At 43.7% G+C, this 64,056-nt stretch overlaps 2 protein-coding genes across 5 annotated transcripts in view; both read left to right on the forward strand.

The window, feature by feature from the left end:
• Positions 1-262: 262 nt before the first annotated feature.
• NUP58 (nucleoporin 58) lies at positions 263-37,401 on the forward strand. 4 transcript variants are annotated; one of them, XM_053385909.1, is made up of 19 exons: positions 263-383; positions 6,490-6,626; positions 7,748-7,783; positions 9,174-9,323; positions 10,014-10,145; positions 10,793-10,903; positions 12,117-12,141; positions 13,323-13,388; positions 14,157-14,331; positions 14,919-14,998; positions 16,022-16,140; positions 16,846-16,928; positions 18,765-18,966; positions 24,555-24,653; positions 26,689-26,784; positions 34,944-35,033; positions 35,175-35,261; positions 35,388-35,468; positions 37,307-37,401. In XM_053385909.1, the coding sequence occupies exons 1-19, from the start codon at positions 310-312 to the stop codon at positions 37,384-37,386; spliced, it is 1,923 nt and encodes a 640-aa protein (XP_053241884.1). In that variant the 5' UTR covers positions 263-309; the 3' UTR covers positions 37,387-37,401. The 4 variants fall into 4 exon arrangements, with proteins under 4 accessions (XP_053241884.1, XP_053241882.1, XP_053241886.1 ...); XM_053385907.1 differs by lacking the exon at positions 263-383 and adding an exon at positions 3,692-4,034; XM_053385910.1 differs by lacking the exons at positions 263-383; positions 34,944-35,033; positions 35,175-35,261; positions 35,388-35,468; positions 37,307-37,401 and adding exons at positions 3,696-4,034; positions 28,747-30,985.
• A 21,392-nt stretch (positions 37,402-58,793) lies between these two features.
• Positions 58,794-64,056, forward strand: part of SHISA2 (shisa family member 2) — a 9,406-nt gene continuing 4,143 nt past the window's right edge. Inside the window, exon 1 of the mRNA XM_053385912.1 lies at positions 58,794-59,115. Coding sequence (XP_053241887.1) covers positions 58,794-59,115 — 322 coding nt within the window. The remainder of the gene's footprint in view (positions 59,116-64,056) is intronic.

Below are 64,056 nucleotides of genomic sequence, written 5' to 3' on the forward strand. Positions count from 1 at the left end.
TCCTGGGCTTCGTATGCCTGTTTAAAATATATTGATATAGACACCTGCTGAAGATCATACTTCATATATCTAGCAGACTCCAAGGAAGGTGAAGCCAGAATAAATATGTTTCAGGGGACACAAGGGTAGTCATTGGTAAACTGGAATACTTGTGACATCATCCATCCGGCCAATCAACTGGGAATTTCCCAACAACAAAGGGGTCTGGGTTACATTGTCATGCTGATTAGCTGGGAAAGGATTAAGGGCATTTTCTGATTCAGTTTACACAGATGAAACTACTTTTAGAAAAGAGTCACGCTAGCAGCTATGTCAAGGAAGAATGACTTTTGTAATCTGGGGCTTCTCTGGAGGGGTGGCCCCCAAACCAACAATGCAGGCAGGTAAAAAGCTTCATTGCATACTAAGGATCAGAGGTGCTATGTTAGAGGTAAGGTAAAAAGGGGGGGGAGAATAAGGAGCGGGTGGCTCTGTGGTCTAAACCACTGAGCCTCTTGGGCTTGCTGATCGAAAGGTTGGCAGTTTGAATCTGCACGACGGGGTGAGCTCCCGTTACTCTGTCCCAGCTTCTGCCAACCTAGCAGTTCGAAAGCACACCACTGCAAGTAGATAAATAGGTACTGCTGCGGCAGGAAGGTAAACGGTGCTTCCATGCACTTTGGCTTCTGTCACAGTGTTCCTGAAGCGAGATGAGTGTCGCACCCCAAAGTTGCCTTTGACTGGACTTAACTGTCCAGGGGTCCTTTACCTTTTTTAACTATGTCAGATCAGGACATAGGGGTAAGATTTATTATATCCAGAGGCAGCATTTACCGAGGCAGCTTTAAGAGTCTTCAGAGTTTATTTATTTATTGCTGTTAGTAATTATAGTATTGTTCATGAGAAAGTCCAGTCACCTGACCAATTTGCTAAGCTGTGGGATTTGTGCCTTTGATGTGTAGTTCTAGAATACAGTCCCAAGACTGTACAGTCAGTGTGAGATGAGTGAGATGTGGTTCAGCCAGCTGAGATCACTCTGTGAAAAGAATAGGGGGTCTCTTATCAATTATTGTAGCATTGCCATATTTCAAAAAGTGAAAAGGCAGATACAAAAGTTGTTGAATTTTTTGGGCAAAGTTGTTGTGCTGCCATATGCCTGGGTTTTCGCCGATTTTTGAAAATTCCGTCTGGACGCTATTTTCGACGGATGAATCCCGGGTATGTCTGGGAAATTCTGGACGTACGGCAGCCCTAATTATCAGCACCTCTAACAAACTACAGTTCCCAGGATTCTTGGGGAGGGGGGGACACGACGACCCAGGACTGTTAAAGTGGTGTAGTTGTGCTTTAAATGCATGCTATACTTTTAACAATACTGTGCAACATCTGGTGGTGGGGAAGAGATATGAATATAAAATTAGGTTTCAGATTACTTTGAGAGACATTTTATGTCTTTAGTTCAACGATTTTTGATGCAACTTTTAATCAAATGATCTCCAAGGCAGTTTACCCAGCAATACAAAACAACAACAACACAGTGACTTTTGTTCCTCTGGCCACTGGCAGAAGCCAGAGTCTTCCCTCCCCCTTACATCTGTTGCAGAGCAGCTGCCGGTTATCTCCCTGCAGCCACAGCTCTGTCATCTAGCTTAAGCGCTAGAATCTTATCTTGCCATAGAAATACAACTACGCAGGTGGCGCTGTGGGTTAAACCACAGAGCCTAGGACTTGCTGATCAGAAGGTCGGCGGTTCGAATCCCCGCAACAGGGTGAGCTCCCATTGCTCAGTCCCAGCTCCTGCCAACCTAGCAGTTCAAAAGCACGTCAAAGTGCAAGTAGATAAATAGGTACCGCTCCGGCGGGAAGGTAAATGGCATTTCCGTGCACTGCTCTGGTTTGCCATAAGTGGCTTGGTCATGCTGGCCACATGACCCGGAAGCTGTACGCCGGCTCCCTGGGCCAATAAAGCGAGATGAGCGCCGCAACCCCAGAGTCGGCCACGACTGGACCTAATGGTCAGGGGTCCCTTTACCTTTTCCTATGACGAGGAACAAGCAGCTGGATCACCTGCCTGCCTCCATCCTTTCTTTTGAAAGCCATTTTGAAGAAATTTCCTCAACTCACCAGTGGGCAAGAAGTGTGAAAGACAGAATGTTTTCCTCACAGTTTGAGTGTGGTGTAGTGGTTAGAGCTGGTGAACTAGGACCTGGGAGACCAAGGTTCGAATCCCACACAGGACTACAAAGTTCATGGGGTGTTCTTTGCCCAGCCACCCATTGTCTCTCAGCCAAACCTACTCCTCAGGATTCTTACGAGGATAAAATGTGGAGTGGGAGAAAGATGTATGTAAAAAGAAGAATAACTAAATAAATAAACCAGTCTTTCTTCCTCCAACCTGGTGCCCTCCAGAGGTTTAGGATTACAACTCCCATAGTCCCTGACCATTGATTATGCTGGCTGCAACTGATGGAAGTTGCAGTCCAACAATATCTGGAGGGCACTAGGTTGAAGGCTGCCATAGAGGTGAGGAAGTAGGCAACGTGGTAGTCTTATAAAATGGTTGGACTTCAACTTTCTGCCTATGCTGGTCAGGGCTGATGGGAACTGCAGTCCAACATCATCTTGAGGACTCAACTTCCGTTTTTTCTAAACATTTCCCCACTCTGCTAGCCAGAAGAAAGTAAGAGCTGCCTATAGAAATCAAATAGAGAACACCATGATTTTATCTTAGTTTATATCTGAACAGCAGCTGGTCACTCCACACACCAACGAGTACAGTCTAGTAGTAGTATTAGGCAGGCGTTCCTGCTAGGTGTTATTTCGTAAAAATAATAATTATCTCAGCGTTTTTAAACATTTAGGATAGACTAGAGCCTCACTGAACTCTTCTTGTGAGTAGACATCTAACCCGTCCACATGCAAACCAATGAAATATTAGACTTCTTTATGCAGGTGAGTGCTGGATCTGTTCAGGCAGGACAATTTAAGTGGACATTTTCTTCAACTTTCGTGCTTCGCGGGGGGGGGGGGGTTTGAAAGGAAGTCCAAATGAGCCCAGTTCCTAAACTACTGTGCCTCAGCTTCTAGCTCCACTCATCATTTATGTTATTTATTTTCCGTATTAATTTATCGCCCCCCCCCAAAGATCCCAGGGCAGAAATGACATAAGGCCAAAGTTAAACTAGAATATCAAACCAGGCCAGCATAAACTTCATACAAATTAAACAACAGCAACAATGACAATTTTAAGCTAGCATCCCTCACCTTTAAAAGGATGGCGGGCAAAGAGGTGCGAATGCATTTGTTATGAGCATAGTCTACATCTGAAGTCGCACGGTTAGGGTGATTAATTTATTTTTTTATGTTCAAAAATGCCTTAATGCCCACCGAACTCCGAAATAGGTCCTGGCTTCCCAGAACATAAATGCTCTCCTGCTATCTATTGCGGAGGAAGCGCTGCTGCCCAACTACACCTGCCCTAAAACACGGACTTTACCAATTTCTACGGGCAGAGCTTTCTCACTTCCGCTCAAGAGGAGAAAAGAGCCGGTTTATAACGTGAGCCCCGGAAGCTTCCTCTCCTAAGGAAAAAAAGGCAGTCTATACTTTTTCTTTATCTTTGCGGTCCACTAGGATTATCGAAAGTTGTAGGAGGGGGGGAGAAAGAAAGAGTGTCCTCCACGATCCCATGGTGCCGTGCGGCTGCGCGCATGCGCGAAGGAAAAAGAACGTGCGACGGAGTTTCCCTCCGACGTTTATTTGCGGCGCCGCCGGTGGCGTAATTCGAGCTCCGGAATCTTGCCGCCTTTTGAAACTTCCCGCCGGGGAGACCTCCGAAGAGCCGCAGCCTGACAGGGCGGCTGCAGTCCAGAGAGCTCAGGCCATAACGACCCCACATCCCACGCTTGGGAGAGGGGGGGTCTCCTTTTCCCCCTCGCCGCCGCCATGTCGGCGGGCTTCTCCTTCGGAGCCGGGACTCTGCCTTCGGCTACCGCAGCTGCTGCTGGTACTGGAGGCGGCGGCGGAGGGGGCTTCTCGTTTGGAGGCACCCCGAGGTAAGCAGGGCGTGGGGAGGCGGGGAAAGTGTGGAGGCGCCTCGGGCGGAGCGGGGAGTAGACTTGGCCAGTAGGGCTCGGTTGAGGGCATCGCCTCCCTGCCATTATTATCCTCGTCTTGTTACGTAGAACACGCGCGCCCGAGTTGCTCGAGGCTGCGCACGTGGCTCCCTCCTCACCCGCCACCCCAACCCTGTGAGGTGGTTTGTTGCTATGCGGTGAAAATATCTCTCATCCCCAGCTCGTGGGTGAAGCTGGGATTTTAGCCTGGGTCTTCCAGAGTCCACGCTGGGATTTATTTTGAAGTGTGCTGTGAACAGCAGCCGAAGTGAAGTACTTAAAAAAAAGAAAGAAAACTCAACTAGAATTTCTGCGATAAAAGCATTATTATTATTATTATTATTATTATTATTATTTGAATTTGTATACTGCTCTATACCCAGAGGTCTCTAGGCGGTTCACACAACAAAATATAAAACCACAAAAAACATAATCAAAAACAACCAAATAACCCCCATATATAATTGCCACAATATGTCCAGCTTGCAGGGTGAAGTGATTTTGGATGTCTCAGAAAGAGCCACGATGAATAATAGCTAAACTCAAAAGCAAAACCTAAGATGGCAATTGTAGTCATACATTGGGTCAAGTCCCATTGAGCTCAGTGGGATTTGCTTCTGGGCAAGTGTGCATCTGGGATGGTGAATCTAGGGGAGAAACAAGTATGTCCTGTGAAGAATATTAGATATCTGCAGATTGCTGGCTGTTTTCTTTTGGACAAAATAAAAAAAAATCCTTCCAGTAGCACCTTAGAGACCAACTAAGTTTGTTATTGGTATGAGCTTTCATGTGCATGCACACTTCTTCAGACATCTTCTGTACTTAAGCCAGCTGTACTCAGCTTCTCTGAAGGAATAATCCAAACATCATGAGCCTTCTGCTTGTTTCTTTCACACAGAGAAGCTTCCAGAACCCTCTTGAATTAATTAGAATAGGAAAGATCTCTACACATCTGACCAATACTTTCTGTACCAAGAAATGCAAACTGATATGGCCATGCTTGTTGATGCTGGAAATTCACTTGCCATTTAAATAATAATAAGCAGGTACATAATGTTGCAAAGCAGAGTGTTCCTGTTCAGCTCCCCCACCTCCCTTGCTCCCCCTTGCAGCAGCCAGCCACTATTTTATGGTTGCTGAGCATCCTCATACCTCACTGAGCTCTTTAGGAGGTATTTATGTATTGGTTTTTATTCTCTGTATATCTTCTTGAGTTTCTGTTCCTAAATTTTCCTGTACTTCTCCAGCAGTCAGGATTCCCACTAGCCTCTTGTGTTTTCAATGGTGCTGTTTTAAGTGCATAAGATAACTGATTTCACTATTAGCATAGCGGATGATAATGATGGAAGGGGTTTAGGCTAAGCTCACCATCACATTGAACACACTATGTTTTTGTGTTCTTTTCCCCTCAATGTTCTTTACACTGATTGCGTTGTGTCTGACACTCAGGGTGTTAAATCATCAAATAAACTTTACAAGTCCTGATGAGAATAGCTGTCAGATTTTGTGTTGTACTCGCAGTTGCTTTCCATATTGTGGCTATGATAGAGCTCATCTGCACTGTCTTATAATATATTACATTTGTACTGTCGTAACTTTAAGGCATTTAAACCTGCTGGTTACATCATTATTAATTTTGCAACATAGACATTCCATGTCTGAAATGTTATATGAGATCCAAAACAGAGTTGACAGCAATTATAGAAGCTGCTTGTTGTGTTATTACTGGAGAGCCAACAGCGTCACGTAAACTTTTCTGCCTGATAGGTGATGGCGAGTGAACAATAGTAGAAATTGAAAACCATGTATGAAATGTGTTGCATTGCTACAAGGATTTTTTATTCTACTTCAGTCTGAAAAAGAGCTCACTTTTAATCTGCTAATAACTTCTTTTAAAACTTGTTCTGGGATGTGAGAAATAAAGTTAACTGTATATCCCCGGGATAGTCAGGCCCTACCCTTCAGACTGAAAATGTAAAGAATTTTGTGTTTCCTAAAATATTTCCAGTAATGTCAGAAGTTTAGTTTGAGAGCCGCTTCATTCTAGTGGACTGTTTTTGATTCAGCTTGAGTTGAAATCACTAATGTCTTTGGGTCTCTGTCTGTCCCTTTCCATATAGGGCTCTGAAACATGTAATTAGTTACTTGATTATGTTAACCAAATGCAATTGGTTGTTTTAAGCTAAAATAATGACAGTTAGCAACAAAAAATGCAATATAAATCTTGGTTGACTTGAGGGTGAAATATCTGCTGGTAGCATTTACGTTCATATTAAAGGGAGAAATATGGAAGAGGCATTTTGACTTTCAAACTGTTCTGTAGAACTACTGCAATGAAGAAATAAAAAAATGAATGTGTGTTAAATTTAACTAATTTATTTGTCTTGTAATGTAGCTCAACTGGAGGGCTTAATTTTGGGACATTGGGCTCGACGGCTACAGCAACTACAACCGCTTCATCGGTAGGCTTTGGAACTGGACTTTTTAGCTCAAAACCTGCCACTGGTTTTACATTGGGAGGGGCTAATACAGGTAAAATATTATATTTCTACACTTTTAAGATGAGACAAGTATAATGACATTTGAAATGTGTAAAAAAATATAGTAGGTTATAAATAACCGTAGATGCATTTAGTTAAAAATAACACTTTATATACCTGTATACTAGACAAGCATATATGGAACTGTAGTTGTTTGCATATACTGTATAGTGATATAATATACCTTTTTTGCTTTTCTCTTTATGCATTTTTTATTTTTACTTTATTTTGTTCAATTGAAAAATAAAAAAGGTGAGCCTTGAACTGGTAATAGATTTGAGAGTTAGTAATGAGAATTAGTGGCAAAATGCAGGAGTAGCTAAAATTTCAAATTATATTCAGTAATTTTGCTCCTTGTCAAAAATATGTATATCTTCATTATTAAAAGCACTCTCTGGTTATATAGTATTATTAGAGAGCTGATAATGTATTTAAAAAATACTTATGCAATTTACATATCTTAATATATCAGTTATACAGTTGTCATTGTTTCTCTCACACTCTGACTTCCACACACATCCCTCTGGGGGGTCCTATTTAGTCCTTGTTAAGCTGCATCTCCTTAATTACCACCCCTCTTCTGCTTATTTTATCTGCTGCTCATAAACCTAATGCCACTTTGAAGTTTATCTGATTGTTATATTTCTTTTAATATTCACCAAAGTATTTCCACTCTTCTTTTATATCCAACTCATCTTGAATTCTTATCTTTGCAGTCAACATTACTATTCTGCATATTCTGTTAGCTTATTCTGCCAGTCTATTTTTGTCCTTCAACCTTTAGGCATAAATTATTCTGGCCGCTGTTTTTGTGTAGAGGAAAAAAGACTTAAGTACTTTCTTGGGTATGTCCCCCTCTACTATACTCAGTAAGAACATCTCTGGTTTCTTGGGAAATGAGACCCTTAACATCTTTTTTAGTTCTGAGTACTGTATATCATCTCCCAATACTCTCTGGCTTTCTTACAGCCCCACCACTTGTGTGTAAATGTCCCTTCGATCTTCTGATAATGGATTTTAAGTCACTAATTTGGGGTCAATGATAAATCTGTTAGGCAACAGGCAATAGAAGTGTGGTTTATTAAACTCAGGGTTTTTTCTACTATTATACAGGAACAGCAACCACCATGGCTACAGGATTGACACTTGGTAAGTGCTATAAGTTCAAAGCTAGCTTTGCTTTTTCTTTAAATGGGGTGTGACTTTCAGAGCTGCCCAAACAAAAAGTTCCGGATTTGGATGATGAGAGACTAGGAATGCTGGATAAACCCCAAAGATGACTAAAGTGTCAAGAAGAAAAATATGAAAGTAAAAACTGTAGATAATGGTACATTAGGAACATGTACTCAAATATTTACTTGGTTGGTTCAAATCCAGATGTAACATTCAGCTCCCCACCTCCTTTCCACGGCCTTGTTAGCCTTCCTGATCCCCAGTCTCCAAAGCTCTTGGCTATTCATGTGTTATGATATGTGCTATTCAATTTCTGTAACCTGCCTACGTGATATTTTCCCATTATCTTTCTATTTGTTTCCCTGTTTTCTTCATGTTCTTTTTATCAAGTCTGTCTCTTCCTCCCATTTTTCTCAAAGGTGCCTGTATTCAGGCCACAACCACAGTCCATAGCCGTCAACAATTCTGCTTACGCACTCTGTATAATCTGTTAAGGGCATCCCATTGATATGAGTTAGAATTGAGCTAGCATGTCTTGGTTGTGATCCCATGCCTGATGCAGCTTGGGTGCCATCCTGGACTGGACCCTGCTTCCAGGTATCCAGGTTGTAGAAGTGGTCAGAAGTATACTTTTATCAGGTGCATCTGATTCTTCATCCAGTCGCTTCTTAGTTAAAAGGACTAGGCCACTGTCAGTTATGCATGGTGATCTCTGAGTTGGACTACAGTAAAGTACTCTATGTAGGGCCACTATTGAAGTTGGGTAGTGATAGCTGGTGCCAAATTCTTCTGCCTGTGTTTTGACCGGAATGGCCCAAAGAGTATATTATGTCGCTTATTGTCCACTTGATCTGTCTACAGCTTCTGGCTATTATCCTTGGTCCTGATGGTTGTCCTATAAAGCAGTGAATAGCTTGGACCCATTATATTCCAGGTTCTCCAATGCTCTGAGATGAACCAGAAACCTTGTTTCAGGTGATACATATTAAAAACATGAAACTTGTAGGTGCCCAGGGTTGACCTTCCCCAGTGGTGGTGATGATTTTGTCATCGTATCCCCTGGGAACAGGGGACAACAGTGTTGGGAAGCAGTGCATATATTATTGGTTGTTGTTTTTAAAAGAATTTCAGAAGCATTCAAAATATGGGAAGCTTGGCTATCTCTTACTGCTAGTACATATTGTTAAATGTGTTTCACTGCTTTGAGTCTAATGGAAGAGTGAGTGAAAAAATTAATGTGGCTTTGCTCACTTTTCACTGGCTATATACAGATCTAGAGTAATAAATTTAGAATTCTTAATTTTACTGAACATACCCAGTTTAAGTGGCATCAAAAGAAGAATGACATTTTATTGTTCTTTTACAGGCACACCTGCTTCTACTTCTGCAAGTACCCCAGGACTTAGTCTAGGTTTCAGCAAACCTGCAGGATCAGCCACACCATTTGCTTTGCCTATCTCTTCTGCCACCTCTGGCCTCTCACTTTCCTCTGCTCTTGCATCTGCGCCAGCAACAGGTAATATACACTTATAGTTTTGTGTTTAAATCAAATTTCCATTGTTCACAAATGCATAATTGTTCCTAAAAAAAGAAACCAGGTGAATCAGTGCAGTTCTGATAAAGATGATTGAACATTCACATAATGGTGTTAGTTTAGTTTGGTACACTGAATTAACTTGAGAACATGGTACGTGATAGGGAAGCCAGTATGAAGGATGCTAAAAGAAGCATCCTATGTCTGATAAGAGGAGAAAAGTGCCAAGAAACTCTGCTTTGTTTGTCATCAAAATCCCTTTAACTGCACAGTGATGTAAAATTGGAGCATATGCATCATGCCTAAGGAATACTTGCCTCAGAATGTATGCTGTAAGATTGGTGTGGGGGAATCTATAGCCTTCTAGATATTGCTGGACTACAGCATGTATCATTCCTAACCCTTGGCCATGCTGGCTAGAGTTGGAGCTGAGCAACATCTGCATGGCCACAAATACTTTTCAAAATTTGCTTTCCTGATTTAGTGCAAGAGTGCTTAATCCATGCAAGTAAATGATGACAACGGTAACAGCAGGTAGAATTTGTGAAAGTTTCGGCCATATTGTCCACAACTGAATTCCAATAGTTGTTTATTTAGCAGGTAATAATAGCTGTTATTATGAAGGAAAATCAGCATGCATGTCTTCAGCTTACACCTCTGCTTAATATCCAGGGTCCACTGGCTTTACGCTGAACTTGGGAGGCACAGCTCCAACCACAACAGTATCCACAGGACTTTCTCTTGGGGGAGCCTTAGCTGGTTTAGGAGGGACACTCTTCCCAAATGCAAGCTCAGCTGCTACAGGTGACAAGCCTTTTATGTGCATCTACCTCCTCAGATTTGTCCAAAAGATGTGTGTCTTATCAAGACTGTTGAGATACCGTGTGTTTTGCTAATCCGGTTGTGCTAGAACTAAGTAATTGTTCCTGGTCCTTTATTTTGAAGTGCTTGGGTTTGTGGTCATCTACATTAACAACTAATAAATGAACAGCATCACTTGCTGTGTTACTATCTGAAAATTAGAAATAGTTTGGGGCTCAAGGTCAACAGAGAGTTCTCAGTAGTTAAGTTGCTTTCTGAGAGTTTCTGAGATCAGTGAATCAAGGATGAACCTCTGCCCACCTTAGAGCTTGGAATAACACCCACATAGTCGGGTGTTGATGTTTCTCGGAAGATTTCTGAAGCTCATGGCCTTATCCCTACCATTTTTGGCTGGAGAGCAGGGTTGATGATGAAAACAATTTTTCATTGTCTACACATACTACAAGTCTTGTTTTCCCCACATCTACATATGGGTTCTAGCTGGTGAATGTAGGCATAACATGCCTTTGATTTTCACTACTGGCAATTTATTGAGGATATATTGCTTCAAAAATGTTATATTCAGACTATTTTCGATACTGATGCATGACAAAAAGAAGTCTCTGATACAGTTGATGGATTACTTGCAGGGCTCGGACAGAATGCTTTCGGTTTGACTCTAGGGACGGCTGCAGCACCTGCTACTACTGTTAATGAAGGTCTTGGTGGCATAGACTTCAGTAGTTCTTCAGATAAAAAGAGTAAGTTTTTGTGGACACAGCTTGGAAAGGTGTTTCTCCAAGAATACTTATTAGGCACTGGCTTTTTTCTGGAACTGCATGGGGACTCATTAAAACAACAAATTCTAAATCTATCTTTTTAAATAGGAAACTCTTTAATGAAACTAACTGCTTTATGATTCTACTGCTCTGGGATTTTGGTGCCTGGTGCTGAGGCTTGTGTTCCCAGTTGCCTCGCAGCTCACCAGTACTGTCCACATCAGTACTCCATACACCAAGAGTAGGGAATTTTTGTTCTGGCCAGATTTCTACCCCCAGGCCATTTCCCCAAATCTGCAGCCACGTCACCTCTGATCTCAGGTGTGGAGCTGTATCAGCTGCCTGCACACCTGAAACCTGCAAAAAGCAGGATCCAGCTCCCTGTGCACCAGTTGATGCACAGAAAATTCAATTCTGCTTGGTTCAGGTGCTCAAGTGCATTCTCAAGGAAATCCTCTCACATACCCTAACTCTGCTTGGTCACTTCTTCTCCTTCTCCTCCTCCTCCTCCTCCCATATACTTCCCCCCTGTCTTTATCTCCGACTGAAGCTCCTATTACAGCATGGATGGGGAACTTGTAGCCCTCCATATGTTGTTGAATTACAGCTCCTATTATCCCTGAATATGGGCTATGCTGACTGACCAATGGGAGTTGTAATCCAACAGTACATTCTCCACCCTGCCCTGCAGCATCTGAAACTATGCATAGAGCCCCTGTAGGATGGATAATAACAGTGGTTTTAAAATACCAGGTTATTTTTGTTAGAGAATTGCTGTTTTTTAAAAAAGAAAAAGAAAAAATACACTATTTAAAATCTGAATTTAATGCAGACGTGTTAGTCTGTACTCCAAAATAAAATAATTGCTACCTATCAAAATATGCTTTGAAAATGTCTGGCCTGAGATTGGTTAAATGACACTAACTGTGCAATCCTACCCGTATCTGGTGATCCTTAAAAGTAAAACAAGTCAGGGAACTGGCTGCTGTTTGTTCAATAGCGGTGAACCAGAAGCTAGTATTTTTCCAAATAATATTTGAAGCTTTTAGCCGAGGGTAATAGGGGTGGGTATCCTTTTTAGAAAAGAGAGTCATTGATGGTGTTCAGTATAAGAAACCTATTGATACTTTCATAATTCAAATTTAGGAGCATGTTTTTGTTTATACTAAGAGTTTTAACTTCCTTTCCCCCTCAGGTGACAAAACAGGAACGAGACCAGAGTAAGTGTACCAAATATTCATAGCTGGAAAAATACCTGTTGGGACCAGGTGCCTCTTAAATGGAAGGCAACCAATAGCTTCTTATTTTATTTAAGCATACATAAATTTCTGTACCGCTAAATATTCTCAAACCAAGATACATAAGATCAATGTTATAAACTAAACAAAAAAAGGCAAGAGAAGAACATAAAATGGGTTATATGGAAAGGTAAGCTTGTGTGAATAAATGTTTTAAAGTGGTGTCTTAAATGAAGCACAGAAGACGCCTGCCTAATATACAAATGCAATGAGTTCCACAATATCGGCACTGCTATGCGAAGTACCCCATTCTTATGGCTGCATAACATATATCACAAGGGACAGTTAGTAATGCTTCTCCAACAGATCTCAAGTAGGCAGGAACGTATGGAGAACGATGGTCCTTCAAGGAGGCTAGTCCCAAGTTATTTAGGGCTTTATATGATAACAGTTGCACCTTAAATCTGGCCAGATAGTATATTGAGAGGAGATTCTTCATCATTGGTGTTGCATGCTGTCAAGGAGCACCACCAAGCTCCTAACCTGCTACAGAGACAATAACCCTGGTCAGAAGAGGCAAGTTGGCCAACCATGGAGCCTGCATATTGCCAGGATTCCAGCTTAGTTTATTGGCCCTCATCTAGGCTACCACTGCACTTGGACCCTGGTCCAGGGCTTGCATGGCCACACCTGGTTCATGGTGCTTTCCCGAGGTTGGACTCCAGTTTCCATCGTCCCTGAGGCTGTTGGGAGTTTACGTCAGTGACCCCTAAAGGGTACCGAATTGTTTACAGTTAGTGGACTAAATTGATTGGGTTTAATCTTCGTGATAACAAGTTAGGATGATGGAGCTGGTGCAGATTTGACTGTGATGTTGTAATTTCCAGAGAGGAAGGTACTGCTTCAAATAGTATGTTCATTCTCAACACTAGTTTCTCATTTCTGTAGGAGCAAGATATTTGGGGTTGCTGGGGAAAATAAGGAGAAGGTTTTCCAAAACTTTCTTCTTCTGCTGCTTAATGATAATTGGGATAGAACATTCAGAAAATTCAGTGGTTAATGGGCTTAGTGCAGTTCTTTGCATCTGTTGTGTTAAATAAAAGCTGCTGCTACTGCTGTTTAGAGAGTGTCATGCTAATAATGATGTACATGTCTGTTGGCAGGGATAGTAAAGCCCTGAAAGATGAAAATCTACCTCCTGTAATCTGCCAAGATGTAGAAAATCTTCAGTAAGTATTTCCTGGGTCCTTGGAATTCCAGATATCTTTTGTTACTGAAACTTACCTTGGAGATGTCTTGGCATAGTAAGAGTACTCTTTTGTTCACAGTTTCAAAATACTTGGTTTTGACAGCTGTGGGTATACTGTTCCGCAGATGCTCTGAAGGTACCTCAGCTCTTGCTTCCGTTGGGCCCCTGATAATGCCCTAATCCTTGTCCACTCTACCACGGCTTTTCCAGTTGTTCGGTGATGTGAAGAGAGTTCTCTTGGGAGAGAGGGGAAGATGACGGAGGGGGGAGCCTTAAGCTTCTCCCCTCTTTGCAGTGCCTCTCCCCAGCACAGCTCAGATCTGAGATTGCAGCTCAAGAATGGGAAAGGTGGAAATTGCTTTTCCATGCTTTGCGTTAAGAAAGGGAAGTCTGTATTGTCAGTGTGCGATGCAGAACACAAGCACTGAATTGGCCATGGAGAAAGAGGTGTGAGTGTGTGAGAGAGAGGATGGGGGAGAGGGGTCTTTGTTGTGTTTGAGATGTGTGGAGAGAGAGAGAGAGAGAGAGAGCGTACACACACACACACACATACACACACACACACACACACACACACACACACACACACACTTTATCCCCAAACCACCATCAGTACGCAGCCCTGACTCCTTTCCTCTGAGATTTCCCAGCGCTGAGGAGAGAGAGGTTCCTTAGCCTGTAGTTCTGAAGAGCTGGGGTTGGGAGCGTTGCATGGATTAATTCTGTCTTCTGATTTCTCCTCCCCCAGGAAGTTTGTAAAAGAGCAGAAGCAGGTCCAGGAAGAAATTAGTCGCATGTCCTCCAAAGCAATGCTCAAAGTGCAGGAAGACATTAAAGCTTTGAAACAACTTTTGTCAGTCGCCGCCAGTGGATTACAGAGAAACACTCTTAATATTGATAAGCTGAAAGTGGAAACTGCTCAGGTATAAGCAACTCTGATGGGGATCACGTGCTAGCCTAAAGCTAGAAAAAATGATAATATTCCTATCCTCTTGGAAAATGCAGATCTGCTTGCCTAACAGCTGTGCTGGGCAGTCCTTGATTTGAAGCAGCTGAGAACTTTGTTTACCGTACAACTGTAACAGTATAATGTTTGCTGTCCTGAAAGGTTGTTTTCGTTATAAAGAAAACTCATCACTTGGTATCTGGCATTGTATCATATCTTCCCTCTCATGTGCTTTCCCTGTAGAGTTCAATAGGTCTACTCTTTTCCAGCTCCCATCTATTAGGTTTTTGAAGCCTCTGGGCAAAATTTAATTGCAGTGGTCGCCAATTAAGTGCTGTGTCCCCTTGTTTTTCAAAACCCCTGGTCTAAAATTATAGTCTGATTTGTAATCACATCCCATTCCTTTGCGCCCCCCCCCCCAATAATAATGAACATGGTAAAGTTCATCTTTCAGATATTAGCTAATTAAATTATCAGGAATAAATTGTTCAGTGAAACAGGTGTGTCATTTTATTGAACTGCAAGAATTACAAGAGCCATTTTTTCCACCTCATGTTTTTGTAGGAGCTTAAAAATGCTGAAATAGCATTAAGAACACAGAAAACGCCGCCTGGCCTTCAACATGAAAATTCAGCACCAGCAGAGTGAGTACAGCCTTGCATGTCTTGCCCATAATAAGTGTTTTTATATTGCATGTTGTATAGTTAGTCATATATTGTATACAGGTTCAAGACTTATATTGGATATGGGTTTAATATAAAATATGCTTTTGTATCTGCATGGTTGGTTCTCTCAGACTGTCCTGTATCTCATGCTAGAATACTGCACAGGGAAAGTAAACTAAATCCGAATGTATTATTTTGCATCCACAAGCAGAGTATGATAATTGCTATGAACCCTTTGCAGAGATATGCTAGGCACTATTTCTCTTTTGCACATAGTTCTAAGGGATCAGCCTTCTGAGCTTCTTTCAAATAGATACCAAAGGGTGTAATAGTTCGATTCTGGCTGGACTGATTTCTCACTGTAGTGGAAGGTGTTTCCTGAAAAATAATTAGTATTTTTCCTTTTAATTAGGGACATGATTTGAATATGGCTAAAATAATTTAGCTGGGTGGAAAGACAACTTCTTTAAATTGCCTTTTAAAAGAAAAGGTTACTGTAATATGGTAGGCTTTCCCTGGCTTTGTTAACAGGGGGTGTATATAGAATCATGGAATTGTAGAGTTAGAAGGAAGCATGTTCTTCATCTAGTCCAATCCCCTGCAATGCAAGAATCTTTCTCCGAATCTGGGGCTCAAACCCATGAACCTGAAATTAAGAGTCTCACACTCTACTGATTGCAGGAACTCAACTTCTCCTCCCTCACTCGTGATTGAGAGCCGTTAATGTGTACACAGGTTATTTTTTGGGGGGGGGGTTATCTTGCTTTTCAGCAGAAAAAGGCTTCCAGAGCAGCTTATATAATTAAAATTAAGACAGTTCCTGCCCACAGGCTGACCATCTGAAAGACGTGACAAAAAAAGAAAAGGGAATTGGACAGAAGAAAAAGAAAATAAGCGAATTCATGCACCGTTTCTGAAAGTTTAAAATTAGACTTGAATACTTTCTGTAGAGTTCTTTATTCACTTCCGTCATTTAAATGCTCTAAAATATACTTAATTTAGCTACTTCAGGATCTTGGTTGAACAGTTTGAAGTACAACTGCAGCAGTACAGACAACAAATTGAAGAACTGGAAAACCATCTTGCCACCCAAGCAAACAATTCCCATATAACCCCACAAGGTAAAAAGTTAGTGATTTCATCAGTTGCCTTAATTGCCATGTCATACCGTTACTTTTTGCATCTGGCAGACTCGCAGGGATTTGTGTTCAGATGTTGCCAAGGCGGTAGAACCTGTACACCCCGTAGAGTCTGTTTGATTCCAAATTTAGGGCCGAAGATACAGAAGCTAACATAATTGCTGGGATCCATAAGGTGGGTTCACACACCCAGGACAGGGCTGGCACCAAAGCATTATTTTTTTTCTTGCAAACAGCCTTCACATATATGTCCTTTGACTACAGAACCCAAGCATTTTTTTAAAAATCTGAGTGAGATCTCCCAGGATCCCCTTGACCAATGGAGAGAGGCTTAGAGGAGGTTTGAGTCTGTTTACATATTCCACTATTATTTGAGTTCCTGTATCACTACATTGAGGATTTTGTATCATACTTCTCATGTGTGTACATTAGTTGAAATGATGGCCTAAGACTAAACTTCTTCATTCAAAAAGAAATAATCTTGCTGATAAAACATCAAAAGGACTGCTACCTCCATTCTCTGTATGTTTAGAGACGCCTTTTCTTCCCCCATCATATTTTGACAAATCCCCACAGCTTCCTTAATGCGGTGGTGGCTTTATGTGGTAACTTTATGGCAAATTACATGGTTTCACTGTGAATTTATATTGCAATGTGACTTGATTTTCAAATTTCCCTGTTTTACAGATTTATCCATGGCTATGCAGAAAATCTATCAGACATTTGTAGCTTTAGCTGCACAACTTCAATCCGTACATGAAAATGTGAAGGTAAAGATTGCTTTATAATGTAAAATTGTGACATGATTATCTGACTTCTTTATGGTGGGTTAAACCACAGAGCCTAGGACTTGCCGATCAGAAGGTCGGCGGTTCGAATCCCCGCGACGGGGTGAGCTCCCATTGCTCGGTCCCTGCTCCTGCCAACCTAGCAGTTCGAAAGCACATCAAAATGCAAGTAGATAAATAGGTACTGCTCCAGCGGGAACGTAAACGGCGTTTCCGTGTGCTGCTCTGGTTCGCCAGAAGCGGCTTAGTCATGCTGGCCACATGACCCGGAAGCTGTACGCCGGCTCCCTCGGCCAATAAAGCGAGATGAGCGCCGCAACCCCAGAGTCGGCCACGACTGGACCTAATGGTCAGGGGTCACTTTACTTTACCTTACCTTACCTTACCTTACCTTATGTTGATGAATTGTTCTGGCTCCTAGTTCAGACTCCAGTGCCTTTTTACTTCCTGCATTGTTGTATCTTCTTAGATTACTTTCTACTTTTTCTTTTGAAATGGAATATGTTGCTGAAATGTTCCTTGAGGGACTTTAAAGCTAGGAGTTTTTGAAAGTTTTTTTTTCCAAAGGTCAGACAGTCTAGCAGCTGTTTCCTGATGGCTTGCTAAATTCATAATGTGAAGTTTTTAAATTCTGAGAATCATGGGCTTTCAGAGGCACTGTTTCTTTTCATGGTGCTCAAGTTACCAGGTATCATTCAAAATAGTACTTGATAATCTTGAATAGTCTTATTTTTGAAGTGGAGCTGATTCCTGTCTTCATTTATTGTGAGGTAGCCAGATATTTACAGTAGGTGTCACTATACACCTACTAGGCATTTAAATTAGGGAAACCAAGGATTATTTCTGTTGCTAGTACTGTATTCTGTCGCCTGCTGTGTTGATATCTACTGTGAGTTCAGCAAGGGAAATCCTAGCTAGTTTTGTTGTAGAAGCATATTTATAAAAAATTATCTCTTGCCTTTTACAATAAACCAACTCAAGGTGACTTGCAGTAGTAAAACACGATATAACAAATGCAATTAAACCAAAAAGATAAAACAGCAGTCCAGGAGATAAAAGGCCATTAAAACATCTTGCATACTACTTAAATGCCTGAGAAAACAGAATGAACTCTGCCCAGAGTTGACAGCAGGCAAATGGGGGTGGGGGAGTTGCTTATCTGGGTGCCACCACAGAAAAGGCCCTTTCTCTGTTAGTTATTCAGCAGTGCCTGGAGAAGTGCATTTCTCCAGAACCTAAACTGACAAGAAAGTTCATGTAGCAGAAGATAGTGGTGTAGATATTAAGGCTTTAAAGGTCAAAATCACTCCAAACTGAGCCTGGAAACTGGAATATCTAAACCTTAACATTTACTTAATATAATAAGCCACTTTGAGCTTATGAAAATGTAGAATATGTTTTAAAAAACAATACATCCCTAGCATTCTGGTTCCCAGGATCACCTCTTATCTTTAATAACTGCCAATGCCCTTCAGGGCCTGTTTTCCAGTTTGTAGCGTTGCCATTGTAAATGTTAGCTCACTTGGTTAGAGTGTGGTGCTGATAATGCCAAGATTGCAAGTTTGATCCCCGATATTCAATATTCCTGCATTGCAGGGGGGTTGGTCTAGACCGGGCATAGGCAAACTCGGCCCTCCAGGTGTTTTTGAGACTACAACTCCCATCATCCCTGACCACTGGTCCTGTTAGCTAGGGATGATGGGAGTTGTAGTCCCAAAACATCATCAAGTTCCCTTCCAACTCTACAAGTCTGTGATTCTATGGCAAACCTTTGAAAACTGTACGATCAACTAAGATAGCCTTTGCTGTCTTTTTCAGATGCTCAAAGACCAGTATCTTGGTTACAGAAAAACCTTTTTGGGGGATGCTGTGGATGTGTTTGAGGCCAGGCGAACGGAAGCAAAGAAGTGGCAGACGGCCCCGCGTGTTACTACTGGACCGACCCCTTTCAGCAGCATACCAAATGCCGCAGCTGTTGCCATGGCTGCAACACTTACCCAGCAGCAACAGCCTGCTACAGGTCTGAGTGCATTCAAGTTATAGCTTTTAGTGTTAACACAAACGGTAAACTTGTATGATGTTTTATATAAGGTCTTCCTTTGTGTTGGAAATTTAAAAAAAAAATTGTGAGTAACAGTTCATCAAAACGTAGGTAATAGAAAAAGCAGGATAGACTTAGCAATAATTATATACCCAGTATTTAATCTTGTGGTTTTTTATTTGTAGTAGCTTGTTTACTGTATTACTCAACCCTTTCGAATGTGAGTCTTTGTCATCTCTGAATACACGTAGGAGAGCTTATCTCTAAAATTATGACACTATTGTATAAACTTTCAAATTTGTTGGGAAATCCTAATTCAAATTTGTTTTCCATTATAGCACTTTGTAATTTGAAATTATGCCTCAAAAGGTAGACGAATGTAAGGACCATTAAAAATATTAAGAGAGTTGATTAAAGTAGTTCAGAACTGTGTATAGAAATGGGGGGGGGCGTAACTGAGGTGTTGATCAAAGGTGAGCAAAACATGGGTAGAAATTAAACAACTTGAGGGTGGAGATGTTGACTTCTAATTTATAAAATACTCCAATAAGATATCTTATTGACTGACATATGGCAGTCTAGGTGCTTGAAGTGAGAAGCTAGGTGGCTGCTTCTTTTAAAGTGCCTACCTTCCAAGGAGTAGCCGAGTCTAGGGACGCGGGTGGCGCTGTGGGTAAAAGCCTCAGCGCCTAGGGCTTGCCGATCGGAAGGTCGGCGGTTCGAATCCCCGTGGCGGGGTGCGCTCCCGCTGCTCGGTCCCAGCGCCTGCCAACCTAGCAGTTCGAAAGCACCCCCGGGTGCAAGTAGATAAATAGGGACCGCTTACTGGCGGGAAGGTAAACGGCGTTTCCGTGTGCTGCGCTGGCTCGCCAGAGGCAGCTTTGTCACACTGGCCACGTGACCCGGAAGTGTCTCCAGACAGCGCTGGCCCCTGGCCTCTTGAGTGAGATGGGCGCACAACCCCAGAGTCTGTCAAGACTGGCCCGTACGGGAAGGGGTACCTTTACCTTTACCTTTTACCTTCCAAGGAGTTCGGGATCTGCAGGTTGCATTTAGAGAAACTCTGAAACTAGATGACTTTGCCTAATCATGGGTCTGAGCCCAGGTAGCAGTCTCCCTTCTGGACATATCAGAGAGTTTCCTTGGCTCTTGGTGTCCTGTCTCCATCAACCACACCTTTGTGTTTCTGGTGCTGGGCAAAAAGCAACGCAGAGCATTTCTACCTAGAGAGGTATTAAATGAGGTGCTGCTGTTGTAGTATTGGGGTCTACAGGGTATTTCCAGCTTTAACATACAGTTAACTGTTGACAGCTGGATGCTATAATAAGTGAATCCAAATAGAACATGATGAGATCGAAAGGATTGCTACATCCTTCTAGCTTACTATAGCAATGCAATTTATTCTTTCCCTAGAAGTGTGCCGAAGTATGACAACTTTTGAATGCATTCCCCAGTTGTTGTTTTTTTATGGAGGGAGGTTTGAATCTGATCTTTAACTACCATAGTCCTCTAAAACCTTTTCCCAAAGCTGTTGCAGCAATGCTGCCTAAACACTTTGTAAAATAAGGGGAAAGCACTTTACCTGAAGCCTGGTAGGAAACCTCTCTCGGAATCCAAAATATCCTTCCTTGGAAGTGAAATCCATTGATTCAGTGGAGCCTGCTTCCGTAGAAGTGTGTGATGGATTGCTGCAAGTGGGATGGATCCGAAGGACTGTTTAGTTTTGATTTTCTTTTGCACTTCGGTAGCGTAAAGCATAGAACAGAGCTTCTGTGAGTGGGAGGCAGCTGCCTCTTACGGAACAGAAAAGGCACCTTTTGTATCCAACCTTTTGCCTTTTCTTCTAGTACAAAGGCAGTAAGGTAGGGAAGCGAGTATTTGAATTTGTACCATCACTGTAAATTGTATTAGGCCTTGAAAAGAGAAAATTGCAAAAAAGAGAGAGAGAGAGAGAGAGAGAGAGAGGAGGCCATTAATTTGGAGGTGCAGCTGATAATGTTATAGCAGTGTATCCTAAATGGTATAGCTGTAGATAACTGTGAATATTGAAAGTGTCGACGGAATTTGGAAGGGCCATAGCTCAGTGCATACGCTTGGCATGCAGAGGTTCTAAGTTCAATAAAGGTTGAGGTTTTTGGGCAGCAGGGTTAGTAAAGCCTCAGACACTGGAGACTCGCTGCCAGCCACAGCCATTTGGAGCATTGGTTCATAAATGGCGGCTGTGTGGTTTTCCATCAAAAGTAGCCAAGAGGTTGCAAAAGGTATTGCTCATTCTATGAACTAACTGGCTGTCTTCTTCGATTTGTGTTAAAGAATATTCTGTAACTTAAATGTTAGTGAGGTCTGGTATTTGTGAAGATTCTTGTATTTATGACATAGGGGAGTTTCCCAGGAATAGAAAAGTAAACTTCCCTGAAGTATGGCAGCAGAGGCCATAGGGTTGGTTTTGTTTTTTACAATCACGCTCCTTTCAGAAGTCAAACATTCAGTGTTAATGAGTTTTGCCAGCTCTAGAATATTTTCTTAACTGGAAACAAATGCCTGTGAAATGGTTGACTAGCTGGGAATAATGGTGACTGCTCCACTGTAGCAGAGCGCCTCACATTCTGCTCAGCACAGGTTGTATTAAAGCTGTTTAGCCTAGGTAAAGTAGGAATTAAAATAATTAATTTATTGTCTCCTTTGATAGCTGTGTCATCAAGACGTTTTCAGGTAAAAATAGTTTAGTGTAGTTACTGCCTTAAGTGTGTGTTGCTACTGACTAAGCAATCAAGATTTGATTGGCTTACCTAAAAAGCACTTTGCCTTGCTGTGTTCCAACACCTTCTAGCACCTAAAGTTTTAGGGATACCCTAACATGTTACTGTCCAGATGCTGTTGGGCTCATCTATCTCCTGGTCAATTATGTCGGGACTTGTAGTCCAGCAACATCCGGAGAGCACAGCATTGGCTACCCTGGTTTGTTGTGTCATTTGACTCTGCAAAGGGTGCAATCGCTGGAAATATTCGCTGGAATGAATGCCTGTCCAAATCATAACACTTCATAGGACCCTGTGCTTGAGCTAGTTGTGTAGTTAAAATCCAATGCCTTTCCACAAATTGAAACTAAGCTAGGGTTAATTCACTTTATTTTGAAATAGGCTTAGGCAATTTTGGTTGCACCTTTTATTGTCAGTACGAAGAGACTTGAGCAATGATATCTTGCAAACCTGGTAGGGAGCGTTGCTGATGTTTACCGTAAACGGGCTCTTAGTAGTGAGCTCTATTTATTTAAACTAAAATTGCTCCTTAGGAGAAAAGTATATAATTTTTAAAAAATATAATGCAGGTAATTATAGTTTAAAATATTTCATAACATGTGATCCAAAGGTGACAATGTTTACTTACGTGTTTTGGCATGGACTATCTCTAGTGTTACCTAAGTTATGTACGCCTAACTTTTAAATGAGAAGTTATTTGGTTTTCTGGCAGAGTCGCATTAATTCGAGATTGCCATTAAGTTGAAAGTTTGTCAGCTTTAACTATGAAATCCTCCCCCCCCCCCGGTAACTTGAATATAGGTCTGTTTTGAACTATTTTAAAAATCTAGAGCATGCTTTTTATGCAAGCTTGGCTTGGGGGACTTTGGTGTCATCAAACTGTTTAAAGGTCTTCCACCAATGGTGCCTCCTGGGATGGAAAACTGAGACACTTCCTTTAAAAGAGAACACTGGACACTTTTTTTGTTAGAAGCCTAACTTACTTTGGATTGGAATTTTTTAAAGGAGCTGCTAGGTAGAGAGTATATCAATTTGTTTACATCTAGTTTTTATCTGTCAATGCAATGCTTGTTCTATGAAAAGAATAAAATGTTAGATCCTGGCTAAATTAGTTGAACTTTGTTCCCACTGAAATTGGTGGGATAAATTAGTCAAGACTTTCCTTACTTCCTACTCCTTTCAGTAGAAATTATGTTCAACTGGCTTGGTCTGGATCTGACCCAAAATCTTTAGTTTGTGTATACTTGGAATACAGAAAGAACCTCAACTTGCCAAATAAGTGCTAAGTACTAATTGCAAGTTCACAACTCTAGTTGCCCTTTACAGCATAATTCTACCTTGAATATAACAACCTCATTTTTGCATTGGATCACCTAAGGTCTGGAGATGTTCCTTTCAAAAGATGCAATGCAGAACAGTGCCTTTTGCTTGATATTTGGCTATCTGTTTAATTAGCAGTTGTGAGAACTTGAATCTCAAGTGTTTGTATATTTACAAGGCCAGAAGGGGACCATGAACACTGTCTGATTTGTACAATACAGCCTAAAAATTGTCACCAACTATTTTCTTTTCTTTCCAAATGGCAGTCATGGTAGATGAATGTACTGTAATGCAATAACCAGGCAAAAGAACTTGACAAATTTTAATTGGGAAGATCAATATCCAAAAAGGAAAATTGAGAACCCCTAGAATCCTGAGTAGCTTTTGATAATTAAAAAAAACCTTGCTGGTAATTATATTGCCAGTTGTCCTTTACTAGCATGCATTAGAGTCATTGCAGGAATACACAAATATGAAGACGCAGGCACAGTATTTGAACTTGTCAAATCCTTCAAGTTTAACTAATGCACTGTTTGCTGTGCTTAAGGGTAGGAATGCTGACTGTACTGTGAAAACTGTTAAGTAGCTTTTTATAAGTTACGAAATTAACCTCCAGATATTTTGTTATAACTTATTTATAATGAGGGGCTAGTACATAGTTCCCTCCCCACCCCACCCCACCCAGGACAATGGGTTAAAAATATCCATTTAATCTTGGCATATAAGCATGGATTTTGGCAGGGTGCATATGTAGGGAAACCACTGTCTCTAATCTTCTAAATGATGTTAGAAATTTCTGAATCTGAAATCTTGAATGTATTGGTTAAGGTACACACCTGTGCCTTTTCTGTAAATGTTTATTTAAGCAGGCAAAATGGTTGTAAATGTAGCAAAGTTCTAACAACTCAGTAACTATCATTTTTTTGTGTGAACCAGTTTTAATTGTCATGTTTTGACTTGCTCTAAAATGATCAATAAATTTAATAAAACAAAGTCATTGTCTTGTGTTTTATCAACTTGTTTCACTTTGTTTTTGGTGGGTTGTTTTTTAAAAAAGAACTTGGATAAAATACTCAAATGAGTATTTAATATCAGACATTTGTAACGTGGTAATTTTAACCATGTTCCTATAAAACTTGATTTTTAAAGAATCACTTCTAGCTGCTTATAGGATATTCAGATATAATTCCAGCAAGGAGCAGAAATTCTAACTTACATGCTGAGTTGTCATAATATCATGGTTTCATGCTGTGGCGTAATATGCTAGGCTTACGAGTAGTTTCATCTTGTATTGCATTTCGTATCTTAAGAAATTACTGATTCAGATGCTAAGATAGTTTGGGGAGGAATTATAATGAAAGTCTGGGTGCTTCAGAAAGCGTTTGTTAAGCTGTGATTATTTACTCTCTTTAATGGAAGGGTTTACGTCATGGATCTCTGTTGCGAAAGAGTAAGGCAAGTTTTGTTTTCATTTTTTTTTTACACCAGGGCCACAGCCGTCTCTGGGAGTTAGTTTTGGAACGCCATTCGGTTCAGGTATTGGCACTGGCTTGCAATCAAGTGGCTTAGGGTCTTCAAGCCTTGGAGGTACACTTTAACTTTTTCTAATGTTTCACTGAATTACTACTATACAGCACTTCCTGAGTTGGACTAGGCAGCACACGTCACCCGTAGAACTAAATTCTTAAATGTCTTATGCTAAATAAGCAAGATCAAGCCCCGTAATCCACATGAATTGATACAAAAGCACCACCAGCCTCTGGTTCTGTACTCTCAACTTCCCATTTTGGGTTAGAAAGTCTATTGCAATTGTAAGCACCCATTGAGAGAGTGGGACAAATCTACCTTTCTAGTCCTTATTTCCCTATTCTCAGCCAAGATGATTCATTTGCGTTGCCATCTCCATCATGCACCTTTCCACTTAATCTGCCCTGATCTCTGCTCATTTGGGCATCTGTTTGATAGTGTGAGATCACCAAGACTTTATCCTTCTTAGAATACATCAAGGCATCTCATCTAAACCACTTCTATTTAAACAGACATTTTGTGGGATAGAGATGACTGGTTGCCTAAATGTATATTTAGGCTTCTGTTCTTTTGTGTTTGCACATAGATATGCTTCTATTATTTGACATGTGCCTTGATCGTAGGGAATAGGGTGCATTTGGAACCTAAATTAGTGCACGGTTCACAAAAATATAATTTCACTGTTGTCGGTACCAGCTTTTTGGCCTATTCTGTTAATTTGTTTTAGGATCTATTCTGGGAATTGGCTGATACAGCACGCACTTCATCCCCTGTTGCTGATACGCACAGAGAGGTGTTCCATTTTCCTTTATGCCTGAGCAACCATCAGGTTGATAGATCTCTGCGGATACTGTAGAATAGCCACAGCAAAACTCCATGTCAAGCACGTGTTGCTAAACTGTTGCATTGGCAAATTTCCCTGGAAGAAATGACCCCTTTGCCATCTCCTGGTCTTTAAAGTCTGCACACATTCTGTGCGTGTAAATACAAGTTATTGTGTGAGTGTGTGCAGGAAATCCATGGAGAAAAGGAGAATAAACCTAAAGCTGTCAGAAATGCAACAAGAAGTGTTGGTGAAGATACCCCACCATATAAAGGAGCTGAGATTAGCTGCAAGAATAGGCTAGCAAACCGAGAGGTGCAAAAAGCATTGTTAAAGGATATCAAATCTTTTTAAACTCGCATGAACTGCAGCGTACTTCTTTGCCATTTGTGTTAGGTTTCGGTCATGATTCTCCCTTCACCTCCCGTTTCCAGAAATGGAGGTGTAAGCGCAGCTCTCTGTAGTTTCTGAGTATACATATTCCTGTTGCTCAGTAAACTACCAGTCCTATGTGGTGGGGGCAAGTGGAGTGTGAAACCGGCCTTCCTGAAGAGTCTTGCCAGGTTATTGCTATTTCCAGCAATGGGAGATGCTCCACCCATTTATTGCCCTAAGTGGAAGTGTGGGAGTTGAGATGCAAGACTTCCTTTCCAGCCATGTTTGGGGAAGAAGGTGGGCGTTTTATTGCCTCCTTAGTAAGAAGGCTGATGATACCTTATGCATGCTTGCTTGAAAGCAGGTCTGCTGAAATCATAGCAGTATTCTATTTTCTTACAAGTAAATTCTATAAGTGGGGGTAGAACCCTTGTCTCCCAAAGCAGAAAGTTGCTACAGCAATAATTGGAGGGAATCTTACTTGTTATTTACTCAACCTTGGGTTTGACAAGAATGCCACACTACCTTCTGTGTCTGCCACCAAATGTCTAGTCCAACCCACAGCCTTCTACAATCACATCCAGGTTTGACAAAGTTAGTCCTTTAACTTAATCAGTTGAACCTACTATGCATCTCGTTTCCCTAACTTCCCTAATCTATTAAGAGCAATTGAAGAATGTGTGTCTGCCTGCAGACTTTTCTATTTAATCAGACTTAATAATGAAGTCTTGTGCAGATAAACCCCCTTTTTAACCTTCCCATGGCAGTTCAATAACAATAGCTCCAATGCTGCAGAGCATATGTTGAAGAGACATTGTGGAAGGCCAATTCTTGAAAGCAATCTAGCCCTGTGTGTATCTTAACGTGTGTTCCCTGTCTTCACTATTGTTCCACTAGGGTTTGGAAGTAGCTCTGCTTTTGGAAGCACTGGCACGGGTGCACCATCTTTTGGATTTGGAGCTACAAATAAGCCTTCAGGAAGCCTTAGTGCAGGTTTGTTCTGTTCTGAGTGTTAAGGTATTATAAGTTAGCAATACCTAACGCATGGCATCCACCTTAGTCGTTGCATTCAAATCTTCTGTTTGCGGAAATTATAGTTTTCAGAATGATATTGGAAGGATAATTTAGTAGATTAGAAAAGTGTTTTTCATTTCCTTCTCGCAAGCTCAGTAGTGCGAATCCATAGGCCCTTCCAAGGGAATTTTGGGCTTGCTTTTCTCAAACACTGTCTCTATCAATGCTGCATAGCAAATCTTTCAAAAATGAGGAAAACGGCATTGTAGGGTATGATACGATAGATTTGCTACTTAAAAGGAAGAAGTCATTTCAGCAGCTTTATAGAGACATGGTGATGAGCTAGCTATAGATGCAGCCATACCTTTCGTTGGAATGCAATTTTGCATACTAGCTTGTTTCAAAAGCACCAATTTCTGCCAGCTCATTTAATGCTAACTAATCTAAACCAGTTATTTCTCCAAACCACTTGCACACGTTTCAGTGAAGCTTTGGCAATTGTTTTATGCCTCTTAATTGCAGTTAGGCAGTAACTTTGTAAGTTTACTTTTGAGAAAAGCAAATCCATATCTATTCTGGGTGCATGTGACTAGCTGTATGATGGTTCATATTCTAGCCTTTGCACATTAAAAGTACCTGCTGCACTTTTGGAGATAAAATTAAGAGTTGTACCTAATACGTTTCCCAAACTGGGTACCCCTTAGGGTGGGTAAGGTCAGGTTTTTGGATTATGTAGTTTTTACGTACAAACCACTTAAATACAAAAGTAGCCCTATTGGAATATTCTTAAGAACTTAACTGCACCTGCAGAATCAACTACCCTCACTATAGACTCTTCCTCCCTGCCCCACTGAATGGCTATCACCATCAACTCATGGTTGCAATGTTAATTGGATTCCCAGCTTAATTATTAGCTTCCTTGGATGGGTTTAACGTTAGTGTGGAATTGAAAGCGCTTAGCAACTATTGACAATATGTGCAAGGAACTTTTTCTCATCAGGTAGCTTCATAGACTTGCTCCTCACTTCATGTTATTGATTTATTTACCGTTAGAATATTTCTAATCCGTCCTTCATTTAAAAGCTTTCCAGGGTGGTGTGCAGAAGGGTGAATAAAATCAATTTTCACAACATACAAATAGAATTTCAAGCCAACCAGTAAATGTAACGAAGTAAAACAAAGCTAAAAACAGAATACCACACAAGTCCAAAAACCATTTAAAATGCCCTAGGCAAATGGGAAAGGCTTCACTGAAAACCATGTAATATCAGTGCCAAATGTTCTAGAGTGGCACTCTGACAACCTCCTTTGTGAAAGCATAACATACCTCTGCTAAAGATGGTTCTATCCAGATTTAGTGTTTCTCTTAAGTATCTTAGTTTTTCAGGACATGCCAGGTCCTGTTTTCTGGACTCGTTGGAAAGGAAGAGAGCTTCTCTTCATGGTAGAAGGGTTCTATTGTGCTGCTTCATTTAACACCTGGTTCTCTCTAGAAGCAGCACATAAGGCCTAAGGTTTCTTAGTCCCAGTTACTGGGATAAGAAGGGCTTCTGTTTCTTGTTTTTCTAAATTGAGCAGTTGCCATTCCTTTTCTCTTGTCTGGTCAGATATACTTGTATATGCAGGTGATCCCAGTGTCTGGCTCAGGGGCACAATATGTAATTGGCTCTGCCCCCTGAGCTGCCAATTCCCATTTGGCATGACCACCCCACCTGGCTCCAGGTGGTGTACCTGTCAGTTCTAGTGAAGAAAAGAAAAAAGTAGATCCCATAAGCCCTGGCGTCTGTCCATGCCTGGTTTAAAGAACCAGAACTTGCTTATGACCTGCCTGAAATTTATTCCACAGCTTCAGTACAATAGATTGTCCCTAGCTGCCTTGGCTAGGAGACTGATGTGATCACAGCGTCTCTCACGTTCAACTATTTTCCCCTCCTCTACAAGGCTTTGGCAGTTCGAGCACATCTGGGTTTAACTTCAGCAATCCTGGCATCACGGCATCTGCTGGCCTGACTTTTGGGGTGTCCAACCCAGCCTCTGCAAGTTTTGGCACAGGAGGACAGCTTCTTCAGCTGAAGAAACCCCCAGCTGGGAACAAGAGGGGGAAAAGATAAATGTGAAAAGGGGGGGGGAGGGCTAGGGTCAGAGAAAAGGGACAACTCATTGGCATAAGTCATCTTGGGGGGAAATCTATTTTTTTAAGCTGATATATAGTAGGTGCTCTGTGTCCTTGGAGATTTATAACATTTTGCTACTTCTTCCCATTCTGGATTATAAAACGTAATTGTAACAAACAGCTATTTTTTGGGTGACTCAGAACTCGTGTAAGAATCCTTTTTTGTGGGGGGGGGATCATAGTTTTTAGATATGCACTTCATTATTAAGAAACTGTGTAAAACCATCTATTTAACCTAAGATTAGTAACAGGATATTTTTGTTAATATGCTTTAAACCATATAGAGAGATGCATATTTGGTTTCCTTGTACAGGTAAAGTATATTCTAGTACAAATGCTTGAGTCCATGTCTTCTGTTTCTTGATATGGCCTTTTAAAGAACATCAGGGTGGTTTTGTGAATATGTGTGTAAATATATACAGTATAAACGCACACTCGGATATGTATATGGGTACATACCATGCATTTCAGACCTTGTCTTGTAAGACAGAACGTTTTCAAGTTTGTGTTTTGGGTTCTTTCTCCCCTCCCATGTTGTGGCAGCATATTGGAAAACCAGCTGTAACATTTACTAATGCATGTGAGACACTGTGGGCTGTTTTATCTGTTTTCCATTTCTGTTTTGTTTTCCATTCAGTGCTTTAAAATGAACTGGATGTTCAATGTAAACGTTCTCAGACCGGTTTGGTTCTCAGCTGTGACGATGTGTCTTTGCTGTACAGTTGTTCAACTGCAGCCATGCGAACTAGAGGGCTTCAGGTAGATTTTTGGAGAGCTGATGACTGATTAGTGCATTCTGAAACAGCCTTAGTTTTCACAAACAGCTCACACAAGCAGTGTGGTCTCGCAAGAAGAATACATGGGAGTGATACTGCAGGTGCTTCCCAAAGGATGCTTTGAGGATGCAGAAATGTCTGCCCATAAAAATCAGTGTGCTGCTCTCCCATGTTGGGCTGTTCACATGAGCAGGCCGTGTGCACGAGTGGTTTGCATAAGACGGGGCTGTTTTGGAACAGATGGGTCCACTTAAACTTAGGGCTCACTTCCATCCTAAAGCAGACAGACTCTGCTTCTCTCGTCATTCTGCATGAATTGATGCTTAGGCATGGTAAGAGGCTATGAAGGGTCGATCACAGCAGGACACTTGAGAGTAAACTACAATATTTGACACAATTACAATAGTAATAGCCTTGCATTAGTTGAGCTGCATCTCCAGCTCAGTGAATGTTTTAAAACAGAAACAACAGGAACATGTATTGCCTTAAATGAGGGACTACAGTCATAGTCCTTGAACTGTGTTGCCAGCACAGACCCCATTCACTTCACTGGGGCTTGTGCTAGGCCATCTCTTTTGAGGGCCGGGCTGTAAATTAGCCCATCAGATCATTGCTCTGTGTGTGTGTGTTTGTGCGCGCGTGTTTGTGTACAGAATTTTTGTGAGGTCTAGCCTTTTTACACAAAGAATATTTTGTATATAACTCCAAGCAGATATTCGTAGTTCTCATCTAGGCACCTTTAAAAACAAAAAGATAAGTCGTGCACGTATGTATTCTCTGGTTTTGAAGTTGGTTGCTTTCAGGCATTACTATTTTTGTAAGTTCTGCCAGCGTTTTTTGTCTTGGTGCAACAGCAAGTCATCTGGCAAATGTGTGAGTCCTGAGTGTGATGCATTCAGAAGTAAGGGGAACAGCTTACTTAACACAAGTCTTTTCACCTTTATATATGAAGTATGGGCCATTTTTCTTTTGGAAGGAGGAGGAAATTAAACTTAACAGAATTAAGGAAAACTTAAAAACAAATTTCAGGTCACAGTTCTGTTTTGAATTTGTATTTGGGCTCCAGCAAAAAAGATGTGCAAACTTGGATGTATGTTAACTGCTTTTTACAATATTAAAATGTTAAAATTTCTTTGTATATAATTTGTGAACCTATTTTTTTAACTGTGTTGTCTTTGTCCATATGTGCATCTTTTCTGTTCTACAAATAATAAAACGGATTGAAGTGTGATGTGTCAATAATACTTGCATTTATTTCTGGATGGTGTTTTCATTCCTCCTGGGCTGTGATCCCCCACACATGATATTGTGCTCAGTGGAATATCGGTGCTGCTGATTCAAACAATATGTTTTCTGTTACATAAGAACAACCCTGAGCGTTTCCCAGTATGCATTTGTATGGCCAGTGTAACATATGAACCAATCCAATCCCTGGATTTAACCAGCAGCAATTCCTTTCAATTCAATTATTTTCTACACCACCCTTCTGAGGATCATAGAGCAGTTCACAGGATTAAAAACGCAAAATACATAACAGTAACAAAAACAATACACGCATCCCCAACAGTTTAAAAGGCCATAGATTCACCAAAGGCCTGGTTATAGAGAAAAGTTTTGGCCTGGCACCTAAAGGCATATAATGAAGACGCCAGCCGAACCTCCCTGGGGAGAGCATTACACAAATCGGGAGCCACTGCAGAAAAGTCCCCGTTCTTGTGTTGCTGCCCTCCCAACCTCTCATGGGGGAGTCACATGAAGAAGGACCTCAGGTGATAAACACAGAGTCTGGGTCTGTTCATATGAGGAGAGGCAGTCCTTGAGGCATTGTGGTCCTGAGCCTTTAAAAGGCTTTATAAGCCTCGATCACAATGGACAGAAAAATGAACTGTCGTCGTACTTGGAGCTGCTGGTGTTCTTTGTCCATTATATTCACGTCTGCAATTGTGTTGCTGAAGAACACTGGAACTCCTTGAGTGTGGAGAGAACACCCTGAGTCCTCCCTACACTTAGGAACATTTTACTGATTTGGCACTTGGGTTGGATAGGTCCCAATTCAGCATTTAAATATTTTAAAATTTTGACTGACTCAGTACAATTCTAAGCTTCATGTTACTTTTTTTTTTAATTAATTACAGTACAGGGTTGGTATCAGGGATCTGTTAGCTTCTAAGGCATGTCACATCATACCTTACAACCTTTATTTTTTGTCTTCAGCTCAAAACCTGGATAGATGAATTAAAATATTGAGTGATCCATATCATTTGTTGTTTCAACCACTGGCCATTACAAAAGATCATGAAAAAGTTACACTTGATATTGGACGTTTGGTAACTTTAATACCTTGGGTGATAGCTAATTCCCCCCTGAAATGGTTTACAACATATGATAAGGAAATGCGATGTCTTGTACTATTTCTATGTAGTTTGTGCAGGAATTCCATATGGATTGTGTGCTTCAATGGGATACACACTGAACATATTCTCAACAAAGAATACATTAGCCCTTTACCCAGGGCTCTTTGTTTGTTTGTTTTTGCTGAGACACAGCTACCCCCAAAAAACTTATAATTTCTTCTTCTGTTTATGTTTTCTTCTTTTTTAGACCCTCAGTTCAGCAACAAACCTTCAAATAAGTATAACTGGTTTGATAAAGATTGTATTAACTATAAGAAAGAACTTAGAACTTGTCTAAAAGAAGCCTATATTACCAACTCTCAAGGTCTCTGGAAGACTTATTTTGAAATGAAAAAAGCTTTTAAGAACATGCTCCTGGAAAAAAAATCTGAGTTCGCACTAGCCAAATGGTCTAAAATTGTTACTGCATTAGAAATTAAAGATACCAAAACTTTTTGGTCACTACTCTCAATAAAAGATATCATTGATTTCCCTAATATAAGCGATGAGGCTTGGATTTCACATTTTACTGCTGTTTTTTATGATCACCAAGTTTGTAAAAAGGAAAATTTTAAATTTTCTCTGGCAAAAACCACTCAATTTCAAATTACTGTTGAGGAGATGAAAAGAATAATCTTTTCGTTTAAGCAAGGGAAATCACCTGGTATGGATGGCATTCCAATAGACCTGTTGAGATTAGATGTAGAATGGTGGGCCAATAAACTTGTACCGCTTTTTAATTCTATCTATCACTCAGCTCTTGTACCTAAGTCGTGGAACAACTCAATAGTGGTACCGATCTTTAAAAAAGGTGATAGGAATTGCCAAGAGAACTACAGGCCTATAAGTTTGTTACCATGCATAAGTAAAATCTATGCCAAATCTCTGCTTATTAAATTGGAAGAATGGATGCTGACAAAAGGTCTACCTGGTAAAGAGCAGGCTGGTTTTAAGGCAGGCTCGTCAACTCTTGACCAGTGTCTAGTGTTAAGTCATCTTGTGGATAAATATGTCATGAGAAATAAACGAAAACTCTTTGTGGCATTTGTGGATTTAAAAAGTGCCTTTGATTCGGTCGACCGCAATAAACTATGGACTAAACTAGAACACCTTGGTATCGACCCATATCTACTTACACTGATTCAAAGTTTACATTCTAATAACCAAATATATGTTAAAGTATCAAAAGATGGTAGACTTGCAGGTCCTATTCTGAATAATCGAGGAGTTAGGCAAGGCTGTATCTTGGCCCCTACCCTATTTAATTTATTTCTATCTGACCTACCATTATTTCTTCAAAACGCAACCACTCATACTCCTTATTTAAACAATAGCCCACTCTTTTTATTACTTTATGCAGATGATGCTGTAATTATTTCACTCTCTGTTTTGGGTTTAAAAAAATTATTTAAGAGTTTCTCAAACTACTGCTCTCTCAATAATCTCAAAATTAATTATGATAAGACAAAGATTATGCAATTCAGAAAGAGAGGGAACCCAAAAGGCTGTATAATTAATGGACATCTAATACAGGAAGTTAAGCACTTCAATTATCTGGGAATCACATTCAAAAATAATATGAATTGGAATACACATATATGTGCTGCAATAGCTAAGGCCAAAGTGACAGCCCACCATATCAAATCCTATTTTTTTTCTCCAGTAGGAAACAGATTTATTCCAGCTGTATTGCAAGTGATTGACATGAAACTCTGTGCCCAACTTCTATACGGCACACCAGTGTGGATTTCAGGTGACCTCAAGAGGTTGGATAAATTTCACGCATCCCTTTTGAGGTCATTATTAGGACTTGCAAACTCTGTAAAATATGAAACAATATGTTGTGAGCTGGGAATACTGCCTTTATCAGTAAGGGCATGGCTGAGGACCTTGAAATATTGGATCTTCCTCCATTATAGAGCCCTATCCCCTAATACTATACTTTACGATCTTTTAAGTGATAGTGCAATCTACAATCTATCAGTGATTTGTAGGAGAAAACTGGATTCGATAGGGCTCACTCTAACTGATTTTGAAATCTCTGATCCCAAAGATATATGGGAAATTATCAGGAAGACCCTCACAGAAAAAAGTGTTCTCGCCATGCTTGAGGTTGCAAAGCACAGCACCTGCTCTCCTATCCACCTAAATCTCCCTTTGTGTAGAGATTTCCAAAAGGGATACATGACAAATCTGAAGAAACATGAATCGTGTAGGCTGTTTATGTTGGCCAGATTTAACATGTTTCCCTCAGCGGTAGTGAGAGGAAGATACTTAGCTATCCCAGAATCAGAGCGTCTCTGTAAATGCAGAAAACAGGAACCCGATACTCTAGAGCATATATTCTTTTCCTGTGATTTTGGCAGCTATGCCAGAAGACAATTATTTGAGGCCCTAAAATTTAATAGACAGTTTTTTACACAACCAACTGTTCAGGACCTGCTGGCGGACAGCGATGATCAAATTACTTTAATAGCGGCTGAATTTTTAAGTGCTGTCCATGAAGAAAGAATGGGCCATGATAAAGAGACTTAGTAGTTTTTAATGGTAGGTGATGTTGCTGTGTTGTATTATATTATTTATGTACATTGATTTATTTTTTGGAGTTAAGAATAGGACTGGGATAAATTGTGTTCGCTGAGCCCGTATTTTATACAGTCTGTATATGATGTTTGTTTGTTAATGTGAGGTGTGATATGCCTAATAAAGGATTTTGAATTTGAATTTAAACTTATAATTTGTATCTAGATAAGTAAATCAAATGTTTGACTCTTTGTTTCTGTGGTGCTTACGTAGGAATGCCTAGTGGATCAGGTCCAGCTCCTAGTGCATTACCTGTTGCAATGGGAAATATACCAAAGATATTTACAACGGATTATGCATCAGGTAAATTTTGCAACCTTAATGTTGCCGCAGAGATCTTTGCTTTTGCTGCAACACCAAGAAACTCTGCGTGGAATTGTTTCAATTTGGTACCAGGATAAGAAAAACAGGTGTTTGACTTTTATTTCTATGGTGCTTATGCAGGGGTTTCGAGTTCACCAGGTCCGACTCCTGCTGCATCGTGCACTTCAGTAGGATGTTCACCGAACCCATTCACGATGAATACACTAGGTAAATTTGTTAGCCTGTAAGGTGCTGCAACGCTTTGGTTTTTTTGCTGTAGCACAAACACCCCCACCCATAGAAATTGTTTACAATCAGATGTTTGTGTTCTATTTCTGTGTGGCACTTATGCAGGAATTCCAGGCCCAGCACCCAGTGGATCATGTACTTCAATAGGATCTGCACCAAACATATTCTTAATGAAGACTGTCCCAGGTTAGATAATTTCTATGACATTTATGCTCTGGTTCTTACTATGCTTTTCAGCTCAGAGGTAGCTGGTGCAGGAGGGTGAAATCTGAATGGATTTCCACTGTATAAAGTGTTTTACAGGTCTCGTGTTGACTTTCCCCAGAGATAAGGAGGTAGATGTCAGATTACAAAATATTAGCTTGCTGAAATCTGCTTGGCAAACTGTGTAGATAACTGGGGTTTAGGCCTGCACTCATATCAGCCCCAGCAACTATGGCCAGTGGCGAGCAATGAGGGGAGTTGTAATTCAGCAACAACTGGAGGGCTAAATGCTCCCTGCACCTGAGATAACTTTTCTCTAGGTCTTTCCTAGCTAAAGACAACTCTTACCCTACCTGAAGACATGCATTGCCCAGCAAAAGTGGACCACACTCCACTGGTACAGAATATGCTTTGTTTTCCCTCCCACCCAAAAGAGAAAAGTCTGGGCTCAATCCTTGCCACTCCAGCTAAAAGATTTGAGGTGGGATTATTCCCCCACCCCCAAACTTGCTGAGTCTTTGGTCAGGAAGGAAAGCACTGGATTATATGGAATCATACATTTTTTAGAGTGGAAAGGAACTCTGGGGTTCCCCCCCCAAAAAAAACCCCTCTGATCATTATATCCACCTTGCAACCTTCCTTAGCTATCTAATGAAGGAGAATTCACCTTCTTTTGAGGCAGTCCGTCAAACAGCTCTTACAGTTACGACTTTCGCCCAGATTCTCTTACTTGCAATTTCTACCTGTTCAGAACATGTTTCACCACAGGAGGCAAAATGGGCTGTTTACATGCCTTAATCCAGCCACACATTATCATTACCACTAGGTGGCAATAAGTGCCTTGTAGTCCAGTCTCTCCCCCCCCCCCCACTCCAATATCAGTGGAAAGACTTCGGACCTCCTTGCTTTTCTGAACTGATACTACTACTACCAAAGATTTTCTACCCACCATGCAGAACTCCATACTCAGCTCCAATTCAGCAGGCACCTTCTGCTTTTAAGCAAAAATAAATACATTAGGAGCTCCAGCCACTGAATTCCCATACAATATAGGAAGCTGCCTCAATACTGAGTCAGACCATCTATCTCAATATCGTCTGCACTGACACCTGTTCTGCCCTATATATATTTAAAGCAGTATTTAAACAGTCATGACTTCCCAAAAGAATCCTGGGACGTGTAGTTTGTAGTTTGTTAAGGCCGCTGAGAGTTGTTAACAGACCCTTATTCCAAGACTAGTTTAACAATCAATCCCTCTCCACAGAGAACTCTGGGAATTGTAGCTTCGTGAGGAGAATGTGGGTCTTTCTGACAGCTCTCGAACAAGAGTTGCTATTGTTTTGTTTTCTATTTATTTGTGCTCTTGTCTTGTGAATCACCTTGAGAACTTTGGGTGAAAGGTGGTATATAAATTTAATAAATAATGACAAATAATGCGTTCCGGCCTCTCTGGCCCTCAGGACACTCCCCAGGCCACGCCATTCACTGGTCCTGCTTCACCTCCTCCTTGAGTGTTTTTGCTTGGCTGAAATGTGTTATTGACATCTGATAATGCCTCTTTATTGCCCTAATGGAGGGTACAGAGGAGTGGTGTGTGTGTGTGTGTGTGTGTGTGTGTGTGTGTAGAAGCTGGCCTGCTGTAAAAAAAGAAAAGGAAAAAAAGTGAGATTTACATGAATTACTCCTCCCACTTTTGTCTCTAGCCACACCCACCACTGGCATGTGATTCCTGGATGTTTGCTTTTGGAAGGGAAGGTGGCCTAATGCATGAAAATTGTTCCCGATCTCCTGGCCTAAATTGTTTTTTCTCTTTACCTCAGGCATCGTTAAGCGGCGTTCACCAGCGGCACTTAGCACCATCCTAGAAAATGGGGAGGTTACAGCAACAAAATTAAACTAAGGTGCATAGAATTAATCTCCTGGACAAGAAATGGCCGTTCTCTCTCCCCCCCCCCCCCAATGCCTTGATCCTAATACAGCACTGATACCAAGACCAGACTTTGTACCTGTCGTTTTTTCTCAAGAGTTATTACAAAGGTGACCTAGGCTTCTTGATCTGTGATTACATCCCTAACAAAGCTTAAAATGAAGGTAGGGTTGCCAATAACTTCTTGGTACGCTCCTGTGCCTTTAGCAGCAGCTGGTTCTGCAGCAATGGATATCTCTGTGTTATGGGAAGCTTTGCCTGCTAATTCCTGCATCTCAATAAGCTGTTAAAAGATAGCTACAGAGGCAGTTTGAAAAGCTGGCAGTCCAGAACAAAGTCACATGTTGAGCATTTATGTGCAGGCTGTATCCTAGGAAAGAAAGGATAGAGTTATTTGCCTTATCCTGAAAATCCAGAGCAACTGGGTTGCTTTGTGGTAGAACTGCAAGCATTCTCAGAAGGACATGGTTGCCTGAACCCACTTTCTAACTCAAGGCCCACTGAGGTAGCATAGATTTCCTTGGTGTGTGAATTCACCGTTTCACAGACAAATATTTTTCCATCAATGAGTTTTATTTTTTCCACATTCCAGGCAAGTAGGGCGGGGCGACCTTGGGCCAAATGTGGCCCTCCGAGAATATCTGGCTCTCATGACTCTCCCCAGGTGCCACCCTTCCACAGCTACACCTTCCTCCAGCAGTTTTGCCTGACAGGAATGTATTTTTGATTCTTACTTGCCTGGATATAGGCTAGGGAGGGTTGTGTGAGTGTGTGGCCTACTATCCAGAGGTAAAATTTGCATTTGTTGCTCCGCCCACTTTTGCCTTTGGCCTTGTTCGCCACTATCATGTGACCTCTGGAAGGTTGGACTGAAAAAAGTTCCCCAACTCTGACATACACCCGTAATTCATTATTATAAATGTATGAAGATATGTAATTAATCATGTTCTGCACAATGCATCCATAGTTACAGCTTCTTTTTTATGTTGGTTCCAGTGCAATAATAACCGCATACAACTTTTCCTTAAAATTGTATCCTTCCCTCCTTCAATTGTATTTCATAATCTTGATAAACACATGACAAATCTCCATACTACTGCTGGATGCTGCAGGCTGAGGCATGGAAATTATTTGTGTAACTTGGTGAGCCAGATGGCAACTTGCTTTGCATGACCTGGGAAACTGTGCTGAACCTTTGGGTAGCAGTTCTACCCATTTGGACTGACCACCATGGTTTATTAAAGGAACAAAGGGAAACAGTTTCTGCAGCTGAAGAGACAAGTCCACTATTCATCTTTAAAAGTGCCCTGCCTCTTCTGCATTGCTGCTGTAGCAAAACAAGAAGCAACTCCTTCCTTTGGATCTCAGCTTCTTTCTATAATGAAATAGAACCCTAGGTCCATGACTTTCCTTTCTGAAACATTTGTGGCCTTTAAACCACGGCTTTATTTTAATAATTGCACTTGACATAAAATATTCGAACAGGCTAAAGGCTGGATTAAAATTCTATGGTGTTGATTTCAAACGTTAAGGCACTCTCGAAATTAATTTTAAATTGCAGCTGGGTTCATGTTAGTTTAACTCATAGCCCCATCCTGCATCTCATATGTGGAGACACAGATGACCTCATTTCCAAGTGCTCTCAATTTTACACCTTCCACAAGCTCTGTGGCTGCTAAATAAAACAAAACCAAGGTCTTCTTTCCCCTCCATCCTAGTTTTCAATACATCTGCAATGGGAAAAGCAGTATGAGCTCTGCCATTGTGTGTTTATATGTATGTGTGTGTCATTCTCCGTGTGTGTGTGTGTGTGTGTGTGTGTGTGTGTGTATATAAACATACACAGAGTACACACACCATTGCCAAGGTTGTGTGCATGCACATGTGTATTCATGAAATGAATTAGTATTTTATATGCAAAGTCTCTCCTGCACTCATCCTCTCAACTGTTGTTACCGTTAATTAACGAGTTAACATGCTTATAATACCCCACCATTCTTTCTTAAAAGTAAACCAGTGAACTAAATGGACCAAACACAGATAAACAAACCCATTTTTGAAAAAGCAGTTAACTCATAAACATAACCAAACCTCAAGCTTATATTTGGTTGTAGACATAATACAGTGGTACCTTGGGTCACAGATGCTTCAGGTTACAGACGCTTCAGGTAACAGACTCAGAAATAGTACCTCAGGTTAAGAACTTTGCTTCAGGATGAGAACAGAAATCATGTGGCGGCATGGCAGCAGCAGGAGGCCCCATTAGCTAAAGTGGTGCCTCAGGTTAAGAACAGTTTCAGGTTAAGAACGGACCTCCGGAACGAATTAGGTTCTTAACCCGAGGTACCACTGTACCAAGATGGTATTGTTGGGAGGCTGATTCTATCTCCTCTGACGTATAACATTGATCTGGGCAGGCTGAATGTCAGGGCCCAACAGTAAACTTCCACGGTCCTAGGACCCCAGCCGGCCAACCAACACTGGCATCTGCCCTGGGACCTTCATGCCAGCTGGTTATGAGCCACCATTTTTAATTTCCAACACTGCCCACCAGGCATCCAGCATAGGGGTACTCCCTGCTCTGCCTCTCCCGGACCTCGCTTGGGCTTGGGTGGAGAAGCAGGGAACTGAAGGGGGCAGGAAGGTCAACCTGCCTGGCCCAGCTTCATCCGCCTGATGCTCGCTTGGTCCACCTCACTCTGCCTGCCCCCTACCACTGCCTGTCCACACGCTGGGGAGCGGTCACCAACTTCCAACCTTCCCTATATCTGGAGTCACTTTGCACACTCACTCTGTCTCCTCCCCATGTTCCCTTCCTGTTAAAGTGGGGTGGTTCCCCCTTGTAAGCACGCAGGGGCTTGGAATATAACCGCCACATAAGTGGGGTAGGGGGAGCCTGTATATCCCTATGTTATTTATTTCCTTTGTGGCTGAGTGTGCCAGCCTTTGCTATTGGAGGCCTCATGATTCAAAAGCAGTTCAGAGTGATGGTTACTGCAGAAATTGTTAGAGAAAAGGCTGGGTTTTACAAGAGAGAGAAGGAAGGTAGCTACGTAGTCATTTTACACTGCAATCCTGGTAAGCCTATTTACTCAGAAGTAAATCCCGCTATGTTTCAATTGGGCTTACTCCCACGTAAGTGCAGCCATACAGTGCAAGCTACAAAACATGTCTATACCCAGGTACACGGAGTGTTATTGTGCGAAATGATTACACAGAGTTATTCCCAAGATTGTTGCCTTCATTTCTCGGCCCTCCTAAGGAATAGCAAAGGAAAGGAGTCAAGAAAGAAAACACATTTTTATTGAGATGTAAATTACGTTTTAGCTCTGTGTATTATTCAAATCTGTTGCTGAGGAAGAAAGGAATATTTACCCGTCTTGGGTTGCTGCTGACTAAGGAAACAGGGGCAGGGGGAGGGAAATCACTCAAACATAAATATTTTATAGAGACACTCTCCAATATTTCTATTGTTAGTGCTGCTCCCATCATCTATTATATACCTTTTGCAATGGACATTCAGGGTGCTTCCAGACGGCCGCTATTTTGGGGTGGGATTCAGTCACATCTTAGCAAATTAAGGCTAAGTTGATGGAGAGGTCTTGCACAACAAACCTCTTCCCCAAATATTGCCCCCCCCCCGCAATAATTGCTGGGTAAATCTGCTGGATAGTGTGGGGTAGCATTTGCCTTGACACAGCATCATCTAATCTCCCCACAAACAAGATGTTGTTGTTGTTTAGTAGTGTCCGACTCTTCGTGACCCGGACAATCTCATATAATAACAAATCAGGATGGATGCTCAACAAGCAGGTTGTCTGGAAGAGACTCCAGGGTGCTCCAAGACATGTATCATATTTATTGTGAGATGAGGATTCCTTATGCATGCGAGGTTTTTGCAGCAAACACAGGATGTTGTTCACATCAAATGCCAGCCCATATGCTCCCCACCAATGTTGGTTATGACCTGTTTTTGATATCTTACAGTCTGCATATGCTAAATTGAAGCAACGTCTGGAAGCCACAATAAGCATTAAAGCATACAAGTGAAAACTAGGAGTCATTCCCAACATTTCTTGTAATCAAGGATGAAGACTCTTGTGGCCCTCCAGATAGTTTTGAACTTCAACTCCCATCAGTCCTAGCTAACATGATCAATGGTTATGGATGATGGGAGCTGTAGTCAAGTAATGCGAGAAGTGACACAGGTTACTCATGGCTGTTCTACATCCGGTTATAAACGTAAGCATTTTCTAGCCTTGTGGCTGGAAATCCAAAGCAGGGTACACTAGTACACACTCTCTCTCTTACAGAAGGGATGGGGAACCTGTGGCCCTCCAGATATTACTGGAATACAACTCCCATCATCCCTGACCATTGGCCATGCTGGCCGGGATTGATGAGAGTTTTTCTTTTTTATCTACATAGCAGACTAGTGAGAACAACAAAAAAAGCAAACTAAAGGAAAAGAAAAAGCTAGTGTTTTGTATAGTTTGGTGCAGCAAGAGAGTAGCCACGTGAACAGAAAATGCTCAGAATTAATAATAATCCTACAAAAGCAAATACAACTTGATTTGGAGCCAGTCCAAGAAGCCAAATCACGGGAGCATTTTCCTAATCAAGATATGGAATAATTTTGCTCATATCTTTATATTTTACAACAGGAGTGAGGAACCGTTGGCTTGCCAGAATGCTGCTGAACTGCAACTCCCATCAGCCCTACCAAGCATGGCCAATGGCAAGGGCTTTTAAGTTGTACTTCAGCAACATCTGGTGAGCCAAAGGTTCCCCGCTCCTGTTTCATAAAAGCAGAGCATCTGCTTGAAAGTTATTTTCATAAATCAGAATCTTTTGTTCCATATAAGTCTTTGGCTCTGAAATCCTCATGGTTCATTCCAAGCATCCTGAGGGACCCTATCCGAAGATCCCTTCAGACCACTCAGTTTTGTGGAGCTGAAGTGTTTAAGAACATCTGTCACCACCAATTCTGTTGTGGTATTTGCACAAAATCCAGGAAACTCATTGAACCATTGAGTCAATCAATTCTTATAATACAGACAGAAGGAACATTATTTCAGCTCAACTGAGAGTAATATGTGTCACCCAGAGCCGTAAGATTTGCTGTAGCAGCACAGAAACTGAGAACAAATGTATTGCTACAAATGCTGCAAACTGTCAAAATAAAATGTGCTTCAAAATATAAGGACTGCCTACATGTACCCTGTTCTTTCCCTGCTTGTTTGGGTACAGTTTTATGCTATTCTTGATTTCATCTTCTTGCAACGATGTCCAACTCTTGAAGCAACCTAGATGATTTAAAAAATAGTATTTCATTGCAAGGACATTGCAAGTGTTTTGAACATGTTCAGTAATTGTAGTCTTTTGGAAAGGCACTCTGGACAGGATCAAGGATGTGACTGGTAACATTCATTTAATTCAAGGTTAGAGCTGTACAGATATATATTTCTGGAGGAGGTTTGCAGACAACTGATAGTATTTTTGCTAACTGTGGAATATCTATTTCAGCTTCTTGGGGATCTTCAACCATTCCATGTTGGATTGGTTTTCTCAGATTTTGACATTAGCTCTGAAGAAAACACTTAAGTATTAAAGAAGACTGAAAGGAAAAACACCAACCAACCCATTTATTGAAAGAATTGCCAGTTGGGTAGATGTGCTGCTGGAAATTGGAGGAAGAGAGAGTGCTTTTGAGACCTGCTTGTTAGGCCTCCCAGAGGCATCTGTTTGGCCACTCTGAAAACAGGATACTGGACTACATTGGCCATTGGCCTGATCCAGCAGGCTCTTATTATGCTAGTTTTTTGCAGCAAGAACAACAAAGAGTCTTGTGGCACCTTCAAGTGGCATAAGGCTCTTTGTAATACTTACTGAAAGTTGGAATTTAGTTGTCAATTCCATTGGCCAGGAGCTACCATTGAGGAAGCCCTCCAATAGACTCCCAAGGGTGGGGGCGTTCAAAAGGGCATCTCCAACAGATAGGATGCTGCCTTATAAGGAGCCAGACCATTGGTCCATCCAGCTCAGAACTTGCCTATACTGAAATCTCCCAAGATTTCAGAAAAAGATAATTCACAGTCCTATCTGGAGATGCGCAAGGGATGCGGGTGGCACTGTGGGTTAAACCACAGAGCCTAGGACTTGCCGATCAGAAGGTCGGCGGTTCGAATCCCCGCAACGGGATGAGCCCCCGTTGCTCGGTCCCTGCTCCTGCCAACCTAGCAGTTCATGTGGAGTTTGGAACTGACAGGGTCAAAACTCCGTGGTGTCCTGTATCTGGGAGGAGGAGGAGCTTGTCGCAGAGAAGTGAGTCACAGCGCGTGTCTGCTTTCAGACTTGCTTTCGATTCTGACTGAGAAGCAGCTCAGCTCAGAGGCTGCGTGTGTGCTTTTGGAGCACGGCTGAGAATGTCACCAAGTTCCGATGGAGTGTGACTAATTTATGGCTTGTAAATAAAAGCTTCTAGAGATAAGAACCGAACTGTCTCTGGACTTGATTTATCCCTCATCTCACACGGACACAGGACCGCTGCTACTCTGCTCTCCTGCCAGGTCAGCTTCAAGCAGAGCCACGCAAGGGAAGCGTGACTGGACGCAGGGGTTTTTATTTCACGCAAAGGTTATGGCGGTACGTGTTTCCTGACAAGTGTGAGAAGGGAGAAGGCTGCCAGCGGTGAGTTGCTGTGATCTCCTGCCAGGAAGGGCTGGAGAGCGGAGCCAAGAGCCAAGAGGGACGGCTGCTTCGAGAGTCCGGCTTGCTGGCACTGTGAGTACGCTGAAGCCCCGGGGGGAGGAAGAATGGCTGCTGCACAGGCACAGCAGAGCCAAGAGAGCTACCCCGGTGAGAGGCTGAATGGGGCCAACTGGGAGGCCTGGTCAAGAGGAGCAAGGGGGTGGTTTGTGGCCACAGGGCTCTGGAGTCCAGTCCAGAAGGAGCCGGCCCCACCCATGCATGCTACTGCTCTGCTAAGTGAGAGAGAGCAGAGAGAGCTTTGCCTCTTGAAAGCAAGTGTGGACGCTTTGCTGTTGCCCCACCTGGAGGGCGTTAAATCGGCTCAGGCCGCCTGGCAGGTGCTGAGGAGTCTGTGCGAAAGCTCAGCAGGAGCCAAGGGCCGGGAGGAAGCCGAGGGCCAAGGGAGCAAGCCTCAGGCCGAAGTGAGAGCCAGACCAGAGGGGGCTGTTCCGGGAAGCTTTTGCAATGCTTCAACACGTCTGTGTGCTGGAGAGCGGCTGAGAGCTGTGAAAGAGGGCACAGGCTGCACCCCAAGAGGCAGTGGGGGTGCAGGCCAGGCAGGCCGTTCCAAGAGCTCTGAGAAAGCCAAAGGCTCTGAAGGTTGTTTGTGCTTTGAGACGACGTCCAACGGCGCTGGGAAGCATCCGCTAGAAGCCCAGGCTGCCAAGGACACCGGCTGGCGTGGAATGTCAACAAAGCAGGTTCCCAAGGCCAGTTCCCAGCAAAGACGTGGGAAAGCAGCGGGCCAGGAGAAAAACAAAGACAAGGCGTCTTATCACCTCACAGCTGCGATGGTGTCTCTGAGAAAAGGCAAAAGCCTCAGTCGGGGGGAGGCTGTGGCCATGGCAACCGATGGGAGTGCGAGCAACGCCACGGCATCTTTGAAAAACAGCCAGAGACACTCTTTATCTCTCGTTGTCGATTCGGGAGCTTCGCATTGCCTCGTGACCTCTAGAGGGCTCCTGAGGAACTGCAAGACAGTTAAAACTGGACGTTATGTCACCTTAGCAGATGGGTCTCAAAGACCACTGACTGAATCTGGGTTTCTTTACTGTTCTTTTATAGATCATTGGGTGCAAGCTTATGTGGTTCCAGAGCTTGCCCACTCTCTTTTAAGTGTGCCAGCTCTTATGGCTGCTGGGTTCGATGTTCTGTTCTCTAACAATTTGTGTTCCTTCTACAGGGATGGGAAGAAGATCTACAGTGTCGAAAGAAAAGACACGCTCTTTCTGGTGGAGATGCCCATTGAAGATGGGGCTGGTGGGAACATGGGGCTGGTGGAAAATGGGGCTAGTGGAGAGTCCATTAAAGACGCCCAAGGGCAGTGTGCAAATGTCCCACCACACCATGATTGTATACACTTATGGCACAGGAGATTTGGGCACGTAGGGTGGTCATATGTGAGGAAGGCCACAGGCAACACCATTGGGTGTAGGTTCAAAGCATGTGACAAATACCTAGATTGTCAAGCCTGTAAGCAATCAAAGGTCACAACATGCACATACCCCAGGTCAGAGAGGAGAACCAGTAAACCCTTTGAACTTGTCCATGCAGATTTGTCGGGCCCCATGCCGACACCTTCTTTAGCTGGATCTAAATGGGTTTTGCTTCTGGTTGACGATTTTTCTAGACATTCTTGGGTTTTTGCGCTGCAACAGAAGTCAGAGGCAGCTGCACTGATCAGGGATTGGATCACAGCAGTAGAGCTACGGTTCTCTACCAAGGTGATTTCCTTTCAATCTGATCGCGGGGGGGGAGTTCACAGGTTCTGCGCTGCAATCGTTCTTCAGGCAGAAGGGTATCAGTCATCGACTGACGGCCCCCCACTCTCCGCAACAGAATGGGGTTGCAGAGAGAAAATTTCGCACACTACAGGAATCAGCGAATGCTATGTTGGCAGACTCGGGTTTGCCACAGCGCTTTTGGGCTGAGAGTTATAGGACAGCATGTTTCCTGCAGAACAGGGTGTTCAATTCAAGTGTAGGAGACACACCGTACTTTCTGCTTCACCGGAAGCAGCCTAAAGTGGGTTTTCTGCGCACTTTTGGGTCTACGGCTTGGGTTCTCATTCCAAAGGCCATGCGCAGAAAAGGTGAGCCAAGGTCTAGGAAGATGATCTTTGTAGGCTATGAGCCGGGTTCAAAGGCGTGGCGCTTCGCATACCCTACTGGCAACCAGTCCAAGCTGCTTATTAGCGGCAGTGCTGAGTTTTGCGAGCAGAGTGGGTGGAAGCGTCTTCACGGGAATCCGGATGTTCTGTTAGACTCAGATGAGGAAGAGGAGGCGGACGAGGCTGAACCTGGTGCTGAGGTGCACAGTCCACAGCCACAGAGTCCAGAGCCGGGATCTCCAAGGGAGAGGCTCCGTATCTCTCCGAAAGGGAGTCCCAGGACCCCTCCACAGGTCTCTGTCAAGTCTGAGCTAAGGAGTGAACCATCCTCGCCAGCAGAACCAGCTGTTCGCCCTAAACGGCGCAGCAGGTCAGAGGGGGATGTTTCTGACACAGAGGATAGTAGGGTTGATCCAGGTGAATCAGGCGCAGTTCCAGAATTCACGCTGAGGAGGTCAGCAAGATCAACCAAAGGGAAGCCACCTGAAAGGTATGAAGCCACGAGTGTCTGGGTTGGTGTGGCTAGATGTGAACCTGAATCCTTTGAGGATGTTCAGATGTTGCCTCGGGAAGAAGCCAGCAAATGGCATGAGGCGATGCAGAAGGAGATGAACTCAATGGAGTCTCTTGGAGTGTTCTCACTCACACAGCTGCCGGCTAACCAGCAAGCTGTAGGCTGCAGATGGGTTTACCGACTTAAACCCACAGAAGCAGGAGAACCACAGTACAAAGCGAGGTTAGTGGCCCGTGGATTCACACAGAGAAGGGGTGTCCACTTCACAGAGGTATATTCGCCGACCTCAAGGGCGGAGACTTTGAGAACGCTTTTGGCGATAGCAGCACAGAGAGGTTGGAAGGTGAACCATTTTGATGTAGATGTCGCCTACCTGAACTCAGATCTCCAGGAGGAGTTGTACATGCTTCCTCCTCCAGGGTTTGAAGTCAGTGAGCCGGGCGTCGTGTGGCGGTTGCACAAATCCATCTATGGATTACGCCAATCTGCCAGGAATTGGAATATGTGCCTACATGAAGCCTTAGAAGAGCTAGGTTTTAAAAGATCCCTTGCAGACAGTTGTCTTTACATTAGAGATTCAGGCTTACAACAGCAAGTAGCTCAGGTGTTTGTTGATGATATCTTGCTCATGGCACGGACAGGTGAACAGGTGGAGAAGTTTGCTAAGGAGCTTGGAAAGCGGTTCAAGCTGAAGCAACTTGGAGATGTCAAGTCCTATCTAGGCGTAGAGATCACAAGAGCAAGTGATGGAAGCTTTTTGCTTCGCCAGAAAGGTAAGATTGAGCAGTTGCTTGAGAAGTTCAGGATGTCTGAATGTGCAGGTGCCAGATCACCCATGGAGACTGGGTACGTGAAGGAGTGTCAGCAAGTAGAACGCGTGGTGTTCGAAAATACTGAGCTCTTTCAGTCAGCTCTGGGTAGTCTGTTGTACCTGTCACAGTGGAGCAGACCAGACATAGCGTTTGCTGTCAATCTGCTCAGTAGAGAGGCATCAAGTCCTAGTGTGCAGGCCTGGAATGGTGTTAAGCGGGTGCTACGTTACCTGCAAGATACCAAAGACTTTTGCCTCAAGATGTCAGCTGAGGGCGATGTCAAGCTGACCGCCTGGGTGGATTCGGATTGGGCTAACCTTGAGGACCGCAAATCAGTGTCAGGCCTAGTGGTGAAGTTTGGGGACTCAGTGATTGGGTGGAGGTCCCGGAAGCAAAGTCTCATAGCGCTTTCATCTACTGAAGCTGAGTTCAGTGCGCTATCAGAGGTTTGCAGAGAACTGGAGTTCTATGTGTGTTTGGTCGAGGAAATCTGTGGAGAGAATTGTCTGCCCGTTGTGGTGCATGAAGACAATCAACCATGCCTCAAATTAGCTGAGTCAGGGCAATTCAAGGCGAGGACCAAACATTTGGACATACGGTTCCGGAATGTATGTCAGAGCGTTCATGAGGGGCTAGTTGCTCTGAAATACTGTCCCTCAACCAAGAACCTCGCTGATGGTTTCACAAAACCATTAACCTTCCAGAAGCACAAGGAGTTCTGTGAGGGTCTGTGTATGGGGAAAGCATTGTTGGCTATTGTCCCCAGATGCAGGACAAGAGGGGGTGTGGAGTTTGGAACTGACAGGGTCAAAACTCCGTGGTGTCCTGTATCTGGGAGGAGGAGGAGCTTGTCGCAGAGAAGTGAGTCACAGCGCGTGTCTGCTTTCAGACTTGCTTTCGATTCTGACTGAGAAGCAGCTCAGCTCAGAGGCTGCGTGTGTGCTTTTGGAGCACGGCTGAGAATGTCACCAAGTTCCGATGGAGTGTGACTAATTTATGGCTTGTAAATAAAAGCTTCTAGAGATAAGAACCGAACTGTCTCTGGACTTGATTTATCCCTCATCTCACACGGACACAGGACCGCTGCTACTCTGCTCTCCTGCCAGGTCAGCTTCAAGCAGAGCCACGCAAGGGAAGCGTGACTGGACGCAGGGGTTTTTATTTCACGCAAAGTTCAAAAGCACGTCAAAGTGCAAGTAGATAAATAGGTACCACTCCAGTGGGAAGGTAAACAGTGCTCCTCTGGTTCGCCAGAAGTGGCTTAGTCATGCTGGCCACATAACCGGGAAGCTGTACGCCGGCTCCCTCAGCCAATGAAGTGAGATGAGCGCCGCAACCCCAGAGTCGGTCACGACTGGACCTAATGGTCAAGGGTCCCTTTACCTTTATCTGGAGATGCTGAGGATTGCACTTTCTACATGCAAAGCAGGTGAGCCACTACTGAGCTGGTACCAGGTTGGTATAGAAGTGTTCTGTCATATGCTTGGGAGCTCAAGCTGCTTAGGGTTTTAATGAAGATCACTTATCACAATCACACATGTCCACTGTGTTTGTTTAGAAAGAAAAACCATCACGAACTCATTTGCATTTCCAAGCCCTTCAAATTTGGATGGGTAGCATTTAGGACAGGGATGGGGATCCTGTGGCCTCTGGGTGTTGCTGGACTGTGTGTCAATCCATCATTCCCACCTACAATGGTGTAAAAGGTAAAGGTACCCCTGCTCGTACGGGCTAGTCGTGTCCGACTCTAGGGTTGTGCGCCCATCTCACTTAAGAGGCCGGGGGCCAGCGATGTCCGCAGACACTTCCGGATCACGTGGCCAGCGTGACAAGCTGCATCTGGCGAGCCAGCTCAGCACACGGAAACGCCGTTTACCTTCCCGCTAGTAAGCGGTCCCTATTTATCTACTTGCACCCGGGGGTGCTTTCGAACTGCTAGGTTGGCAGGCGCTGGGACCGAGCAACGGGAGCGCACCCCACCGCGGGGATTCAAACCGCCGACCTGACGATTGGCAAGTCCTAGGCGCTGGGTTTTACCCACAGCGCAACCCGCGTCCCTACAATGGTTACTACAATGGTGTAGTAAGTACGCGTTACTACAATGGTGTAGTAAGTAGTAAACATGCAACTCTTGAGATTATTATTTTTTCCTGAGCAGCAGTGGTGATTCCTCACCTGCCAGAGCACCAGAGTAACTGATGGACCCTCCTGGCATTGACAAGTGTGAATGAGGTGATAATGAACCTTTCAGGTTTGATTGTGTCAGATTAGCAAAGAGGAAGTGAGAGATGGGGGTGGGGGCAGAACTGAGCAGAGACTTCTTTTCTTAGATGGGATTCCTTCTAAATGCTAGCAGTTTAAATGGTAACACTTTTTAAGGAGACTGTTTGCATTTCTAATTGAAAGCTGAAGTTTGCAGCTGGCTGAACATCCTAGGTAGATCGAAGCAAGCACCACTGAATTCAGCAGAGATATTCCCAAGAAAACATGCACAAGAGTGCCGCCCTTCTAATCTTAATGAACTGGGTTTTATCTATCCATTGCTGCTATTTTGTGTGTGTGTGTGCGTGCGCACAAAATAATGGACTGACACAGCTGCCTTGTATATTTGGACTCTCCAGTTGGCAGAAGATGATGACATGTGACTATGTTGGGGCTGTCATAATAATGAGCACCTGCATTTCAAAATTTACCACTGCCCAGTCAGCATGGTCAATGATAAGAGTGGTAGTCCAATGACATTCAGAGGGCCAGGTTTCCCATCCCACGTTTAGAATGACCCAATGCAAAGGGTGGCAGAGCTCTTGGACCTTTTCACAGCTGTGTAAAATATAAGCACGGTGTGACGCAGGAGTAGGCAGAAAGCAGGTTCCCTGCTAGTCAACCTTTCTAGGGTCTCGTGGCTGTAGTAGGTAGGGTCGGAGGCAAAAGTGTGTGTGGCAACCAACACATACTTAACCTCTGTACAGTAGGCAAGTTTCTGCAAACATTCACACACCCCTCAGCACCCAGACAAGCAAGAGGCATTATCAGAGTTTAAGCGACACGTTCCAGTCTGGCAAAACATTCAGGGTGCATAGGGCCAGTGAGAGGGTGTGGGCTGAGATTTCCACAGTCCAGACAGAGAACCTGGACAGCCACACTTGACCCTCAGATCTGACACTCTCCACAACTAAAGAACAGAAAAACAAAAGGCCTGATTTTTTCATTCTTTAGAACTCTAGGAAGAATCAGATAAAACCTCTTTCTCTCTCTCTGTTCAAGTATTTCTACGAGTGATGGTGCACAAGCCTTCAGTTTATTACAGAATTCTTACTGCCCCCCCCCACAGAAAACAATTATTTCAGGGTTTTTCCTCTAGTTTCTTCCCACATCATGAGTCTTCTGTGTCCTCCAATCCCTGGAGTTCCCTACATCAATGAACTGAGACTCTACGTTGAGACACATGACTATGAAGTTTATTGATCATGTCTGCGCTGCACAGCCTCCGTGAGGATTCGCACAATGCTATGTGAACTCCTGAAGTCTTTCCCAGCATGCACTTGGCTCTGTGTAAATATTGAAAAGCAGTCTCTGGGGGGTATCTATCTTTGGTTCTATGCAGCCATCTTCATGTATTTGGATGGAAATGTCCCAGGGATTATTAGGGAGCATATTATTCTGATAGCAAACTGCCCATGCTGTCTTTAATTTATTAAGTGCAAATTGCCTGCCGGGTGCATCCTAAACAAGCCGTGTTGAATTTAGCAGGCTACATATATGGCATTTTTAGAAAGAGAGAAAAACAGTGAGCCTGGCTGTGTCTCCTTAGGTCTGTTGAGTTATATAACAGAATCCTACCACTGATGCATTTCTTCATGTCTTGTTTATCCTTGCATATTCTGAGAATATAACTGATCTTTCCAGTTCAGGTAGGCTTAAAGATTTGGGAAACTGAGATGGGAAGGGCTCATGGGTGCAGCCAAGGGGAGACAGGGAGGGGCAGCTCCCCCAATCAGTAAAAATACATAGCAATTATGTATGTCCTGTTTTTACATGTTGGAAACTGCCTTGTGAGGGCAGTCCGAAAACTATGTTAAGAGTCAAAGTGAAGTATTGTTGTACTATGACTACAGAACGGGTTGGGATCCAAAGACCTGTAAGGAGAAGGCTTCTTCAACATTGGGTCTTCAGATGCTGTTGGACTAGAGATTCCATATTCCTCAGACATTTTAGCCAATGTTTACGGATGATGGGAGTTGTAATGCAACAACATCCAAGGGCCCAAGGTTGAAGAATACTGTTTATGAAAAGTAGGTTCTAGAGGAGCTATCAGGCTTCCACTTGTACAAGCGAATGAGTAGCTTTGCATTTTACTACCCTATCAACATGCAGCGCTCTGTGAGATTTAAACAGTTCTTTCCGGGGGGGGGGGGGAGAGACACCTTTTGCAAGTGAAAGGGCACCTTTGGATACAGACTCATAAAACCACATTATGCCGAGTTGGATTTTTGAGGGGTATTTGTCATTAAAGTTTAATCATTTTTGCGTCCTCCAAAGCAGGTGAGCATTAAATGTATGACCTCCCACATCTCTCCAATATCTTGCATGAAAGGCAGGAGGAAAAAATCAATTTTCTCTTGAACATTAGGAAGTCAAGTGGTGTTTATATTTAACCTCAGAGCAATAATTAATTAAAATTACCAACAGGGACTTGCAGCCAGAGATTGGGCTGGATTATTTTGAATCAACATGTGAAACTGATTCTCCACCCCCAATGGGCACAAAGAGTGCCTTGGCCTCTTTTCTGACCTCATCCCACTGTCATCTCCTTTTCTATCCAAAATGCACAATCCCTCTTGACCTTAGGCCTCATGCATACACAAACACACACAGAGCCAACGTCAATCTTCCATTTCTTTCTTCGGCTACATTAACACCATACATGTAAAGCGCTGTGGTACAACTTTAAACAGTTATGGCTTTCCCCAAAGAATTCTGGGAGCTGTAGTTTGTTGAGGGTCGTGAGGAGGCCCCCATTCCCCACACACAGAGATTCCATTCTCAGGGTAGTTTAACCATCAATCCCTCTTCACAGGGAACTCTGGGAATCGTAGATCTCTGAGCCCCCCAGAGCTGATAGCCTAAATTTGCATCTATTCGTATACATCAGGATACATACATTTTATGCAAATTTGTGTCATGGGCCTGTGCCACAGAGATTTAAAAATACTCCTGGAGTGAACGTATTTGCATATTCATTTTACCAATCCTCAATTGCTTTAATTTGTTTTTGTTTTTAATATGCGTTTTGTGTCTTTACATTGTGATTTTAGGTTGTGAGCTGCCCTGAGACCTCTGGGTATAGGACGATATACTACTACTACTAATAACAATAATAACAACGATTTGTTCCCAGTGACATTGTCAAACCCAATTGGTTGTTATTTTATTTACTGATGTCCAGTAAACACAACACGTAAACCCCAGCATTGTGATGTCATCCTGTTCACTTCGTGATTCCTGACTGGGAATGTGAAATTATTCCGAAAGGAGGAAGAAAAATCAGCCAGCTTTTGGCATATGTATGTATGATTGTGTGTGTTGGGAACTGTGGTAAGAAGCAGCAGCTAGTTAACAGAAGCATCAAACAAGATGGGGACAAAGGTGAGCATCTTCGCAATCTAAAAGTCTCTAGTTACAGAAAAATGTTCCCATAGAAATTGTTAGCTTGACCCCCCAAAAATAGAAACTGGTGAAGATTTGGTGCAGAGTATATTCCAGAACTTGCAGGAGACACATTTTAAAATGTTATAGGGAAACTGGCCTATGTCAATCCTAAACAAGCAATACATAGCATTTTAAGAATTCTCATTTTGCTCCAGTCTTAGTCAAATGCTTTTCAGGAAACATAATAATCTGTTTAAATATTGCAGACGGATGGATTCACCTCCCCTAGTTCTGCCCTAAGGCTAATTATCTGGCATGAACTCCTCTCTAATTTTTCTGACACGATTGTCACACCTCATTCTGACTGATGTGGACACCTTGCATTATGAAAGAATAATGCTTATAGCTGGAGATAGCGAAATGCTATGGTATGGAAGTCACGTGTTAACGTAATGAGAAAGATCAAGAGCTTAGCAGCATATCCAAATCTATTTCATTCTCTCCAACCTGTACAGTTCGAAAGCAGCTTGGTGGTTAGTGTAAGTGACTAGAGAACTTGTCCAGCTGTCTACAAAAGCCAGCTTTGATCTCACCTTCCAAATGACTTTGCATGGTTCTAACTCCTGACCCAGCTATTTTGTGCTTTGTTTGGAATGACATTCCTAATGGAGAATTCTCAACATGTACAACACCCTCAAGTACGTGTCATGAATGTTCACGTGTCTCGTTCATTGTGCAAACATAGCAGGAATCCACTGGTCTTCAGGAAGGCTTTTTTGCCACTGTGAAAAAGAAAAAATGAGATCCTTATTTCTTTTTAAAAATTTTAAACACATATTCCCCACTTCCTTCCCCAACCCGCCCCCTCCCCACAACCCAGGTTAGCCTATCCATGTCAAACAGCTCTTACTACCAGAAAATTATTCCTGATGTTTAGTCGGAATCTCCTTTATTGTAACTTGAAGTCATTGGTTCAAGTCCTCACCTTGTAGTACATGCATGGTACATGCAATTTCCTATTACGCCTATGTAGGGAATCTGGTTTGTTTTAAATGCCCCTCACTCTCAGCTGTAGACAAAAGGCTTTTCTGCACAATGCGCCCAGGCTTTGCTGCTTGATCACTGGTTTTGCCTAAGCGACTCAGGAAGGGAGTTCCTAGGCTTGACAAAAGAACCTTAATGTTCCATGATGGCTGTGGATATTTCTCTGAATGGGCAGTTCCCCTTTTCAGGGTGTGTGTCTGGAATGAGGATTTCGTTGTTGTTTCTGTTTAGTCTGTCTGACTCCTCGTGACCCCATTGGACCAGAGCACGCCAGGAACTCCCGTCTTCCACTGCCTCCTGCAGTTTGGTCAAACTCATGTTTGTAGCTTCGAGAACACAGTATTGGAGCCTCAGCTTCAGGATCTGTCCTTCCAGTGAGCACTCAGGGTTGATTTCCTTCAGAATGGATAGGTTTGATCTTCTTGCAGTCCACGGGACTCTCAAGAGTCTCCTCCAGCACCATAATTCAAAAGCATCAATTCTTCGGCGATCAGCCTTCTTTATGGTCCAGCTCTCACTCCCATACATCACTACTGGGAAAACCATAGCTACAGTGTATACAGACCTTTGTCGGCAAGGTGATGTCTCTGCTTTTTAAGATGCTGTCTAGGTTTGAGGGTTTAGAAGACTGCAAATAGTTGATTTGGCAAGTGTGACAGTTTTTGAAGATAGGAAGAAAGGCAGGGGGGCATGTTTTGACCTTCAGCACCTTGAGGAGAGTGGCCTCTTTGGGAACCCCTGGTCTGGGGTTTGCTTTATTTCAGATATTTCTCAGTCAGCTTCCCAGATTACAGCCGTCCTACCGAGGCTTACATTAATATGAATGATACAGTTTCATTAAAAGCAAGCATTAACAAACACACAATGAAAAAATCACCAAAAACTGGCCAGTTTAAATAAGTCCAACATAGCAAAATTCAACAAGAACCAACAACCAGCACCTGCCCAGAGAACAATAAAATATTTAGAAGGCAAGGAAACGCATTTCATCCTCTTAAAAGGTTTAACTGAAGGATCCAGCTGTTTATCTCTCAGAGCCGAGTCGTCATTATAACTGATCTCAAAGGCAGGTACCATGAGGTACGCTGACAAGCTGTGAAGTTAGGGGAGAGCTGCGAGGGAGCTGCAGGGGGCGCTGCAACAAAGACTTAGAAGGCAAGAGGCACAGGGTACCGCTGAAATTTGAAAGCCCTAAGTCTGCCATTGCATGCTGCAAACATTGCCTCAATGCCACGCGGAAAACAAACTGCACACCGAACTGTCCAGAGAGTCTCAAGACAGGACTAGCTTTTGACGTAAGAGTGCCTCCATTGCCATGCTCATAATGAGGTCATCAGCAAACAAAATAGTTTCTCAGCAAAGCAGAACCTGATGCCATCCACAGGCTTGGAAGCAATCCTGACATCATAATTAAAGAGACCAACCATGGCTCCTCTCTCATTCTGAGTCTTCAAATTGGCCTCTTCTGCACACAGACAATACCACCTTTCAGTCAGGGTGGGGGGGGGAAGACTTGCCTTATTTGTCATACTGGCTGTCATCTTCCTGAAGTGTCTCCAGCTATTTAGTTTCTGCAGCAACCTATTGCTGTAGCTTACATTACTTTGGTCACCTCATGAGAAGAGAAGACTCCCTGGAAAAGACCCTGATGTTGGGAAAGATGGAGGGCACAAGGAGAAGGGGGTGACAGAGGACGAGATGATTGCTCAGGGTTCTCGAAGCTACAAACATGAATCTGACCAAACTGTGGGAGGCAGTGGAAGACAGGAGTGCCTGGCGTGCTCTAGTCCAGGGGGTCACAAAGAGTCGGACACGACTAAACAACAACAACAACATTACAAAAGAGAGATAATTCACAGTCCTGACCAGGGCTAGTTACTTGACAAAGCCATTTGATTGGTCATTGTAGTATTTCTCTTCTGCAGAATACAATCTTACAGCTATAAAAATTACAGGGATGATGGGACCTCAAGAGTCATTGTACAGGGTGAGTCCTTTAAAAGAGGCCCCGTGGATACAGAGTACACATGTTCCACGGGGCATCTTTTAAAAGACTCACCCTGTATATCTGTAACTGAGACAAAATAAAAAAATTCCTTCCAGTCGCACCTTAGAGACCAACTCAGCTTGTTATTGGTATGAGCTTTTGTGTGCATGCACACTTCTTCCGATACACTTCTTCTGAAGAAGTGTGTATGCACACGAAAGCTCATACCAATAACAAACTTAGTTGGTCTCTAAGGTGCTACTACAGCAGACCAACATGGCTACCTACCTGTACCTGCAACTGAGAGTTACATTTCATGCATCTGCTGAAGGGACCTCTAGTCCATGAACACTTGTCATGATAAGCATTTGTGGCTTTAAGGTGCCACAAGAATGCTGATCATATAGGAGTGACACTCTTGTCTCCACTTGCGCTCTGCTAGTATAAAGCAAATTTTATCAAATTGCAGTGCACCCTCAGTGTCCCCACATCCAAAGGAAACTTCACACTGCTGTTTTAAGTGCAAAGAGCACATGGCAGTGTTTGCTGTGAAACAGATGCTTGTGCCACCATTCCTGCACTTTTGAGAATTCCGGGGCTACTTCTACTTTCTGTCTAGGCGGCACTGCCCAATGAGGAAGGAAGTAGGAACAGCAGCTGCCTTCTCTTGCTCGCACACTTCCCAGTTACATTCCCACCCTGGAAGTGGCAGAACTCAGAGGAGGCGCCCTTGGGGAGTTGGAGCTCTAGCAATTTTTTGGCTGGGTGTGTGCCAGACTCCTGGTCATTTTCAACCTCGGCTGCAAAGCAGGCGAAGGGAGTAACAAGAGAGCGTCTTTAACCACCCCACCCAACTGTCCTGGGGAGTTAACACGCATCTGCTTTACGACCGGCCTGCTTTTCGTTGCTCATCTCTTTCCACCAGCCCTTTCTCCTGTCTCTAGAGCCGGTGAGAAGAAAACCAAGATTTCTCCGGCATTCACCAAGAAAAGGGGAGGACTTGAGCGCCGCCGGCCTGTAGGCGCATGCGCGCCGGGCGAGAGCAGGGTGCCTATAATAACAGAGAAAGCGAGGGAGTAGCGAAGGGAGCCCCGCGCGCACACAAGCAGCCAGCCAGTAGCTCCAGGAAACAGAGCCTGGAGTTGTGTGCAGGCGCTGCTGGTGGCGTGCCGAGCAGGGCTGGCTGGATAGAAGCGGAGTTTGTTGCTCGCGTTGGAAAAAGCCAGACCGCCGGAGTTTCCTGCTGGCCTCTCCAAGCAGAGCGCAGAGGAGGCAGAACCAGAGGCAAGGAAGGGAAACTCCTCTCTGAGCCAGAACTCCTTCCCGGCTCCACTTCCACCCGCGGCGCTGCCCCGAAGTCGGAGTTGACTCCCTGGAAGGCCGGCGCGAGATGCGAACCAGGAGCAGCGACTCTTAGACGAGCGGGACCTCCCTGTCGGGACTTGCTTGGGCAGACTGGGGCCAAACGATGCGCAGCCGCGACGGTGCGCGCGGGTAAAGGCGAAGCGCCAGGAAGGGGAGTGACGCTCCGCTGTGGCGGCGGCGGCAGTGGCTGGGGTCTTCCTCGGAGGGTCTCCCGCCTGCCCACGGACTCGTCTCGCCGCAGGCGCGCGCCAGGCGCCCCCTCGGACCCTCGCTGTGTTATGGTTGCCGGAGCGCCTGGCTCCGTCCCGCCTACCCGGGGGCATCTCTTCACCCGCCACAGCCCGGGCTCTCCTGCCCTCCCGGCTGCAGAACTAGACTGTGGGGGTCGCTTCGACGAGCGGCCGGCGGCTCGGCCGGCTCCCTCGTCGCGCTCCTCCCCTCGGCGCCTCGGCTCGGGTTGCTGAGCAGGGAAGGTCCCGCGCGGGATTCCCAGGCGCCTCGCCGACAGCCAACTGTTCGCGCCGCAGTACCCAGAGCGGCAAAGGCGCCACCTCCATTAGCGCCGAATGACTCCGCCGTGGGGCGCCGCTTCCTCCTCTTAGGAGATTGTCCGGGATTCCGTGGGGCTTGACAGAAAGGCTGGACTCTTTCTCGAGGGCTGCGCTTGCTGCCCGTCGCCGGCGAAGGGACGGGCTCCGGGAGGCTAGCGCGCTACTTCAGCCGGACTTGAGCCCTTTCTGGGAGCTTGGATATTTCTCTGCGCTCCTTTCTCCTGCCCAGCAACTGCGGGACTTTGTTCCTAGCGCCCCTCACAAGTTGGCTTCTTGAGGGCTCGCCGGCTCCATATCCTGCACTGACTTGGCGCGCCCATTTTCAGGCGAGGCGACCCTGGACACGCGACGCCAATCTCTCACGCGTGGCTGTCCCCCACCTCCCACGGCCACGTGCTTTCCGCACAGCAGGGCTTGTGGCACACACGTGTCTACATAATCACCCGCAGCTGCTGCATTCACACACGCGCCCCCTCCCCGCACATTCACTGAGTGTGCCTCGTTTGTGCCTCGACCCAGGCTGTGAGGAGAGGGGCGCCTGCCTGGTCTCCGAGGCCCGCCTGCGGGCGCCCGCCTGCTGCCGCCCCCTCGCGGTGCCATGTGGAGGGGGCGCTGTTCTCTGGGAGGGCGGCCTGGGGCGTCGCTGCTGCTGCTGCTGCTTGTGGGGCTGGCGGCGAGCGCGCGGGCCAGCGGCGAGTATTGCCACGGCTGGCAGGACGGAGCGACTTGGCGCGACGGCTTCCAGTGCCCGGAGCACTTCGACGACGGCGACGCCACCATCTGCTGCGGCACGTGCGCCCTTCGCTACTGCTGCTCCCGCCCGGAGGCTCGCCTGGACCAGGGCGTCTGCGACAACGACCGGCAGCAAGGGGGAGCCGAGCACGGCCGGCCCGACAAGGACATCCCCGACGGCGCAGCAGGTACAAAGCGGAGGGGAGGGACACGGGCAGCTGCCTCGTTGCCTAATGTTGAGTGAACTAGTTTGGTTGAACTTAGTATTGCCTACACTGACAGGCAGTAGCATCCCCAGGATTTCAGAGTCTCTCCCAGCACGACCTGGAATTGAACCCGGAACCTTCTGCATGCCAAACAGCTGCCCTACCACTGAGCTACAGCCCTTCCCATATTTATCATAGTTGCATTGCTTTCTTTAAAAATGAAACAACCCACTATTCCTACATCTTAGCCCCCACCTTGTCTCAAGGCCCAGGATTATTATTATCCTGCACTCAGGGAAGATACACACACAGGACTCATCTACACAGCTGCAAATAAAACGTTTTAAATGTGTTGTAAAGTGCAATATACAAATGTGACACTAGATGGCAACAGTGAGCTATGCAAAATCCAATGTATTTTCCGAAACGTTTTTAAAATAAGCATTTTCACAGCGTTTTTAATGTGTACATAGATTCCACCACAGACTCTGAGAACAAAGTACTCTTCTGCTGTGCTCATTAGTACCGCAGACAACTGATTTCTACCCACCCACCTCTCACCTGCCCACTTAACACAGAGAAGTTTCTTTAGCAGGTCTATCAATGCAGCACTTGACTAGTCTCTCGGGGTTTACCCATGTGGCATGCATAAGGCATGGCATGTGCCACTTGTGAATGTTGTTCTTGTGGGGTGGAAATAACTTTTATAAAAAATATTGTGGACTATGCAAGTTGCAACCAATTTAGGACTTCTGTTTGAAAAAGTAATTCGCAAGCTGCTTCAGGGCCAGGTTCATGCATGACACTAAAGAAATGCACTTGAGCCTTTCTCACGTGCTGTTTAGGTGCAGGAGAATGTTGTTGATGCAGGGCTGAAAGACATTTTTAAATATTAAGACGGCAGCTCCTACCCTGCCTTTCCCCTCAAACTCATCCTTCCCTCGCCCACATGTCTGTAGAAAGTTTACAACAGGCTATCAAGTTTAGCAGTGCCAGAATGGTAATTGCAATATGGGGGCCATTGGGTAGAGGCCACTCAAAAAATGCCCCTGGCCCTGTTTATATACCAACATAAGTCAATGTTACTTGGTGCTTTCATTAATGATTGGTGTTGTTTTTCTCAAGTCGATGAAGCATGTGAAGCAGTAAGCTTCCCTTTCTCAGTTCCCACAGCTGGAAAACCTTCCATTCCTCAATGCTTGGGGGGGGGGGGGAGAGAAATAAACAAATAGGTGGATCTTTTCCATGCTGATACACTGAGGAAGTAGCAGCCAGTTTATTTTCCTTGAAGTGGGAAGTTGGTTAGTTATTGCAAATTGCTCCTCTTGTGCATAGGTGCCAACTCCCTGGGGTGCCTGAGCACCCACAAAATTCCCCATGAAGGGGCCAGGCACCCACAAATTTCACTACTAGGGCCATGAACGCTGCATGACACCCGTGGCCCCAGGCACCCGTGTTTGCAGGGCCAAGCTGGCATTCCTGCTTGTGTGCATGAATATTAAGAACAGGCATAGGCAGACTCTGCCCTCCATATGTTTTGAGACTACAGTTCCCATCATCCCTGACCACTGGTCCTGTTAGCTAGGGATGATGGGAGTTGTAGTCCCAAAACAGCTGGAGGGCCAAGTTTGGTCTTCACTGGCTTAACTCAACTGGCCTTACTTCTGAGTGGACACATGTAGGACTGTAAGCCTCACTGCTTTCAGAGGGAAAGAGAAGCATATAGTTAAACACACTCTGCTGAACTCTCCTACTGAAATAAATGGGATTTAAAACTTTGGCTGGATCACATTTTCATTTTATTTACTAATGATGTAATTATTTTAATGAGCTATGACAGCCCACTTAGAATTTCAAAATAAGTTCAAAAATTCTGGAGCTGAGCTCTGCAGTCCACCTTCTTAGGAAGCCATTATAACTTTAATGACTTTAAACTAAAGTGTATGCAGTGCTGCCAAAGTATTTTTGAGAACATAGATGAGGTGACAAACACCCTGCTAATAAGCACAGTGGTTATAAAACAGGCTAGAGTTACGTGCGGCTAAGCTGTTGACTTCAGTGAGCCCAAGAGTACTTCCTTGCTGGGTAGTGACCAATACCTCAATTCAAGTTCCACTGAAATCAGTAGGTCTTATGCAATGTGCTTAGGATTTTTATGAAGCACTGTTCATCAAAACTTAATAACACTTAAATTTCCAGTTTCTGAGTAATGAGGCTTTTTTCTTAATGCTCATCTTCAAAAAACCCCCATAATGCAAGTAATAATAAAAACTGCAGGTGGTAAACGTCACCTTAGAAGAGTCATGCCCATCTTTCTTTTATTGCATGCACAATTGGGAGCTTGCCTTCTAAGAAGAGGCTTGTTGTGTCGTGAGTGTGTCATCTAAAATGAAAGGGTTGGGTCCAGGGTTGCTCTCAGTGGAGTTCTGCTCTTGCTGAAGGAAGGGGGCAGTGTGTGGTCTTTGCAATGTCCTCCTTCCCCTGCCATTCCTGGAAAGCTGTTGTGGGAGAACTTCCCCAGAGCAGCATGAGAGGTTGCATAGGTGGTGATTGACAGGTGGCTGCAGGAATCAGCAGGGAGTCTTCACTGGACCTCAGTGCGTTCCATGAATGGAGCTCTTCCATTTGTGAAATGGCCCATCTAGACCCTAACCATAGAAATTATGGTGCTTCCTTCTGAACTGATTATTATTATTTTTTTAACTTGCATTCAAATTTAATAAATTAACTCGCCAATCATGTAAAACTGACTGACTGACTTAAGATTTATTTAACTGGGCAACAGAGTACCTTAGCCTCACAACAGTTCTTTTGCTATATCATAAGCAAATAGAGGGGAAATATTAACCTTGTGGCTAAGCGCGAATTTCAACCTGGGTCTCCCTGCTACCAGCTTGGCTCACTGCCCCACCCACAACAGCCTAAATTCTGGAAGGAACGTTATTGAATTGGGATCTGTACAGGACACAGCTCATCCAATAAGGCATGCAAATCACCTATCGGATGATCCTGTGCAAAGCAGTTCCAAATGCTCAATTCAGGTTGCACAGTTTGGATGAGCCTTCCCATCCATGTTGTGATGCAGGTAGTCATAGTAGTAGCAGTGATTATTATTTCAACTATAGCAATGATAACTTAGTTCAGTGGGAAGGGCCAAGTTATGGAAAACAGCCAGGATCTGAAGCAGGTTTACCTGTGAGTCAATCAGGAAGCAGGCCCTCGTAAGACTGGGGTAGCCAACGTGGTACCCTCCAAATTTTTTGGACTGCTGCTCTCATCATCCGTGAACATTGACCGTGCTGGCTGAGGATGATATCCAACTACAGTGGTACCTTGGGTTACATATGCTTCAGGTTACAGACTCCGCTAACCCAGAAATAGTACCTTGGGTTAAGAACTTTGCTTCAGGATGAGAACAGAGATTGTGCTCTGGCAGCGCGGCGGCAGCAGGAGGCCCCATTAGCTAAAATGGTGCTTCAGGTTAAGAACAGTGTCAGGTTAAGAAATCGTGCTCCGATAGTGCAGCAACAGCAGGAGGCCCCATTAGCTAAAGTGGTGCTTCAGGTTAAGAACAGTTTCAAGTTAAGAAATCGTGCTCCGATAGTGCAGCAGCAGGTGGAGGCCCCATTAGCTAAAGTGGTGCTTCAGGTTAAGAACAGTTTCAGGTTAAGTACGGACCTCCGGAACGAATTAAGTAGTTAATCCGAGGTACCACTGTAGATTGTTCTTATCTTGTTGTTCAGGGGGAAGAGAATAAAATGATTCTGAAACAGAAGAGATTGTATACAAGCCGATGGTACAATATGATACAAGCCGTTCCTCTTTGTGTAGCTGCTGAACTAGAGGGAGGTGGGGAATAGGCAGGCATCAGTGGCTTGAGTGCACAGCTGCAATGTTACTCAGCCATTCATTCATGCTTTACAAATGTCAGAATTCTGAGTTTCCCTTTTATTCCTGTTTTGATAGGATATGGTGTGTTAGCCTCAGTATTCTAGGTGGCAGCATTACCCAGAATATCTCGAGATGAGTTGTATTTCAGACCTGACATCCTAGCATGCATTGATTTTTGTCTCCCAATTTAAACAAGAAAATCCCAGCAAAGACAAGTTGTTCTGGGGGAGGGAACCCGCCCCCAAAGCAACGTGACACTTCATTTCGCCTCCAAACCCTACCTGTTGCTGTGTGAATAAACAGAGCGCCACTTCCTAATCATGTATTTATGTGATTGGATTTCAAAAGGTAAACTTCATCCCTCTTTGGGAAAGCCCTGGTTGCTTTCCAGCGCTTCCCCTGCTGTTCATGAATCCTAAACACATCAGAACTAGCCTGAAGTTATGTTATAATTAGAGCTGGTTTACTCCCGGAAAGTGTGCTTGTTGCAGCGAGAGCATTAATTTCAATAAGGTTTGTAACAGGGTGCCTGTTCCCCATTGAAATTGATGGAGAGATTGCACAACAGCAGAGCTTCGGGGTTTACTTACAAAAAGAACAGCAACACTTCACTATAAACCATCTTTCTCTAGTAGTTCATTGCTGTATTGAGCCAGCTTTATAGACTTTGCAGCAGTGCTGTCGTGTACATATCTCTTCAGATGTGAGTCTCACTGAGTTTGCCTGTTTACTCCCAGGTAATTGTGCACAAGATTGCTGCCTTCATGTTAAAAGAGATGTGGTTTTTCTCCTCTCATATCTTGCAATGCAGGGACGTGAGTGGCGCTCTGGGTTAAACCACAGAGCCTAGGACTTGCCGATCAGAAGGTCGGTGGTTCGAATCCCTGTGACAGGGTGAGCTCCTGTTGCTCGGTTCCTGCTCCTGCCAACCTAGCAGTTTGAAAGCACGTGCAAGTAGATAAATAGGTACCGCTCAGGCGGGAAGGTAAACGGCGTTTCCATGCACTGCTCTGGTTTGCCAGAAGCGGCTTA

This window comes from Podarcis raffonei, chromosome 4, assembly GCF_027172205.1.
Source record: "Podarcis raffonei isolate rPodRaf1 chromosome 4, rPodRaf1.pri, whole genome shotgun sequence".
Lineage (NCBI taxonomy): Eukaryota > Metazoa > Chordata > Lepidosauria > Squamata > Lacertidae > Podarcis > Podarcis raffonei.

Excerpts from the sequence above, each read along its gene's own strand:
- NUP58 (XM_053385907.1), top strand. The coding sequence starts at position 3,925 with ATGTCGGCGGGCTTCTCCTTCGGAGCCGGGACTCTGCCTTCGGCTACC. Across the intron at positions 18,967-24,554 it reads GCAGCAACAGCCTGCTACAG|GGCCACAGCCGTCTCTGGGA; the intron begins GTCTGAGTGCAT and ends TTTTTACACCAG. Across the intron at positions 35,469-37,306 it reads CTTAATGAAGACTGTCCCAG|GCATCGTTAAGCGGCGTTCA; the intron begins GTTAGATAATTT and ends TCTTTACCTCAG.